Genomic DNA, 65,030 nt, shown 5'->3' with positions numbered 1-65,030 from the left:
ATTACAAATCACTTAACTCTAACTTTGGTCAACTTGGGTAAATGTAGTAATACTTTAAGTTAGATTATTATTCCGTTTTGTATTATATAAATACTAGTTTATAACCCGCGCATTCGCGGGTATTTTTTAATACAAGATTCTCAAAAAAAAAAAAAAAAAAAAATCTTAATAAGTTATTTATGTTAACAAAATAAGTAATAGTATTGAAATATATGTCAAACAATAAATAATGCAACAAATATCAAAAACATTAAATTTATACACACAAATTAAATCAGTGAAAGTTGACAACATATAAACGAAATTTGAATGCAAATCATGATATAACCATGCACTAAGAGTCTAAGATACATGTACATTTCAAAGAATTTATATTTGCTAAATAAATCACCATAGCAAATTACTTGTGACATTTAATGAAACCAAATAATGTTCTTTATAGAACTGAACACATTATGCCAATAGCCACAAAAAAAACTGGAGCATTATAATAATCATTTACTTATTCTAATCGTATTTGAGAACAAATAATTTTGCCGAAACAATCTAATATTCATAAAAAAGTGGTTCGGGTCAAACCCATACGTAGCAGTACAAAACATACCCACTTTGAACCATAAGCAGTGTCAATGCGATTCAATAAGAGTAACGAACCTTTGAAGTTGTAGTTGTAAAACATTATTGTATGCCAAGAGCTCTTAATTTTCCTTTCTAGCAGCAGTCTCTTTATTTGTTGCTTCCTTTATTGCAGCTTCAACCTCTGCATCCGTAACCCTGATCTGTTCCTCTGCCCTGACAACAACTCCTTCCAAAATTACTTTTGAAGTCTCCATGGTTGTAGTAAGACATTTAATTATAAGAACAACTTGATGATCACTGAAGATAAAAATACATCATCGACCATGACTACGAAAACCTAGTATTCAGCATATATCAGTAACACAAACATCAAGTATCAATTTCTTCAATTAAATGTTCAAATTCAAGTTAGAAAGTGTGCGGTCCCATTCCATTTCTTATATAGTGTTCAGTTTCAAGTTATACGTATTTCATACATTGCTACTAATTGAACGCTAGTAACATCTGGTCTATACGTAGGCTACGTCCAGTACATTACATGGATAAAAGCTTGTTACATCTGCACGAATTCAAAACCTAGATGATGATAAAAGGGTCATATATAAAAGATCAAAAACAAAACTATGCAAGAAAACTTATTATAATGAAGTATACATTTAGAGAACTATATGTATATGTTTACTTAATTATGTAACGACCCTGGATTTTTCAAAGTTTATTTATGAATAATTGTTATTATTAATACTTGTGATTTAACGAATGTATGTTATTACATTTACTTGTTACCATGATTGATCATACTTGACTTTAAATACCCGAAACGTCTTTGTGACATACGTACATTACCCGAATAATATTTTTGAATATTATTTACATTCATGATTAAGTTTTATTGATCATTTTAATTAATTAAGGTAACTAGTTAATTACTTGGCCTTTAATTGGATTAATTTGTTAATTAATGGAACTTGGGATTTTATTAGTGTAATTGGACTTAAAAGCCCACCCTACATCTTTTATGGACTCTTTAGCCCAACTCACATGTAAGTAGTCCATTTAAAGTCTAACTAGTTAGTTTATTACATAAGAATCTAGTTACTTGTTCTTTCCCATGCAATCACCCCTAATATCCATCTTTTAAGACTTTGTGAACATTTTTCTTCCCTCTCCCCTTGCAAAAAGCCGTCGGCCTTTATGGCCTTGAAGAGTGTTTTTTTTGTTTCAAATTTTGTTAACATATTCACTTGCATTCTCTCATTCTCACACACACTTCAAACTTGCAACTTACTTTTCTCTCATTTCTCTCTCAAGTTTGTAAGTAGCAAGCTTTATCTTCTCTTCCTTTTCTTCATTAAAACCGAAATACATATACACATAATCATCATCATCACTTATTCTTTGTTCTTGTTTAATTACATTTTGTTGTTTACTTACTTATTGTTGTTACTTACTAGCTACTAAGAATCAAAATCTTTAGTTTGATTCTTCATATCATCTTGTTCTTACAAGACATACAAGAACATAAACTTTCTAGTTTATGTTCTACACTTAAAGTTTTAAAGAAAGTTCATGAGTTAAAGCATACTTGTGTTCATGAAGTAAACTTAAAGTCTACTTCCTTAAAGATCAAGACTTAGGCTTGAATCTTTAAAAGTATGAAACCCATGAACTTATTACTTGCTTACTTAGTTTATTTATTTATATTATGCACTTTAATTTCATGTTTGTTGGTTTAAATGGTCAAGTATTACAAGTTAGTCTTGATCTCATACTTTCTTGAAACTTAAAGTTAACTTGAAAGTTCAAGAACATGGAAGTGTAACTCTTTAGTTATAACTTCAAATACTTATGAAAGATCTAAGTTTATATATCTTATGGTCTTCTAATTTTGTCATAATCAAGAGCTTATGAGCTTACATACACTTTACTAGTTGATAATCTAAGTTTTGTAACTTATGGTTTCACTAAAGTAAAGATTCAAGTATTATTACTTAGGATTTAACTTAATAACTTTAGATCTAGACCTTTGGGTCTTGGATCTTCAAGATCTAACTAAGAACTATGTTCTACATCTTAAGATCTTGATTAGTTAGTTTACTTTCAAGTTTGTAGTTCAATATTACTTTTATATTTCATGTATTTGTTAAATCTAAGACTTTGATGTAACTTTGGTTCATCAAGACACTTGCAACGCTTAATTGAGTTGTGCTACTTGTCTTAGACTTACACTTGTTTTATGATGGTGAAACCTTGGTTAAGATGATGTAAACCCATCAACGATTTGTACACTTGAAGCTATATGCATCAAGGATGAGAACCGTGATAAGCATCGAGTACCAAGAACCACCGGAACCTACTATTATACTGTTTCTGTGTCTGAACCGTACAACCTGGGCTACTGTAAAGATGATTTTCAGATATCTCTGTTCGAGTAGATAACTTTTCATTTAGGACTCGTCTTAATCCGAGTTACGGTTTAGGATTTATGGCCATCCGATCGTCACTATGTCTTTTAACGTTGTGCTGAAAATTCTGACCTACTCGCACTTAGACCGTCGCCACGGTCAAACAAAGACGAGTTTGCTTCTGGGATTTTTACCACAACTAAAGGATTCATATGCGGAGCCATGGCCACTGGTCTCACCTTATTTCAGTAGGCTTAGAGGCCGTGGTGACTGACCGAAGTCAGCCTTTGTTTTAAACTTCTTTCATGAACGAAACTTACTTTACACCTTTTTATTTGATGATGAATGATGATGACCTTTAAGACCTAATTTACATACATTTAAACCTATTGGGATGATTTACTGACTTAGTACTATTTGACTTAGGTTGAGGACTTTCCGGACCTACGTACTTGCTTATTTCCCGACTCGACTTTACCACTACTTTACCACTGTGAGTATAGCATCCCTTTTTACATTAACTATTTTGGGAACTGAGAATACATGCGTGTTTTACGTTTTACATACTAGGCACGAGTACTTAAACTTATATATGTGTGGGTTATACAACGGCATAAACATTCCCTTTAGCTCGGTAACGTTTAGTCATTGGTTTTTGAACCGGTGAACGCGAATCTTAGATATGGATCCATAGGGTTTGACATCCCCACTCGGGCTAGTAGCGCTAGCATTTAACGGGTGTTTAATACTTCGTATACATACGCACTTGCCAAGTGTACTTTCAGGGGGTATAAACGTTAAGTTAGTTACCAAGTGCCTACGGTTAACATATACTTTATCATACTCTTTTGAAACGCTCTTTGTAGCACTGAAATCTCATGGCCTACCTTACATACTATTATACTTAAACTATAGCTCACCAACCTTTGTGTTGACATTTTTAAGCATGTTTTTCTCAGGTGCTTAAGGTTGCTTCCGCTGTGTACTAGTCTTGCCGTAGACACCCGCTGCTATAGAGTTATCACCGCATGAACTGTTTATCTTGCATTCATAACTTTAATACTTTTGAACAATGATTTGTAACGACCTAAGGGTCACACACTATTACATTTGCTTCTGTTCATTGAAGCATACTTTTGATGTAAAACATTTGACGTTAGTTATGACGTCACATTTTATCTTGAATGCAAACTTGTTTTGAAATAGCATATAGTGTTTGACCTTGTAATGATCCTGTTGTTGATGATTCGTACACGATGGTTTTGTACGGGGCATCACATTTGGTATCAGAGCATTGGTTGTAGGGAATTAGGATGCATTAGTGAGTCTGGACCGACCCGAGTAGGATTTACTAATAGGACTAATCTACAACTTGCTAGTTTACTTGTTTCCGCTGAACTTACTGCATGTTGCTGCTTACTTTTACTGCTATATGCCGTATGCTACTACATGATTTCACTACTGCATGATATTACTTGCTTTTGATTGCATGCTACTTCTGTACGATTTACTGTTATTGCCATGCTATTTACCGCTATACATGATTTAGACTGTTGGCCTAATACGTGCTTGCCTTATGACTTACTGACATGAAAAATTTATTTTTCCTTGTTCAGATGTCGGATATTCCACCTGCTATCATTTTGGGCAGTTCAGATACTTCAGCCACTTCACCTGCCACTGTTGCCGATCCCCCGATCCCGTCAGCGACACACTCTAGTGACCCAGGCGCTTCGACTTCCGGAGCTAGTAGCCATACTCCTGCCCCAGTGGCTACTTCTGACGGAACCCAGGACCCCCCGGAGATTCCAGCTCCATCTACCCCAGGACCCTCGGGGTCACAGCCTCGCTCCGGTGATGTTGTGATTCCCGCGGAATTTGGGGAGGGTCCATTCCGTAACCAGTATCGCCATTGGTGCCGACGCGCTCCTGATGGACGTCTCGTGCCTATTCCACCCTTCAAATACCGACAGATAATGGCCGCCCGAGGGGAGCCAGTACAGCCACCCGTGCAGCCACCTCCACACGATTCAGATGATCCTTCATCTGACGACTCATCTACAGACGACTCTAGTGACGATGACTCCGACGAGGAGGATCCCGATGATGCACCTGTTCAGCCACCCTCCACCCCGCCGAAGAAGCGGTACCGTTTCGACGGCACCATTATTCCGGGGATCAACGGAGGTCGAGCATTCACTGACGCATTTGGTCGGCGTCGTAGGGTTACCGCCCGTAAGCGGCTTGTGCCGTATTCTGCTGATCCTTTCATCCGTAAGCCTTACCGCCTCGCAGCCTCTACTTCTGGAGCCGGACCGTCAGCACCACCAGCTCCACCAGCACCAACCGTACTGACAGCACCACCTGCCCCACCCTCCCCCTCAGTCGAGGAACTGATGAGGGAGGTGGAGATCCTCCGTGCTCGGGTAACTGAGCTCGAGGACCAGATGTCTTATGTATTGGACATCCTACACCCACCATCACCGTAGGACCTTTTGTAGTAGATTTCATTATGTAATCTAGTTGTAGTTTTATGTTTCACTTATGTATTGTACGAACTTATACAGATGTATGCAACTTATTATTATTAATGAATGGAACCTTGCGTTATTTAATTCTTGCACGATGTTCTATTTACATTACTATATGATTCTGTGGTATTTGTACCTGGATTGCATTACTTAATAAACATGTGATGTGTTGATTCCATGTTGGTTACCATATACTGTATTACTACTATTTGAATACTGGATTTTGACTTGAGTCAAAATTTTTGTTTAGAACACCATGGCCAACGGATGATCAACATCAACACCTACCGCAGCCCAAATCGAGGAGATGATTGCCGAAAGGGTAGCCGCAGCCATTGCGGAAATGCAACCCCAAGCTCCACCGCCACCGCCACCGGTTATTCAACCCATTCGTAATGGGTGTACGTACAAAGAGTTTCAGAGCTGCAAACCTCATAGCTTTAGCGGAACAGAGGGGCCGGTTGGTCTCACTAGATGGTTCGAGAAGTTAGAATCGGTGTTTCGAGTCAGTAACTTTTCAGAGGAGAATAAAACCAAGTTTGCTTCATGCACACTGTCTGATGGCGCACTAACATGGTGGAACATGTTGGCTCAAGCAAAAGTTATTGATGAGGCATTTGCTACTCCATGGGAGGAATTCAAAGGGGCCCTGATTGAGGAATATTGCCCTAGGACCGAGATCCAGAGGATGGAGATTGAATTCATGCAGTTAAAGGCCGTTGGGAACGACCTTGATAGTTACAACCGGAGGTTTTTAGAACTAGCCCTGATGTGTCCGACAATGGTCACCCCGGAATTCAAGCGTATGGAAAGGTACTTCTGGGGACTTCCTAAGAGCATTAAGGGAAACGTCACCTCGTCCAAGCCACCAAATGTCCCGGAAGCGATGCGCATGGCGCATACTTTAATGAATCAAATTATTATCGATGAACCGGAGAAGGCTAAGTCTGAAGCGGGTAGTAGTGAGAAGCGCAAATGGGATAACAACAGGGGAAGGACCTATGATCAGAACCCGGCGAAACGACATGAGGGTTTCAGAGGAAACAACAATGGTGGAAACCCCAATCCGAACACCAACTCAAACCCGAACTACAAGGGAACCTTACCACAATGCAAGCGGTGCTACAAGCACCATACTGGGTATTGTAATGTTGTTTGCGAAAAGTGCCAACGGACTGGGCATATCGGTAAAGACTGCAAGGTCACCACCCTGAATGTGAAGGCGAACCCTAATGGACCGAAAAAGTGCTACAAATGCGGACAAATGGGCCATTTTAGAAATGCGTGCCCCAACAAAAGAAAAGACGGCGGACCACCCCGTGGTAGAGCTTTCAACGTTAATGCAAGGGATGCCCGAGAAAATCTCGACTTGGTGACAGGTATATTCACTATCAACAATCTATTAGCTTCTGTCTTATTTGATACTGGTGCAGATAGAAGTTATGTATGTAGATATTTTTGCGATAAGAATAATTGGTCATTAGTCCCTTTAAAAGAAAGTATGCTTGTCGAGGTCGCCAATGGAAAACCTGAGAAAGTTGACCATATTAGCCGAGGAGCTATTATCAACATAGCTAGTGTGGATTTCAAGATTGACTTGATACCTATCAAACTGGGAAGTTTTGACGTGATCGTTGGTATGGATTGGCTGACAAAAGTAAGGGCCGATATTATTTGTGGGGATAAAGCTCTTCGTATACCACACGGAGACGGTGAGCCACTGATCATCTACGGAGAGAGATGTACCTCGAAGCTGAACCTCATTAGTTGCGTGAAGGTGCAAAAGATCATGAAGAAGGGACGTCTTGCTGTCCTAGCACATGTGAAAATGGTAGTGATAAGGTTAAAAAGGAACATATATTTCATAGCAAAATCCCCCAAGAAAGACAAGATTTTAGTTGCAATTGTTCCATTTTCAAGTAATATTCGTTTATTTTAAATAAGTGCGAAGACAAAAGGCGAAAACGACGAATTGAAGACACAAAGGTCCAAAAAGCTCAAAAGTACAAGATACAATAAAAAAGGTTCAAATTATTGATGAGGAACGTCTAAAAATGACAAGAGTACAAGTTACAAAACGCAAAGTACAAAATATAAAATTGTACGCAAGGACGTTCGAAAATCCGGAACCGGGACCAGAGTCAACTCTCAACGCTCGACGCAACGGTGTAAAAATTACGAGTCAACTATGCACAAGAATAAAATATAATATTTAAATAATTCATAATAAGAATAATATTAAATAATAAAAAGTTATTAATTGAGCATAGTTCAGGGGTCATAAGTGAAAATTCAATTTCTAAATTCGCCTATAAAAGGCTTTGTAATCGTAATGTAAAAACACACATTTTTCTATCTTTTTCTTATTTATCAATATCAATTATCAATATCTATATTCTATATCTCTATCATTGTTAACTTAATAAGATATAACAATAATCTTAATTTTAATTTTAAATTATGATAATAATAAGATTTATGATAGAGATCGTTTGAGTGTGTAAGTCGAAATTCTGTCCGTGTAACGCTACGCTATTTTTAATCATTGTAAGTTATGTTCAACCTTTTTACATTAATGTATCGTAACTAAGTTATTATTATGCTTATTTGAGCCGAAGTAATCGTGATGTTGGGCTAAAATATTAAGAAGGGGTTATTGAACTTTGGACCATAATTAAGGTTTGGGCAAAAGACCGACACTTGTGGAAATTGAACTATTGACTATTAATAGATGGGGGGTATTGTCTAATTGAGTGACAACTCATTGGAGTCTGTCGAACCTATCTTCAAATTAATTAACCTAATAATTAATAATGATTATGGTTGTCCTATTTAGTGATGTTCATATGGAATCTGTTATAATCATTTAATTAATCAATTGGGTTGGGTAATTGATTATTCATTCTGATCAAGTGGATGAATTAATATTCATAAACTAATTAAAACAGGGGTGGATTACATACAGTGATAACTGGTGTAATTGTTGACAGAAGTGATAACTGCGTCACAGTTTAAATCCTTAATCAGTTGGAATATTTGACTTCGGGTATAAGGGTAATTTGACGAGGATACTCGCACTTTATTTTTATGACCGATGGACTATTATGGACAAAAACCAGATAGACGTATCAAATAAACCAGGACAAAGGACAATTAACCCATGGTAATAAATTAAAATCAACACGTCAAACATCATGATTACGGAAGTTTAAATAAGCATAATTCTTTTATTATATTTCTCATCGTATCTTTATTTACTGTCATTTTATTACTCGCAATTTTATTTACTGTCATTTTATTTATTGTCATTATTTTACGCACTTTAATTATCGTCATTTATCTTTACGCTTAAAATATAGAATCGACAAACCGGTCATTAAACGGTAAAACCCCCCTTTTATAATAATATTACTACTTATATAATTATATATATTTTGTATAAATATAGTTAAAAATATAGTAAGTATCACCAGCTCCCTGTGGAACAAACCGGACTTACTAAAAACTACACTACTCTACGATTAGGTACACTGCCTATAGTGTTGTAGTAAGGTTTAGGTATATCCCATCCGTAAATTAATAAAACTTGTGTCATATTTTGTAGTATTTTGTATTAAAAATAATACTATTTCGTACCCTCACGCTACATCATCAAGTTTTTGGCGCCGCTGCCGGGGAGCGCTAAAACGCTATATTTTTAATTATAATAATATTGAAATAAAATATAATAATATAATAATATTGAAATAGAATATAATAATATAATAATATTGAAATAGAATATAATAATATAATAATATTTTAGAATATATTTTGAATCGTAAAAGTTTTAAAAAGTCGTATTTATTAAATACTTCAGGGGTATATTATGTAAATTATAATTAATAATTTCTATCATGTCGCTTTCATGTGAATAGTAAATTAATTAATTTCTTTTTATTTACTATTCATGAATAGTAAATGAATTAAAAAAAAGTTTTGAAAAAAAAAATAATAATTATAAAAAAAAAGTATTAATTTGTAAAAAAAATCATTTTTAAAAAAAAAAAAAATTGTAAAAAAAAAAAATGTTTTTTTTTTAGAAAAAAAAATTCGTTTTTAAAAAAAAAAAAACGTAAAAAAAAAAATAAAAATAAAACGTAAAAAAAAAAAAAAAATTATTAAAAAAAAATATATATTTTTTAAGATTTTGTCTATAAAAAAAAATTGTTTTTTTTTTTAGTTTTATTACCTTTAGATTTTTAGACTATAGTCGCAACTTTTAGTATTAAGTTTAGTTTTGCCATAGTTATTTTTACTTCTAGAATTTTTAGGCTTTGCCGTAAAATCCCTTAAGTGCTTATTCCTTAGATTAAGTTTTAGGTGCTTTAGAATTTTACGACGCCGTATTTCGCACTACTTTCTTATTTTTATTTTTCGACGCCTATTTTTCGACCTTTTTATTTTTCGACCTTTTTCGACGCGCAATCTTTTTCTTTCTTATTTCTCGCCATTCTAGTTTTTAGGACTTAGATTTTTTTCTACTTCTTCTCTAAATTTCTTAAAATTACGAAAATTTATTTTAAGTGGTTAAATTGATAGACATCAAAATTTTCTGGTTCGTAGTAATAGTTGGATTTGTACGTGGACCGGGTTATTGGAGCCAAACAGTACTCAATTATATTGAGACCAAACGAATCCTGCCCCTCTGCTGCATCTTTTGGCTATTCGAAACGTGGGCAAAATCAGAAAAGTCTATTGATTGGACAACTTATATAAGTTTTTCTTATTTTTATAACTAATAGGATATTCTGTGAATGCACCGAGCAAAACGTTCACCACCTTTCATACATTCACTACCTGTAACTCGATCAAGACATCTAGCCAATATTATCGCCGTTGATTTTTCTTTAGAATCATCATCTAGTCGAACAAGAACTCCAACTCAAATTTCCGATAATCCATCTTTTGAACCCGACTTCACAATTAAGAACCCGGAGCATATTCAAGGACAATTCCAAGATCTTGAACCACTAATTATTCCTCCTGAGCCACAAACCATTAAATCAGAATCCTCTAGTGATTCGTATTCAACAAATTCAATTATGGAAGTAACGGAACCTCTAAGTATGGAAGATCGAATGAGAGCCACACGCACGGGCCAAGGTCACGCCATTATTAAGCCAGAAGTTAATGCGCCAGATTATGAAATCAAAGGACAAATTCTACACATGGTAACTAACCAATGCCAATTCAGTGGTGCACCGAATGAAGATCCTAACGAACACCTTCGTACGTTTAAAAGAATTTGTACACTATTCAAAATCCGAGAAGTGGAAGATGAGCAGATCTATCTCATGTTGTTTCCCTGGACTTTAAAGGGAGAAGCCAAAGATTGGTTAGAATCGTTACCTGAAGGGGCGATTGACACATGAGATGTTTTAGTTGAAAAATTTCTTAAACAATTCTTTCCAGCATCTAAAGCCGTGAGACTTCAAGGAGAAATTGTTACGTTCGCGCAAAAGCCAAATGAAACATTATATGAGGCGTGGACAAGATTCGGAAGGATGTTGAGAGGATGTCCTCAACACGGTTTAGACACTTACCAAATAGTACAAATATTCTACCAAGGTGTCAACGTTGCTACACGAAAAGACATCGACATAACAGCTGGTGGTTCCATTATGAAGAAAACCGCAACTGAAGCTTACAAAATTATTGATAACACAGCCTCCCACTCTCATGAGTGGCACCAAGAGAAAGATATATATCTCTCATCTAAAGCGGCTAGAGCCGATTCTAGCCATGACTTTGATTCCGTTTCAGCAAAAATAGATGCTTTCGAAAGACGAATGGAAAAGATGAATAAAGATATTCACGCAATACGAATCAATTGTGAGCAATGCGGTGGACCACACTTATTGAAAGATTGTCACATTGAACCAACATTGGAACAACGAGAGAATGTTTTCTATATGAACCAAAGGCTGGAAAATAGTTATCAGAATAATTATCAACCGTCAAGGCCAAACTTCAATCGAAATCAAAATATTCTTTACAATCCAAAAGGACCCGACAATAACTCGTATAACCAACAAGGTCCGAATAACCAACCAACTCAAAACAACACTTTCAATCAACAAAGACCTGGCTTGTATGAACCACCACAACAAACCGACGAGAAGAAGTCAAATCTGGAAGAAGTGGTATTTAAGCTAGTTGAATCTCAAACACAATTTATTGAAACTCAAACCCAAACGAATGAGAGGTTTGAGCAGTCATTTAGAACTCAACAAGCTTCCATTTTGAATCTAGAAAAACAAGTAGGTACTCTTGTTAGATTGATGAGTGAAAGGTAACAAGGAAAGCTACCGAGTAATAATGAAGTAAATCCTCGGAATGAGAATGTTAACATGGTGTCAAGAAATTCTGAAAAACCAGCTCCAGAAGTTGGGAAGGTTTTAGATGTGAGTAACAATGAAGAAGTTACACCACCACCACCCGAGTATGTAAAGCCAATGGTGGCACCATACAAACCACCCATCCCGTTTCCAAGAAAAGGAGTTGAGTATGAGCAAGTGATAGGTAATAAAGATTGTGATACCTCTGGAAAGAAGAAGAAGAAGAAGAAAAAGAATAAGAAAGTGCAAGAAACAAAAGCCGTAAATATAAACCCGGTGAAGACAGTTCCACCAAAACCTCCACCTAGGGTAGGTGATCCGGGTGAATTTATTGTTCCTTGTCTACTTAGTAATTGTGTCATGTATGATGCACTAGCAGATTTAGGTGCAAGTGTAAGTGTTATGCCTCTTTCCTTATATAAGAGATTAGGTGTAGGTAAGTTAAGTCCAACGGATATGAGTGTTCGACTCTTTGATCAAACCATTAAGCACCCAGTTGGAATTGCCGACAACCTACCCATTCAAGTAGGTAATTTAACCTTTCTAGTCGAATTCATTGTCATTGACATAGAAGAGGACCCAAACATTCCTCTAATTTTAGGTCGACCATTCTTTGCGTCCACCGGGGCGTTATTTGATGTAGGAAATGGAAGAATGACACTTAAAAGTGGTGACAAATCGATCACCTTTATGATTCGAAAATCTAAACCTCCACCAACCAAAACCGTTGAACCAATAAAAATGATTGGTAATAACCATGTTGTTTTACCAACTCCAACGGCAGTGCTTAGCAATAATGAAACGCCTAAGTGTGGGAAAAATGAAGTAACACCTAATGATAACCCAATAACAAAGGACCCCGTTGTTGATACGAAATTAGATGACCCCGTTATTAACAGTTCAATGAAGAAACTTTTTAAACGGGCTATTGATGCTAGAAGTAAGGGGAACTTTAAGTTATGTAACCGGTTAGTATCCAATCTGTCGCCTAAAGAAAAGGCGAAGCTAGTTGAATTTGTGGATATTACGGAAAAAGCTGGTCACTGGCTTAAAGCAAAAGTCACAGATATGCAAGTTGATTATGGACCAAGAGAAATTAACGATGAAGTTAATCACAATTTTGACACCACGGCTACCTAAGTGTGGGGAGATTCAAATGTTCTAAAAAGAAAATGCTATCTAGAGTTAGTTGTTCTGTTCTCGTGTAGTTCCGAGAATGGAACCCGATTGGTCTTTTCCGCTAGCAGACACTAAAGAACTAGTTTTCTCCCTCCATTCTGAATTTTTGTTTTGTAGGTTTTTTTTATGAAATTAATATGCATTTTAATTTAAGTTTTTAAAAACAAAATTTACTTTAATTCATTAAGTTTAAAAAATGATTTCTAAAATTCGTCGTGAGTTAAAGACTAGGTCGTTGAGCCGAAATTACTTTACCCGAGGGCGGGGCAACAAATTTTGTTATCATTATTTTTAATTTTATTGATTTAAAGTATGCCAAAAATATTATACTTTATAAATTTTTGAAAAGTGGGGTTATAAACCAAACTTCAAAAATATATATATATATATATATATATATATATATATATGTTTGTATTTTATCTTATGTACAAAACAGGGTAAAACAATGCACTTTCAAAGACTGTCATTAAAGTTCAGCAAAAGGTACTAGTTTTGACGACAAGATGCAAAACAACAAATGTGATATAATAAATGAAGGAATGAACGATGAGGCGAGCCATCTATCATTCGACGAGCTTTGTAATTACAAACTGGGTATTTTAATCACTTTCCTACACTAATCACCCTCATGAATTTATAATTATAGTCTGATTTCATGCAAATGAGGGCATTGCATGATCTTAAGTGTGGGGAAGGGTTATAAATTCTCTCAGGTTTATACTTGGTTTATTTGCCAAATTTTGTGAAAATTTGAAAAATTTTCAATTAAATGAAGTCAAAATAATGTTTATACATATTTATGAACGATGAAAACTAGGTGTTAATACCGAAATTATTGTTACCTCGAGGACATAAATTGAGAAACAACCCAAAACGCTTGAATTCATTTAAAATGGAATAAAGGAGAATAAAAAGGCAAAGAAAGAAACTAAGTGTGGGAAGAATTTACCAAGTTCTTTAAAACATTTATCACATATTTTGTACAAGATTATTGCAGGTACTTTTGTTTTGGATGATACTAATCAGTTTTACCCGGTTTACTGTAATATATTTGAAAGAAAGATGGATCTACACGATGAATCAATTCCATTATTTGAAGGAAGTAAAGTCTTCCGAAAAAGACACGCGCTTCTTGATTTAGGTCATGAAGTTGTCGTCCAGACCAGCTGTAGGTTGACGAAAAATCTAGAAAAGTTATCTCTAAAATCAGCAGGAAATCCACGGACCTCAGCATCAAACAGGGTCGCCAAGTGGTCAGATTTATCCTAACCATGAGAAGGATTTATCTCGTACAATGGGGAGGCACCGTGCAAATTAGCTTGATAAGACTAATGAATCAGATCCCCAGAAAAGGATAATCTCCTTAAAGATTAAAAATCAGCTTTTAAGACTGATAATACTCAATCCTAGAGATTGACCTTAAAGATTGAGAATTCAAACTCATGGAATTCGATGATATCTAAACTCGAGCATGAACGAGAAAATATTTTGATCAAAAATACAAACCGATTTGTTTTCTGAAAACCCATTTTCAATGCGTTCATTACCATTGAACGTAAAATCCTAGGAATTCACCTGGAATTCATTAGGTCACCTGAACCAAATTGGGTGTCAACCGTAAGAACGGTGGTTGCATAGCATGGTCGGAGACAGGACCTTGTGCCAGACCGAAAAATCATAGGATGATCTTTACTATCGCTCCTACCAAGGATAGTTCTAGCATCCGACACGTTAAAAGACCATAATCAAATGCATGTCACGGGACATTGCCTTAACAGTTTCTTGTTCATCGCTTTCCTTTACAACCGGACGGTAGTTTACCGAAAGATAATATACGGAACAAGTAAACTGGATGTGTACTTTCCGATACCGGGATAGCAGTGGATTACACGAACCTAAAAGTTTTAGCCAAAATATTGATCCACAAATATATTTTGCAACACCGATGATGGATCAAATCAGAAAACTTGTCTAGGGTAAAATCTAGCTTGAATTTTCAAAAGATCAAATGTTTTCATAAAGATCCAATTTCCTTAAAGGATCTAAATTTTTATAGTCATGTGGGACTGTAAACCGCCTTTCAAATGTGCACTTTGCTTTGGAAACCGAAAGTAAATCGGCTATTTGATTGCAAGTGTCGTTGTCCTAAACCCAAGGCAACTGTGGATGACACACCCACCTTTAACCATATCGTTACTATCATTGTTTATACCGCTCTATCAAAATCACTGATGTACAAAGTGTGAAGAATAAAGAAGTGATTCGTGTGATGTATTATATTATTTCAAGACTGTATTGCTTGAGGACAAGCAACGCTCAAGTGTGGGGATATTGATAAGGTTAAAAAGGAACATATATTTCATAGCAAAATCCCCCAAGAAAGACAAGATTTTAGTTGCAATTGTTCCATTTTCAAGTAATATTCGTTTATTTTAAATAAATGCGAAGACAAAAGGCGAAAACGACGAATTGAAGACACAAAGGTCCAAAAAGCTCAAAAGTACAAGATACAATAAAAAAGGTTCAAATTATTGATGAGGAACGTCTAAAAATGACAAGAGTACAAGTTACAAAACGCAAAGTACAAAATATAAAATTGTACGCAAGGACGTTCGAAAATCCGGAACCGGGACCAGAGTCAACTCTCAACGCTCGACGCAACGGTGTAAAAATTACGAGTCAACTATGCACAAGAATAAAATATAATATTTAAATAATTCATAATAAGAATAATATTAAATAATAAAAAGTTATTAATTGAGCATAGTTCAGGGGTCATAAGTGAAAATTCAATTTCTAAATTCGCCTATAAAAGTCTTTGTAATCGTAATGTAAAAACACACCTTTTTCTATCTTTTTCTTATTTATCAATATCAATTATCAATATCTATATTCTATATCTCTGTCATAATGTTAACTTAATAAGATATAACAATAATCTTAATTTTAATTTTAAATTATGATAATAATAAGATTTATGATAGAGATCGTTTGAGTGTGTAAGTCGAAATTCTGTCCGTGTAACGCTACGCTATTTTTAATCATTGTAAGTTATGTTCAACCTTTTTACATTAATGTATCGTAACTAAGTTATTATTATGCTTATTTGAGCCGAAGTAATCGTGATGTTGGGCTAAAATATTAAGAAGGGGTTATTGAACTTTGGACCATAATTAAGGTTTGGGCAAAAGACCGACACTTGTGGAAATTGAACTATTGACTATTAATAGATGGGGGGTATTGTCTAATTGAGTGACAACTCATTGGAGTCTGTCGAACCTATCTTCAAATTAATTAACCTAATAATTAATAATGATTATGGTTGTCCTATTTAGTGATGTTCATATGGAATCTGTTATAATCATTTAATTAATCAATTGGGTTGGGTAATTGATTATTCATTCTGATCAAGTGGATGAATTAATATTCATAAACTAATTAAAACAGGGGTGGATTACATACAGTGATAACTGGTGTAATTGTTGACAGAAGTGATAACTGCGTCACAGTTTAAATCCTTAATCAGTTGGAATATTTGACTTCGGGTATAAGGGTAATTTGACGAGGATACTCGCACTTTATTTTTATGACCGATGGACTATTATGGACAAAAACCAGATAGACGTATCAAATAAACCAGGACAAAGGACAATTAACCCATGGTAATAAATTAAAATCAACACGTCAAACATCATGATTACGGAAGTTTAAATAAGCATAATTCTTTTATTATATTTCTCATCGTATCTTTATTTACTGTCATTTTATTACTCGCAATTTTATTTACTGTCATTTTATTTATTGTCATTATTTTACGCACTTTAATTATCGTCATTTATCTTTACGCTTAAAATATAGAATCGACAAACCGGTCATTAAACGGTAAAACCCCCCTTTTATAATAATATTACTACTTATATAATTATATATATTTTGTATAAATATAGTTAAAAATATAGTAAGTATCACCAGCTCCCTGTGGAACGAACCGGACTTACTAAAAACTACACTACTCTACGATTAGGTACACTGCCTATAGTGTTGTAGCAAGGTTTAGGTATATCCCATCCGTAAATTAATAAAACTTGTGTCATATTTTGTAGTATTTTGTATTAAAAATAATACTATTTCGTACCCTCACGCTACATCATCAGGTAGAAACCGAGGTGAAGAATGTGAACGACGTTCGAATTGTGAACGAATTCTCCGATGTCTTTCCTGAAGAATTGCCTGGATTATTGCCGCCAAGAGCAGTAGAGTTTCAGATCGACTTAGTGCCAGGAGCTGCACCTGTAGCTCGCGCACCTTATAGACTCGCACCTTCCGAGATGCAAGAATTACAGAGTCAACTACAAGAGCTGTTAGATCGAGGATTTATCCAACCAAGTTTCTCGCCTTGGGGTGCACCTATTTTATTTGTGAAGAAGAAGGATGGATCCTTCCGTATGTGTATTGACTACCGTGAACTCAACAAATTAACAATCAAGAATCGGTATCCTCTTCCCAGAATTGACGACCTTTTTGATCAACTACAAGGATCGAGCGTTTACTCTAAGATCGATTTGTGATCCGGTTATCACCAGTTGAGGGTGAAGGAAAGTGATGTAATGAAGACTGCATTCAGAACTCGTTATGGTCATTATGAATTCCTCGTGATGCCATTCGGTTTAACCAATGCACCTGCCGTGTTCATGGACCTCATGAATCGTGTCTGCAAGCCGTACTTGGATAAGTTCGTTATCGTCTTCATAGATGATATCCTCATCTACTCTAAGAGCAAAGAAGAGCATGAGCAACACCTCCGACTAGTACTTGAACTCTTGAGGCAAGAGCAACTTTACGCCAAATTCCCCAAGTGTGAATTTTGGTTGAAGGAAGTCCACTTTCTGGGTCATGTTGTGAGCGACCAGGGTATCAAAGTTGACCCCGCCAAGATTGAACCTATCAGTAAGTGGGAGACCCCCACTACTCCGACTCATATTCGCCAATTACTAGGTCTCGCCGGTTACTACCGAAGGTTTATTGAAGGTTTCTCTCTGATTGCGCGTCCTTTGACCGCGCTGACTCACAAGGGGAAGAAGTTCATTTGGGAACCCGCACACGAATCAGCATTCCAAACTTTGAAGAAGAAGTTAACCACTGCACCTATCTTATCACTTCCTGAAGGCAGTGACGATTTTGTTGTTTATTGCGATGCATCGAAAAGTGGTTTTGGTTGTGTACGGATGCAACGATCAAAGGTTATTGCCTATGCCTCCCGACAATTGAAAATTCACGAGCGGAACTACACTACTCACGATCTCGAACTTGGAGCCGTTGTCTTTGCGCTCAAATTGTGGAGACACTATTTGTATGGAACTAAGAACAATATTTTCACCGATCACAAGAGTCTCCAGCACATATTCGATCAGAAGCAACTGAATATGAGACAGCATCGATGGATCGAGACGCTAAACGACTATGATTGTGAACTTCGTTATCACCCTGGCAAGGCCAATGTTGTAGCTGACGCCTTAAGCCGAAAGGAGAGGATCGCACCTCTTCGTGTTAGGGCTCTGAACATCACCATCCATTCGAATCTCAACAGTCAGATCAGAGTAGCCCAAGATGAGGCTCTCAAGGAGGAGAATATATCTCATGAATATTTGAACATTCTTGTCTCTCGATTCAAGGTTAGGGAGTCTGGACTCCGATGTTATGCCGGAAGAATTTGGGTACCACGTTATGGAGATCTACGGAACCTTATACTTGATGAAGCACACAAGTCGAGATATTCGATTCATCCCGGAGCGGGCAAAATGTACCACGATCTTTAGGAACAGTACTGGTGGCCGAATCTTAAGAAGGACGTTGCGACTTATGTTGGTAAGTGTTTGACTTGCTCGAAGGTTAAGGCCGAGCATCAGAGGCCCTCTGGATTACTTCAGCAACCGGAAATCCCTCAATGGAAGTGGGAAAGGATAACAATGGATTTCATCACCAAGCTACCAAAGACGGTGGGCGGATACAATACCATCTGGGTTATTGTTGACTGTCTTACCAAATCTGCACACTTCTTGGCTATGAAGGAAACGGATACGATGAAGAGACTTGCTCAATTATACATCAAGGAGGTTGTATATCGGCATGGTGTACCTTTATCGATCATCTCAGATCGCGATCCCCGTTTTGCTTCTAGATTCTGGCATTCTTTACAAGAAGCCATGGGGACCCGTCTCGACATGAGTACTGCTTATCACCCACAGACTGACGGGCAAAGAGAACGAATGATTCAGACCTTGGAAGACATGTTGCGTGCATGTGTCATTGATTTCGGAAAGGCCTGGGAAAGGCATTTGCCACTCGCTGAATTTTCTTACAACAACAGTTATCACTCGAGCATTAATGCCGCACCTTTTGAAGCATTGTATGGCCGCAAGTGCCGATATCCTATTTGTTGGGCCGAAGTAGGCGAAAAGCAAATCACCGGACCCGAGGTAGTCCACGAAACAACGGAGAAGATTGCTCAAATTCAAGCTAGACTTAAGACTGCCCGTGATCGTCAAAAGAGTTATGCTGACCGTAAACGTAAAGACTTTGAATTCAACATTGGTGATCGTGTAATGTTGAAGGTTGCACCTTGGAAAGGTGTGATTCGTTTTAGAAAACGTGGAAAGTTGAACCCACGATACATTGGTCCTTTTGAAATCTTGGAACGTGTTGGACCCGTTGCTTACTGTTTGAATCTACCAGCACAATTGAGCTCAGTTCATCCTACCATCCACGTGTCAAACTTGAAGAAGTGTCTTGCTGCACCTGAACTCATCATACCACTTGAGGAACTTACGATTGATGACAAACTCCACTTTGTGGAAGAGCCTGTTGAAATTATGGATCGTGAGATCAAAATTTTGAAACGCAATAAGATTCCGATCGTCCGAGTACGATGGAATGCCAAACGAGGACCTGAGTTTACCTGGAGTGAGAGGATCAAATGATGCAGAAGTATCCTCACCTTTTCCCGACTCCTCCATCTACCTCAGCTTAAATTTCGGGACGAAATTTTCTTTAACAGGTGGGTAATGTAACGACCCTGGATTTTCCAACGTTTATTTATTAATAATTGTTATTATTAATACTTGTGATTTAACGAATGTATGTTATTACATTTACTTGTTACCATGGTTGATCATACTTGACTTTAAATGCCCGAAACGTCTTTGTGACATACGTACATTACCCGAATAATATTTTTGAATATTATTTACATTCATGATTAAGTTTTATTGATCATTTTAATTAACTAAGGTTACTAGTTAATTACTTGGGCTTTAATTGGATTAATTTGTTGATTAATGGAACTTGGGCTTTTATTAGTGTTATTGGACTTAAAAGCCCACCCTACATCTTTTATGGACTCTTTAGCCCAACTCACAGGTAAGTAGTCCATTTAAAGTCTAACTAGTTAGTTTATTACATAAGAATCTAGTTACTTGTTCTTTCTCATGCAATCACCCCTAATATCCATCTTTTAAGACTTTAACATACAAGAACCTTGTGAACATTTTTCTTCCCTCTCCCCTTGCAAAAAGCTGTCGGCCTTTATGGCCTTGAAGAGTGTTTTTTTTTGTTTCAAATTTTGTTAACATATTCACTTGCATTCTCTCATTCTCGCACACACTTCAAACTTGCAACTTACTTTTCTCTCATTTCTCTCTCAAGTTTGTAAGTAGCAAGCTTTATCTTCTCTTCCTTTTCTTCATTAAAATCGAAATACATATACACATAATCATCATCATCACTTGTTCTTTGTTCTTGTTTAATTACATTTTGTTGTTTACTTACTTATTGTTGTTACTTACTAGCTACTAAGAATCAAACTCTTTAGTTTGATTCTTCATATCATCTTGTTCTTACAAGACATACAAGAACATAAACTTTCTAGTTTATGTTCTACACTTAAAGTTTTAAAGAAAGTTCATGAGTTAAAGCATACTTGTGTGCATGAAGTAAACTTAAAGTCTACTTCCTTAAAGATCAAGACTTAGGCTTGAATCTTTAAAAGTATGAAACCTATGAACTTATTACTTGCTTACTTAGTTTATTTCTTTATATTATGCACTTTAATTTCATATTTGTTGGTTTAAATGGTCAAGTATTACAAGTTAGTCTTGATCTCATACTTTCTTGAAACTTAAAGTTAACGTGAAAGTTCAAGAACATGGAAGTGTAACTCTTTAGTTATAACTTCAAATACTTATGAAAGATCTAAGTTTATATAGCTTATGGTCTTCTAATTTTGTCATAATCAAGAGCTTATGAGCTTACATACACTTTACTAGTTGATAATCTAAGTTTTGTAACTTATGGTTTCACTAAAGTAAAGATTCAAGTATTATTACTTAGGATTTAACTTAATAACTTTAGATCTAGACCTTTGGGTCTTGGATCTTCAAGATCTAACTAAGAACTATGTTCTATATCTTAAGATCTTGATTAGTTAGTTTACTTTCAAGTTTGTAGTTCAATATTACTTTTATATTTCATGTATGTGTTAAATCTAAGACTTTGATGTAACTTTGGTTCATCAAGACACTTGCAACGCTTAATTGAGTTGTGCTACTTATCTTAGACTTACACTTGTGTTATGATGGTGAAACCTTGGTTAAGATGATGTAAACCCATCAACGAGTTGTACACTTGAAGTTATATGCATCAAGGATGAGAACCGTGATAAGCATCGAGTACCAAGAACCACCGCAACCTACTGTTTTACTGTTTCTGTGTCTGACCCGTACAACCTGGGCTACTGTAAAGATGATTTTCAGATAGCTCTATTCGAGTAGATAACTTTTCATTTAGGACTCATCTTAATCCGAGTTACGGTTTAGGATTTATGGCCCTCCGATCGTCACTATGTCTTTTAACGTTGTGCTGAAAATTCTGACCTACTCGCACTTAGACCGTCTCCACGGTCAAACGAAGACGATTTTGCTTCTGGGATTTTTACCACAACTAAAGAACTCGTATGCGGAGCCATGGCCACTGGTCTCACCTTATTTCAGTAGGTTTAGAGGCCGTGGTGACTGACCGAAGTCAGCCTTTGTTTTAATCTTCTTTCATGAACGAAACTTACTTTACACCTTTTTGTTTGATGATGAATGATGATGACCTTTAAGACCTAATTTACATACATTTAAACCTATTGGGACGATTTACTGACTTAGTACTATTTGGCTTAGGTTGAGGACTTTCCGGACCTACGTACTTGCTTATTTCCCGACTCGACTTTACCACTACTTTACCACTACTTTACCACTGTGAGTTATAGCATCCCTTTTTACATTAACTATTTTGGGAACTGAGAATACATGCACGTTTTACATTTTACATACTAGGCACGAGTACTTAAACTTATATATGTGTGGGTTATACAACGGCATAAACATTCCCTTTAGCTCGGTAACGTTTAGTCATTGGTTTTTGAACCGGTGAACGCGAATCTTAGATATGGATCCATAGGGTTTGACATCCCCACTCGGGCTAGTAGCGCTAGCATTTAACGGGTGTTTAATACTTCGTATACATACGCACTTGCCAAGTGTACTTTCAGGGGGTATAAACGTTAAGTTAGTTACCAAGTGCCCACGGTTAACATATACTTTATCATACTGTTTTGAAACGCTCTTTGTAGCACTGAAATCTCGTGGCCTACCTTACATACTGTTATACTTAAACTATAGCTCACCAACCTTTGTGTTGACGTTTTTAAACATGTTTTTCTCAGGTGCTTAAGGTTGCTTCCGCTGTGTACTAGTCTTGCCGTAGACACCCGCTGCTCTAGAGTTATCACCGCATGAACTGTTTATCTTGCATTCATAACTTTAATACTTTTGAACAATGATTTGTAACGACCTAAGGGTCACACACTATTACATTTGCTTCTGTTCATTGAAGCATACTTTTGATGTAAAACATTTGACATTAGTTATGACGTCACCTTTTATCTTGAATGCAAACTTGTTTTGAAATAGCATATAGTGTTTGACCTTGTAATGATCATGTTATTGATGATTCGTACACGATGGTTTTGTACGGGGCATCACAAATTACATGATACACAATTAACTTTAGACCCACTAGAAAGGAAAAACACAATCTCAAGACGTATTTTATAGCGTTGCGATTTGTATTTCGTTTCTGGCTATATAAATCAGATTGCAAGAAAATGCACTACCAAACTTGGTTTTAGATATTGGTTGAACTAATAGGAAACTAATGTCGAGTCTTTTCTATGACTTGTTTCATAAGACATGTGATAAACATCAAACCGCATACCCTATGATTATGTTATAACTCTATCCATAATTACCCAAAATCAAGCATTTCTACTCCCTCCATATGTAAGGCCTGTTTATGTAAATCATCTGCATTATACACTCATATGTTACTGAGACTATGCATTTAATTGACACCTATAAAAGATACTATTGCTATTAATATTATACTGCATAAAGAACACAAAAATGGGTCAGTGTAAATTTTAAAAAATGTTATCGGCTTGATGACTTCGTACTTGGTTGGTACCTCTGGTTCTTAATATAAGCTTTTTCTGAAGAAGGAAGTCTTGAACCACCGATAATGAAAGTTTGAAAACATTTAGTCTAAAGCTTCCTCAAAAGGTACTGAATCACCCATTTTACTGCAGAAAGAAGATTAAATTGACATAAGCATTAACTAAAAGCAAAACCATTTTTTAACTAACCACGATAATTGGATGTCGAACATAAAAGTTAACTGAAAGTGTAAGTCATACATAAAAGCTCATAAATCATCATTTTATTTAAGATAACTACATCATTATTGAAATAATATTATCTTTTTGACACTTATTATTCGCACAATAACTGTTTCGGTTCAACACGGTCCTGTTTACAGGATACCAAACCTAAGCTTACCAACCAACACATATTTGAACTTTATAAACTTTGTTAAACAATTTAAGTAAAAAAAAATGTAAGCAGTTGATGAAACTAACCTGCTCAGGAGGTAAACCTTCCCATGGACCATTCAACGTGCACAATTCCCACATGATAACTCCAAGACTGAAAATATCACATTTCTCGGTAAAAGGTTCATTTTGGATAAGTTCTGGAGCCATCCTTTCAGGGGTACCAGCTGATGATGTATCTTTCATGGGCGATTCTGTCATCATTCTTAACGGCCTAAAATCGCATATCTTAACAGTCCAATGCTTATTCACATGGCAATTTGCACTTTTTATATCACGGTGTGCTATCTTCATTCGGTGAATGCACATCAACCCTCTTTTAATTTATAAAATGCAAAAGGGAAAAGGATAAGATTAAGTCAAGTCATAAGTTGGCATTTATATGAAACTAAAATTCCTTGCATACCCCGCAAACAAAAAGTGTGTACGAGAGAAAATACAACAGAAAGCTGAAAGCTTTTGATTCATCAACTTATATTACTATAAATTACATAGACTGCAATTCGACCCATTTACTTATGCATGGGAAGGATTCGTGTTATGTTTATCTCTAACGTATCAAAAGGGTGTAATAAAATAAAATAGCTTAAAAAAATTGGATGGGTCAAACAGGATATTGATTTACCAAAAATATACTTTGATGCATATAAAATCTTAAATAATTATATCAAAATTCTAGACTATGATGGATATGAAAATTTTTGAAATAATATTTGAAGGACTAAATTTTTACATAAAAAGTAAGAATGTTATAGTCTGCTACTCTTGCAAGTCTATCGAAATGTAAAAGTTTCATATCCATTGAAAAAGCATTCTACTTACATACTACTGTATAAGTTCAAAATCTTGACTACCTGCATATATCGCGAAGCATTTTCAGCCTTCTTCGCCAGATGGGCTTCTTTTTCTGACCACTTAAATGGGTCAGGTAATATAACGATCCCATCTCCATATACTCGGTAACCATCGATAAGCGTGGCGGCCCAAGAAACAATATCACTGAAAGAAAATCATGAATGTTATCAGCAAATTGCAGTTGCAAAACAGTATGCGCTTAATAATTTAACCAGTTTATTGCAAGTATTATACATTTCATTATCCTGAATTCCCGGTGCCTCTGAGGGCGTCATTTATCATAGGAATCCTTGCGATTACAACCAAAAACAGCGGTGCCTCTGAGGTTGTACTCTCCAAACCCTGACGATATAGTTTGTCAACCATAATCGGTACATCTGAAGTTGTATTCATCATGAAATTCTTACGATTGTAACCAAAATTGATTTTGAAATTGTAGAGGAGAAGAAAACCTCCCTGATTTCTAATCGATTGTGGCCAAAAACCCTATGTTGATTTTGAAACGTGAAGGAGAGAGCAGAGAGCAGTTTTGGAGACGAGGGAGTTTTAGGGCAGTTTATAATGTAAAAAGGATTATGGGCAACTTGATTATTTAAGCATCTTAACTTCCGTTGCTTTTTATATTAAACTTGCCTTTAAAAAAAAAAAAAAAAAAAAAAACTTCCGTTGATTTTTTTTAAATGACGCTATCAATACAGATTATTGTATGCGTCGGGTTAAAATGTATATCACGTTTATCTAGTGTATCGTGGTATGTCTCGTTGATTTAATTTTATTTTATGGGCATAAGGGTAATTAAGGATCATAACTGCTGCGTTAAAACCTAAATGATGTCATATGCATTTTGAATGGTTGTGATTGGATATATAGAAATTCATCTAAAGGTCCAATCTTTGACAAGTGTCCCTTTAGAAAAAAAAATGTCATCATAAAAATTTTATAATTAAGGATAAAAGAGATAAAGATATAAAGAAACATATCAATCACATTTATCTAGGTTGATTAGAAGATTCCTCAATAACTTATTCAAAAATAATGTTGTCAAAATTAAAAGTGATGTTTATAGACATTTTATGAATGTTCTAAAGTGTCAAAGGCTAACTGTAAAAATTAAACACTTAAACGATTGTGTCAAACATCTAATTCATCATCCACACATCAAACACCGTTATTAATTAATGGTAACAAGTATGAGAAGTTCAAATGCAATCTTAATATTTGAAGTAACAAAAAAAAGAAATGATATTAGTTATGTTTCAAAAACAAGGAGTTCTTATTCTTCTACCCTCTTTCCTTCCGTTAGATTCCGAATCGATGGGATTTGAATGGGTGGGCGGAGCAATTTGTCCATCAACAAACAACGAATTAGATAACGGTTGAGCAAGAGCGAGGTCATCAGGTCCATAAATCATGGGTCCATGCTGACCTCGCCTCACGTGCTCATGAACGGCTCTTCTTTCCACTTCAAGAAAACGTCCAAGGGGAACAATATTGTTTCTAGCTATGTCGATCTCAACATTATCTCTCGGGCACAAACAAAATTTGAAACACCAAGTTTTCGATCTAGAGTTTGATCTATTATTGATGTCTCCCAAAGTTATTGTTTCTGAGATGACTCTTCTTCTACCTACTAAAGATCTTCTTGAAATGCTTGTAACACCCAAAAGGTTCCCTAGTGTGATGCTCTTGTCATGAAAGAAAGACCCTGTGGACTTCATAATCATGCATCATCAAACAGTATTGTAAGTACATATATATTGATAGTATACTATCACTGTGTAAGGTAATTAAGTTTGCAATTGACAACACACGATTTAAAGTGCTTACCTAGCCTTTATTTTTCAAGGTGACCTACACTACTAATTTTCATCCATACACACTGCTAAATACGAGTATTATTTAAAATGTTTCATCTTACAAAGCAAGTTTGATAATATAGAGATAAATATTCATGACATGAGATCAATTTAAAGGGTGAGGGTGAATATGTCATTTAAAAGTCGAAAATACATTCACTTGTTTCAAGGTAAAAAGGTGTTTGATCATCTGCTCCCAATGGCATAAATTTGGTGTCATCTTTTTTGTGTCTTTATTTATGTCTCATACCAAAAGAAGCTTGGGAGAATATAATAAGACACAACTAGAAACTCCAAATAAAATGGTCATCTCTAGATACTGTATTCAAAGCATTGATTAATAGTACCTTATGCAATGCAAGTTGTTAACCAACATACAGTACTAAAGGCTAAAAGAGCTATTGTGACTAACAAGATTGTCAAATACTTTCTTTTAATTCTTGTAATTCTAATTGGTTTATACTAGTTATCGAACGCTCGCTTCGCGCCGGAGGTTCGATTTTCAATGTATTTTATTGTGTTTATTTTGTAAAATTATTTCGTGGCTAACGATCATGTCGTTGAAGCGCAACTCGAGTCGAACTAAAAGGTATAACCCGTCAAAGATTTAAATGTTATTTTACATCTCCGCGTTTCGCTATGGAATTGTCGACTTTTAAAAATTTAACGCAAAATCAACGTGTATGAAAAGTAACTCAAATATATCATTTTTTAAAAAGCGTCCGTTTTGCCTATAATTAGTGACATTGTGTTCCTAAAATTATTTCGAGTTTAACGATGTTGTCGGAAAAATTTAACTCATTGCGAGCGAAAGATTTGACCCGTTGAATATTTGGGTGAAGTTTAGTTAAGATTTTTTATGAAAATAGTTATTTGACATTTTACCCTCTGTTTGAGGGTCGTTTTTATTTTTTGAACAAAGTTGGGGGCTTTGTTTGAGAAAAGGAAGGAAAAAGTTAAAAAAAAAACCCCTGAAAGGATGAAAATGCCCTAGTTGCTGTTCACTATTTTTTGGTTTAATAGTTAATATAGTAAATTAGTTTCAGAGTTAGAAATATGAAAAATTGAGGTTATGAGTTGTCTTTCTAAAAATGTGTACGTATGTGTGGTTTGCACATCACATATATGTGAAAAAATAGTGTTCCGTGTATTTATAATAATTGATTAAAGAATAATTCGCTTTATAATTAATTGTTCCATTTTATAAGATATTAATGAAAACCTAACAATGATATGCAAAAATGATGGCCATAAAGCTCGCTATGGTGTGGCTAATTAAGCGGAAAAACTTGTTAATTATAAGCATGTTCTATATGGTCGAAACTATATAAACATATAAGAGCATACACTAGCTAAATCTACGTCCAAAAATATTTTATTTTATACATTTGCTTTCTAGTTGGGCCAACCAAGAAAAATGTGTGGTAGTGCGCCATGATTTCATACAAGTAAATGAAAGAAATTAACAAACCTGTGTATCTAAATCTGAAGAAGAATCTGAGGTTAAAGAAGGAGATCCAGTGAGCAAAGTGTTGCATGAGATTGATCCGGAGAAGTTATGGTTTCTTGCTCTTTCATTCAATGGTTGCAGTCCTAAAGGCCATCCACCTTCTTCCTGCATACACAAATATTCAACTGATCTATTTTAAAGAACATAAACACAAACAAAAAAACCTTAATTAAAATGCACCAGTATGGGATTCATATATACCTGTTGTGCCATGTGGAAACTACAAATAGTATAGGTTATTTGATTTTTAATGAATATGGGCTATGAATAAGGTTACTTCAATCAAAGAGAAAAGTGTCATATGATATCAGTTAGAGGTGTTCTTTTTATTAAAGAACTAAGAGATGATAATGTACTATGTATAATCAAAGAACAAATGGGTATTAGAAGTTCAAAGAGTAAAGAGAAAGAAGCATGATGGGGTCAAAAAGAAGTGGAGTGGAGTGGAGATGTGAGAAGTTTTAATTATTTATCATTGCACATAACACCCTTTTTTGTCATTTGTTGTCTTGCTTTATTCTTTTAGGTTTTATAATGTTAAGGAGGAAAATTGAATAAAACGAATATATCATCTTAGGATAGTGATTATTACACAATTAATTATATTAACATGGAATCAAATATATGTTTTATGATGTTATAATGTCCAACAATGTAAAATATGTTTCATAGTATACGAATGAAAATTAGTTACCTACCAATGATTTCACATTTTTTACCTTCTCTCTGAACTCTTTTGTATGCTTCTTCATTAGACAGAAAAATACATCTCAAGTATATAAGGTTAACTCCGGTTGAGGACAAAATCGAGAGTCGAAAGAAAAAAGAAATTGACTCATGTTGAGGAGTTGGAGGTGAACGGTGACTTTATTAAAGACACTTAGGTGTTGTGTTTAGCTTTAGTGTATAGGATGTCGGGGGCTTCTTTTTTGTTGTTTGGCAAATATGAATCTTAATCTACCGGTTTCCAGTTAGATTGTTACTCATATTCTTCGTTTTAGTGGTATGTCGTAGGCCTTTAGATTTCTTTGTTAGTTTAACGAGCTTTGTATAGGTTTGTTTAATTTATGCTCATGTTATAAAAGTTCTTCCGTTTATATCGCCAAATACAAAATAAATATATAAGGTTAACTTCAAAAACTTAAAAATTGCCTCAAAATGCTTTTGGCCATTTGGTTCATTGTCACATAATGTTGCTATAATTCTTAACATAATACCATAACTTTATACTTTCAATTAAATTAACTAAAGACTTTTGTTCCAAATTTTCTAACAAATTTATTGTTGATCATGATTTGTTGATATTTTCCCAACTATGAACCTTTTCTAGTCAATGCATATGATTATAACTGATAGATGTGAACTGGCAAAGATTATATACTGAGTTATTAAATGACGAAATTAGTAGGTTTAGGTAAGTTGTGGTACATCAAGTTAGGTTTGAAATAATGGTTAATTATTGTCTTAGTGGTTGATTAGGTGTTTCTCATGAGTTTTGTTCAAGTTAATGTACAGTTTTAATTGCTTAAAACGTGGGGTTACTAAAATACAATTATTATTTATTATATTCACAATGTATAACTATATATCTACATGCACACTCGAAAAGGGATTATACTTAAGTAACCTTAATGATGATATATGGAAGGACACATGAAGGATCCAATAAAGGAAGAAAAAGAAAGGACACTTTCGCTTAGGTGTATCCAATTCATACTTGCGCATATATCACTAGTGTTTAGATGATTAAATGAATAAAGCGAGTGATAAACCCGGCGCGCTTTGTCGTGGACTTTTAAAATATTGATTATTTGGTGTGTGTTTATAACGAGGAAAATGAACTCGCGCTTTGCTGCAGGTTAGTTTCGATCGGTTATGGTCATCTCTTCGATGCGAGGCGATGTTGGTCGGTTAACTATATGTTATAAATAAGCGTTTAAACAAAACAGTTAGCAGTTGGTTAATTGAATGTTCAAGAAATAAAGGAGTGAAAAAAGGAAGGTGAAAAAAGGAAGTGTAAAATTAACTTTTAAAAAATAGGGTTAAAGGTTGGGTCATTTAAAGTTTGGAAAATAATGAATGAAAAAGATGTAAAAAATATTGAGAAAAAAAGTTAAAATAAAGGATTACCAAATTATTCTCAAAGTTAAAGTTGGAGGTAATTACGGAGTACTAAAGAACCATTGTGAAGAGTAATGTGGTGTTTGTTTTTTACATTAAAGACCTTATTATGTATTATGTCTGCGAACGAACAGACATTTTAATTTCAGACCGTTTGTTTTTTCGAAGATATAAGTTAAAATAAGGTCTCCCAACAACACCATCACCTCCGTTAACTCTGTCACTTCCGACCACACTTCCGCCTCCACTTGAGAGGTGGACTACACAAGTGATACTAATGGCACACCAATTGCTCAATAATTAAATTGAAACAAACAATTCTCATGTTAGTTTCCATTTATTTAAATAGTTTCCTTAATTTTTTGTATCTGTTATCACATGATTGTGATTGTGATTGTGAGTAAGAACAATTTGTTTGATTTATGGTTTAATTTTGTGAATTGATTCCAAGTGACTCTTTGATAATGAAATATATTTGCCGTAGATTTTTTTATTAAAGCCAAAAATGATACTGCCTAACAAATTTGTAATCTGAGTTATCGGGAACAATTGAGATACAGTAGATTCATGGTTAATTATTTTATTTGATGTATTGGTTAGTATGTAGTAATTATTTTATTTGATGTATTGATTAGTATGTAGTATGTATTTGTGTTGTTATTATATTATTAGTACTTGTTAATTGTTAATGTAACAGATGGATAAATGTATCGTAATCGTAATACTTATTATCTTCATTTTCTTCAATACGGATATTGGGCTTGAGTGGATCGGGCCTCCGGAAGGGAAGTAACTCTTATTCTCATTCTCATTCGTTTTCTTTTTAAAAAATTGTTTAAAATGAAGATAATTTCGTTAAATGTACGTGGGCTCGGGAAATTAGAAAAAGAAAAATTTAATTGGGTTAAAAGTTTAATTCGTTTTCATAATCCGGACATTTTTGCTATTCAAGAATCCAAAAGGAAACGTGTCACCGATTTTATGATTGAGTTGCTATGGGGTAATAAAGATTTTGAATACATCTTTAAACCTTCGGTGGGACAATCGGGTGGGTTAATTTTAATTTGGGATCCTTCTAGATTTTGTGTCTCTGGGGCAGTTGAAAAAGACTTCTTTTTGGGTATACGTGGGCGTTGGGTGGGCAAAACGGGAGTTTCTGTTATTCTAAACGTATATGGACCGCATAATGACCATTTGAAACATAATTTTTGGGAAAGTCTTGAAAATATTATGCAGGTGGATATTGATGATTGGGTTATTTGTGGTGATTTTAACGAAGTAAGGCGTAGATCAGAACGGCAAAATTGTGAATTCATTGAAAGTAGAGCTAAGATGTTCAACGATTTCATTAATAAGGCAAACCTCATTGAAATTCCATTAGGCGGGAGAAAGTTTACTAGAATCAGCGATGACGGTTTGAAATACAGTAAACTTGATAGGTTCTTGGTCTCAGAAACATGTTATGCATCTTGGGAAGGTATATCCGCTTGTACTCTAGATAGAGACTGCTCAGACCATTGCCCTATTGTTTTGAAAGATTCGGATAATGATTTTGGGCCGAAACCGACTAGAGTATTTAATAATTGGTTTGAGGACGGAAAAAGTATTGATTTGATAAAAGATGCGTGGAATGTCACCATTCGTACTCCTAGGGTTGATTGTATATTTCGTGACAAGCTAAAGAATGTCAAAACAGTGCTGAAAGAAAAGTGTAATCCCAAATACAACGCTCTAAATGCCGAAATTGACTTACTCCACAAAGAAATCTCCGATTGGGAAAATATCATTGGTACTCGTGATCTTACGGACGCTGAAATCACCTCTTGGCTAGACTCGAAAAAAAAGTGGTTCCAAAAAGATAAGGAGAAAGCCGATATTTTGAAACAAAAAGCTAGGATCAAATGAGTAACGGATGGGGATGAAAATAGTAAGTTCTTTCATTTGTGCATTAAAAGAAGACAAAACAAAAACAACATAAGGGGTGTTAATTTGAATGGTTTATGGATCGAGAACCCGGATGAGATTAAATTGGCAGCCTTTACTTACTTCAAAAATCGTTTTATCGAAACCAACTCTCGTACCTTCAAAATTCGTGGCCCCTTAGATAACCGGCTTGGTGAGAACGAGGCGTCTGGCATTGAGACCCCGTTCACACTTTTCGAAATTCATGATGATATACTAGATTGTGGGGGCGAAAAGGCCCCGGGTCCGGACGGGTTTAACATGAAATTTTTCTCAAAACATTGGGACGTTGTCAAAGATGACCTTCTCGTGGTTTTTACTCGTTTTTGGGAGGTTGGCGAGATCTCTAAAGGATGCAACTCTTCTTTTGTCGCTCTAATTCCAAAAAACAATGATCCTCAAGGTTTTGGTGATTATCGCCCAATTAGTTTAATCGGGAGCCTTTATAAAATTATCTCTAACGTTTTGACAAAAAGGTTACAAAAAGTTATTTCATCGGTCATTGGGTTTGAACTGTAGTGACCCGAACTTTTCCATGTTTATTTATATTTATATATATATTAAATGAAATTGTTATTTACATGATTAATTGTTTCCAACATGTTAAGCAATCAAACTTGTTAAGACTTGATTAATTGAAATAGGTTTCATATAGACAATTGACCACCCAAGTTGACCGGTGATTCACGAACGTTAAAACTTGTAAAAACTATATGATGACATATATATGGATATATATATAGTTAACATGATATTATGATAAGTAAACATATCATTAAGTATATTAACAATGAACTACATATGTAAAAACAAGACTACTAACTTAATGATTTTGAAACGAGACATATATGTAACGATTATCATTGTAACGACATTTAATGTATATATATCATATTAAGAGATATTTATACATCATAATATCATGATAATATAATAATTTAAAATCTCATTTGATATTATAAACATTGGGTTAACAACACTTAACAAGATCGTTAACCTAAAGGTTTCAAAACAACGCTTACATGTAACGACTAACGATGACTTAACGATTCAGTTAAAATGTATATACATGTAGTGTTTTAATATGTATTCATACACTTTTGAAAGACTTCAAGACACTTATCAAAATACTTCTACTTAACAAAAATTCTTACAATTACATCCTCGTTCAGTTTCATCAACAATTCTACTCGTATGCACCCGTATTCGTACTCGTACAATACACAGCTTTTAGATGTATGTACTATTGGTATATACACTCCAATGATCAGCTCTTAGCAGCCCATGTGAGTCACCTAACACATGTGGGAACCATCATTTGGCAACTAGCATGAAATATCTCATAAAATTACAAAAATATGAGTAATCATTCATGACTTATTTACATGAAAACAAAATTACATATCCTTTATATCTAATCCATACACCAACGACCAAAAATACCTACAAACACTTTCATTCTTCAATTTTCTTCATCTAATTGATCTCTCTCAAGTTCTATCTTCAAGTTCTAAGTGTTCTTCATAAATTCCAAAAGTTCTAGTTTCATAAAATCAAGAATACTTCCAAGATTGCAAGTTTACTTCCAAGTTTTTTAAATCCATTCCAAGTAATCATCCAAGATCAAGAAACCTTTGTTACTTACAGTAGGTTATCTTTCTAATACAAGATAATAATCATATTCAAACTTTAATTCAATTTCTATAACTATAACAATCTTATTTCGAGTGGAAATCTTACTTGAAATTGTTTTCGTGTCATGATTCTGCTTCAAGAACTTTCAAGCCATCCAAGGATCCTTTGAAGCTAGATCCATTTTTCTCATTTCCAGTAGGTTTATCCAAGGAACTTGAGGTAGTAATGATGTGAAATTTCCCGTTCTTATTGATTAAAAACGTTCCATATTAATTGATTTCGTTGCGAGGTTTTGACCTCTATATGAGATGTTTTTTCAAAGACTGCATTCATTTTAAAACAAACCATAACCTTTATTTCATCAATAAAGGTTTAAAAAGCTTTACGTAGATTATCAAATAATGATAATCTAAAATATCCTGTTTACACACGACCATTACATAATGGTTTACAATACAAATATGTTACAACAAAATAAGTTTCTTGAATGCAGTTTTTACACAATATCATACAAGCATGGACTCCAAATCTCGTCCTTATTTAAGTATGCGACAGCGGAAGCTCTTAATAATCACCTGAGAATAAACATGCTTAAAACGTCAACAAAAATGTTGGTGAGTTATAGGTTTAACCTATATATATCAAATCATAATAATAGACCACAAGATTTCATATTTCAATACACATCCCATACATAGAGATAAAAATCATTCATATGGTGAACACCTGGTAACCGACATTAACAAGATGCATATATATAAGAATATCCCCATCATTCCGGGACACCCTTCGGATATGATATAAATTTCGAAGTACTAAAGCATCCGGTACTTTGGATGGGGTTTGTTAGGCCCAATAGATCTATCTTTAGGATTCGCGTCAATTAGGGTGTCTGTTCCCTAATTCTTAGATTACCAGACTTAATAAAAAGGGGCATATTCGATTTCGATAATTCAACCATAGAATGTAGTTTCACGTACTTGTGTCTATTTTGTAAATCATTTATAAAACCTGCATGTATTCTCATCCCAAAAATATTAGATTTTAAAAGTGGGACTATAACTCACTTTCACAGATTTTTACTTCGTCGGGAAGTAAGACTTGGCCACTGGTTGATTCACGAACCTATAACAATATATACATATATATCAAAGTATGTTTAAAGTATATTTACAACACTTTTAATATATTTTGATGTTTTAAGTTTATTAAGTCAGCTGTCCTCGTTAGTAACCTACAACTAGTTGTCCACAGTTAGATGTACAGAAATAAATCGATAAATATTTTCTTGAATCAATCCACGACCCAGTGTATACGTATCTCAGTATTGATCACAACTCAAACTATATATATTTTGGAATCAACCTCAACCCTGTATAGCTAACTCCAACATTCACATATAGAGTGTCTATGGTTGTTCCGAAATATATATAGATGTGTCGACATGATAGGTCGAAACATTGTATACGTGTCTATGGTATCTCAAGATTACATAATATACAATACAAGTTGATTAAGTTATGGTTGGAATAGATTTGTTACCAATTTTCACGTAGTTAAAATGAGAAAAATTATCCAATCTTGTTTTACCCATAACTTCTTCATTTTAAATCCGTTTTGAGTGAATCAAATTGCTATGGTTTCATATTGAACTCTATTTTATGAATCTAAACATAAAAGTATAGGTTTATAGTGGGAAAAATAAGTTACAAGTCGTTTTTGTAAAGGTAGTCATTTCAGTCGAAAGAACGACGTCTAGATGACCATTTTAGAAAATATACTTCCACTTTGAGTTTAACCATAATTTTTGGATATAGTTTCATGTTCATAATAAAAATCATTTTCTCAGAATAACAACTTTTAAATCAAAGTTTATCATAGTTTTTAATTAACTAACCCAAAACAGCCCGCGGTGTTACTACGACGGCGTAAATCCGGTTTTACGGTGTTTTTCGTGTTTCCAGGTTTTAAATCATTAAGTTAGCATATCATACAGATATAGAAAATGTGTGTAGTAAAGTCAAGTTAGAAGGATTAACTTTTGTTTGCGAACAAGTTTAGAATTAACTAAACTATGTTCTAGTGATTACGAGTTTAAACCTTCGAATAAGATAGTTTTATATATATGAATCGAATGATGTTATGAACATCATTACTACCTCAAGTTTAGTAGGTAAACCTACTGTAAGTGACAAGAAATGATCTAGCTTCAAAGGATCTTGGATGGCTTGAAAGTTCTTGAAGTAGGATCATGACGCAAAACAAGTTCAAGTAAGATTTTTACTCGAATTAAGATAGTTTATAGTTATAGAAATTGAACTAAAGTTTGAATATGAATATTACCTTGAATAAGAAAGATAACCTACTGTATATAACAAAGGTTTCTTGATCTTAGATGATTACTTGGAATGGATTAGAAAGCTTGGAAGTAAATTAGTAAACTTGAAGGGATTTTTGAAGTGTTCTTGAAGTGTTCTTCCTATGATGATTATAGCTTGATTCTTGAAGTGATTTTTGATGAAGATGATGATTAACTACTGGAAAAATACGTTCATAATAGTATGTGTGTGTGTTGAGAGAGAATTAGAAAGAGAATTGGAAGTGAAATGGAGTGAATGATGAGTGGTAATTGGTGAGTGGTGAGTGGGGTTAAAAGGAGTTCTAGTTAGTTGACTAGCTCATGGTAGAAGTTAAAATTGATTAGTCATACATGACATAATCAAGAGTGGAATCCCATGCTAGTTCCTATTGGTATATACCCATAGTAAGTACGTTTTGAAGCTGTGTATAATACGGGTAAGAATACGACTAGAATTCTTGATGAAAGAAAAGAATGGGAAAGTAACTGTAACCATTTTCGTTAAGTATGAGTGTTTTGATATATGTCTTGAAGTCTTCCAAAAGTATTTTAATACATCTAAATACGCTACATGTATATACATTTTAACTGAGTCGTTAAGTCATCGTTAGTCGTTACATATAAGTGTTGTTTTGAAACCTTTAAGTTAACGATCTCAATTAATGTTGTTAACCCATTGTTTATTATATCTAATGAGATGTTAAATTATTATATTATCATGATATTATGATATATTAATATATATTAATATGATATATATACATTTAAATGTCGTTACAACGATAATCGTTACATATATGTCTCGTTTCGAAATCCTTAAGTTAGTAGTCTTGTTTATATGTATATAACTCATTGTTAATATACTTATGGAGATACTTACTTATCATAATCTCATGTTAACCATATGTATATCCATATATATATCGTCATGTCATTTTTAAAAGTTTTAACGTTCGTGAATCGCCGGTCAACTTGGGTGGTCAATTGTCTATATGAAACATATTTCAATTAATCAAGTCTTAACAAGTTTGATTGCTTAACATGTTGGAAACATTTAATCATGTAAATATCAATCTCAATTAATATATATAAACATGGAAAAGTTCGGGTCACTACAGTACCTACCCGTTAAATAAATTTCGTCCCGAAATTTTAAGCTGTTGAAGGTGTTGACGAATCTTCTAGAAATAGATGCGGGTATTTCTTCTTCATCTGATCTTCACGCTCCCAGGTGAACTCGGGTCCTCTACGAGCATTCCATCGAACCTTAACAATTGGTATCTTGTTTTACTTAAGTCTTTTAACCTCACGATCCATTATTTCAACGGGTTCTTCGATGAATTGAAGTTTTTCGTTGATTTGGATTTCATCTAACGGAATAGTGAGATCTTCTTTAGCAAAATATTTCTTCAAATTCGAGACGTGGAAAGTGTTATGTACAGCCGCGAGTTGTTGAGGTAACTCAAGTCGGTAAGCTACTGGTCCGACACGATCAATAATCTTGAATGGTCCAATATACCTTGGATTTAATTTCCCTCGTTTACCAAATCGAACAACGCCTTTCCAAGGTGCAACTTTAAGCATGACCATCTCTCCAATTTCAAATTCTATATCTTTTCTTTTAATGTCAGCGTAGCTCTTTTGTCGACTTTGGGCGGTTTTCAACCGTTGTTGAATTTGGATGATCTTCTCGGTAGTTTCTTGTATAATCTCCGGACCCGTAATCTGTCTATCCCCCACTTCACTCCAACAAATCGGAGACCTGCACTTTCTACCATAAAGTGCTTCAAACGGCGCCATCTCAATGCTTGAATGGTAGCTGTTGTTGTAGGAAAATTCTGCTAACGGTAGATGACGATCCCAACTGTTTCCGAAATCAATAACACATGCTCGTAGCATGTCTTCAAGCGTTTGTATCGTCCTTTCGCTCTGCCCATCAGTTTGTGGATGATAGGCAGTACTCATGTCTAGACGAGTTCCTAATGCTTGCTGTAATGTCTGCCAGAATCTTAAAATAAATCTGCCATCCCTATCAGAGATAATAGATATTGGTATTCCATGTCTGGAGACGACTTCCTTCAAATACAGTCGTGCTAACTTCTCCATCTTGTCATCTTCTCTTATTGGCAGGAAGTGTGCTGATTTGGTGAGACGATCAACTATTACCCAAATAGTATCAAAACTACTTGTAGTCCTTGGCAATTTAGTGATGAAATCCATGGTAATGTTTTCCCATTTCCATTCTGGGATTTTGGGTTGTTGAAGTAGACCTGATGGTTTCTGATGCTCAGCTTTGACCTTAGAACACGTCAAACATTCTCCTACGTATTTAGCAACATCGGCTTTCATACCCGGCCACCAAAAATGTTTCTTGAGATCCTTGTACATCTTCCCCGTTCCAGGATGTATTGAGTATCTGGTTTTATGAGCTTCTCTAAGTACCATTTCTCTCATATCTCCAAATTTTGGTACCCAAATCCTTTCAGCCCTATACCGGGTTCCGTCTTCCCGAATATTAAGATGCTTCTCTGATCCTTTGGGTATTTCATCCTTTAAATTTCCCTCTTTTAAAACTCCTTGTTGCGCCTCCTTTATTTGAGTAGTAAGGTTATTATGAATCATTATATTCATAGATTTTACTCGAATGGGTTCTCTGTCCTTCCTGCTCAAGGCATCGGCTACCACATTTTCCTTCCCCGGGTGGTAACGAATCTCAAAGTTGTAATCATTCAACAATTCAATCCACCTACGCTGCCTCATATTCAGTTGTTTCTGATTAAATATGTGTTGAAGACTTTTGTGGTCGTTATATATAATACTTTTGATCCCATATAAGTAGTGGCTCCAAGTCTTTAATGCAAAAACAACCGCGCCTAATTCCAAATCATGCGTCGTATAATTTTGTTCGTGAATCTTCAATTGTCTAGATGCATAAGCAATCACCTTCGTTCGTTGCATTAATACACAACCGAGACCTTGCTTTGATGCGTCACAATAAATCACAAAATCATCATTCCCTTCAGGCAATGACACTATAGGTGCCGTAGTTAGCTTTTTCTTCAATAACTGACACGCTTTCTCTTGTTCATCATTCCATTCAAATTTCTTCCCTTTATGCGTTAATGCAGTCAAGGGTTTTGCTATTCTGGAAAAGTCTTGGATGAACCTTCTGTAGTAACCAGCTAGTCCTAAAAACTGGCGTATGTGTTTTGGAGTTTTCGGGGTTTCCCACTTTTCAACAGTTTCTATCTTTGCTGGATCCACCTTAATACCTTCTTTGTTCACTATGTGACCGAGGAATTGAACTTCTTCCAACCAAAATGCACACTTTGAAAACTTAGCATACAATTCTTCCTTCCTCAATACTTCTAACACCTTTCTCAAATGTTCACCGTGTTCTTGGTCATTCTTTGAGTAAATAAGTATGTCATCAATGAAAACAATGACAAACTTTTCAAGGTATGGTCCACACACTCGGTTCATAAGGTCCATGAACACAGCTGGTGCATTAGTTAAACCAAACGGCATGACCATAAACTCGTAATGACCGTAACGTGTTCTGAAAGCAGTCTTTGGAATATCATCTTCTTTCACCCGCATTTGATGATACCCGGAACGTAAGTCAATCTTTGAATAAACAGACGAGCCTTGTAGTTGATCAAATAAGTCATCGATTCTCGGTAGTGGGTAGCAGTTCTTGATGGTAAGTTTGTTCAACTCTCGGTAGTCGATACACAACCTGAATGTACCATCTTTCTTCTTGACAAAAAAAACAGGAGCTCCCCACGGTGATGTGCTTGGTCGAATGAAACCACGCTCTAAAAGTTCTTGTAATTGGCTTTGCAGTTCTTTCATCTCGCTGGGTGCGAGTCTGTAAGGAGCACGAGCTATTGGTGCAGCTCCTGGTACAAGATCTATTTGAAATTCAACGGATCGATGTGGGGGTAATCCCGGTAATTCGTTCGGAAATACATCGGGAAATTCTTTTGCAATGGGAACATCATTGATGCTCTTTTCTGCAGTTTGTACTTTCTTAACGTGTGCTAGAACATCATAGCAACCTTTTCTTATTAGTTTTTGTGCCTTCAAATTACTAATAAGATGTAGCTTCGTGTTGCCCTTTTCTCCGTACACCATTAAGGGTTTTCCTTTTTCTCGTATAATGTGAATTGCATTTTTGTAACAAACGATCTCTACTTTCACTTCTTTCAACCAGTACATACCGATTATCACATCAAAACTCCCTAACTCTACTGGTATCAAATCAATCTTAAATGTTTCGCTAACCAGTTTAATTTCTCGATTTCGACATATATTATCTGCTGAAATTAATTTACCATTTGCTAATTCGAGTAAAAATTTACTATCCAAAGGCGTCAATGGACAACTTAATTTAGCACAAAAATCTCTACTCATATAGCTTCTATCCGCACCCGAATCAAATAAAACGTAAGCAGATTTATTGTCAATAAGAAACGTACCCGTAACAAGCTCCGGGTCTTCCTGTGCCTCTGCCGCATTAATATTGAAAACTCTTCCGCGGCCTTGTCCATTCGTGTTCTCCTGGTTCGGGCAATTTCTAATAATGTGGCCCGGTTTTCCACATTTATAACAAACTACATTGGCATAACTTGCTCCGACACTACTTGCTCCGCCATTACTCGTTCTGACACCATTTGTTCCTTTCGTTCTATTAACCCCTGGTCCATAGACCTCACACTTCGCCGCGCTATGACCATTTCTTTTACACTTGTTGCAAAATTTAGTGCAGAACCCCGAGTGATACTTTTCACACCTTTGGCATAGCTGCTTCTGATTGTTGTTGTTGTTGCGGTTATTATTGTTGTTGGGATGATTGTTGTAGTTGCTGTTGTTGTTGTTGTTGTTGGGCCGTTTGTTGTAGTTGCGATTGATGTTGCGATTGTTGGGATAATTGTTGCGATTATTTTTGTAATTGTTGTTGTTGTTGTATTGGTGATTCTTATCACCGTTTTCCTCCCACTTTCTTTTGACTTGCTTCACATTGGCCTCTTCAGCAGTCTGTTCTTTAATTCTTTCTTCAATCTGGTTCACTAGTTTGTGAGCCATTCTACATGCCTGTTGTATGGAGGCGGGCTCATGTGAACTTATATCTTCTTGGATTCTTTCCGGTAATCCTTTCACAAACGCGTCGATCTTCTCTTCCTCGTCTTCGAATGCTCCCGGACACAATAGGCACAATTCTGTGAATCGTCTTTCGTACGTGGTAATATCAAATCCTTGGGTTCGTAACCCTCTAAGTTCTGTCTTGAGCTTATTGACCTCAGTTCTGGGACGGTACTTCTCGTTCATCAAGTGCTTGAATGCTGACCACGGTAGTGCGTACGCATCGTCTTGTCCCACTTGCTCTAGATAGATATTCCACCATGTTAACGCAGAACCTGTGAAGGTATGCGTAGCGTACTTCACTTTGTCCTCTTCAGTACACTTACTTATGGCAAACACCGATTCGACCTTCTCGGTCCACCGTTTCAATCCGATCGGTCCTTCGGTTCCATCAAATTCCAAAGGTTTGCAGACAGTGAATTCTTTGTAGGTGCATCCTACACGATTTCCTGTACTGCTAGATCCAAGGTTATTGTTGGTATGTAGCGCAGCCTGTACTGCGGCTATGTTTGAAGCTAGAAAAGTACGGAATTCCTCTTCATTCATATTCACGGTGTGTCGAGTAGTCGGTGCCATTTCCTTCAAAATAGTCAAATGGAACAAGTTAATCATACAGAATATTAAGAGTAGTTAATAGTATTTTGTAGCATAATATGAACTCATTTATAAAAGCTTTTTCTTCATATTAGCGTTTTATAAGTTTAAATTCGGGTAGTACCTACCCGTTAAGTTCATACTTAGTAGCTAATATACAATTCAACTACTACAATTCTATATGAAAAACTGATTATAATAATATTTCGTGTTCAAACTTTTACACAATATTTTACAAACTTACAATACCGCTTATTTTACATATAGCATGAAATATAGCACACAATAAATTTGATACAAGATGGTTGTGAAGATAATTCTAGCTAGTACACAAGTCGTTCAGCAAAGGCAATAAAGACACGTAATTCATACGTCCAGAAACAAGTCATGCATTCTGGTTTTACTAGGATTACTTCCCATCCTTGGTCTTGTGGAACATAACCGTTATGGCCGTTAATAAGACAGCGTGTTGTAACGTCGTCAAAGGGACGAGGGTTACGTAATGTCCAACAGTCCCGTAATAATCTAAAAACCTCATTTCTTACCCCAATTACCGACTCTGTCACTTGTGAGAACATTTTGTTTAATAGTTGTAGCCCGATGTTCTTGTTCTCACTTTGGTGAGAAGCGAACATTACTAATCCGTAAGCATAACATGCTTCTTTATGTTGCATGTTAGCCACTTTTTCTAAATCACGAAGTCCTATATTCGGATATACTGAGTCAAAATAATTTCTTAACCCGTTGCGTAAAATAGCATTTGGGTTCCCCGCAATATATGCGTCAAAGTAAACACATCGTAACTTATGGATTTCCTAATGTGATATCCCCCATCTTTCGAACGAAAGCCTTTTATAAACCAAGGCATTCTTGGAACGTTCTTCGAATGTCTTACAAACTGATCTCGCCTTAAATAGTTGTGCCGAAGAATTCTGACCGACTCTAGACAAGATTTCATCAATCATGTCTCCGGGTAGGTCTCTTAAAATATTGGGTTGTCTATCCATTTTGTGTTTTTATACTGTAAAATAGACAAGAGTTAGATTCATAAAAAAAATACTTATTAATACAAGCAATTTTTACATATATCATAAAGCATAAGCACACTATATTACATATATTACACCACACGAATACAACTATCTTATTCCGACTCGCTTGTTTCTTCTTCTTCGGTTTTGGTTCGTTTTGCCAAGTTTCTAGGGATATATGGTGTTCCCCTAATACGAGCCGTCGTTTTCCACATTGGTTTAGAAAAACCTGGTGGTTTAGAGGTTCCCGGGTCATTGTTACAACTTAAGGACTTCGGGGGTTGACGATACATATAAAATTCATCGGGGTTGGAATTAGATTTCTCTATTTTTATGCCCTTTCCCTTATTATTTTCTTTTGCCTTTTTAAATTCAGTTGGGTTAATTTCTATAACATCATCGGAATTCTCGTCGGAATCCGATTCATTGGAGAATTGGTAATCCTCCCAATATTTTGCTTCCTTGGCGGAAACACCATTGACCATAATTAACCTTGGTCGGTTGGTTGAGGATTCTCTTTTACTTAACCATTTTATTATTTCCCCCACCGGTTCTATTTCTTCTTCCGGTTCCGATTCTTCTTCCGGTTCCGATTCTTCTTCCGGTTCCGATTCTTCTTCCGGTTCCTCTTCGGGAACTTGTGAATCAGTCCACGAATCATTCCAATTTACATTTGACTCTTCATTATTATTAGGTGAGTCAATGGGACTTGTTCTAGAGGTAGACATCTATCATATAATATCAAACATGTTAAGAGATTAATATATCACATAATATTCATATGTTAAAAATATATAGTTTCCAACAAAATTTGTTAAGCAATCATTTTTCAAGTAAACACGGTCGAAGTCCAGACTCACTAATGCATCCTAACAAACTCGATAAGACACACTAATGCAAAATTCTGGTTCTCTAAGACCAACGCTCGGATACCAACTGAAATGTCCCGTTCTTATTGATTAAAAACGTTCCATATTAATTGATTTCGTTGCGAGGTTTTGACCTCTATATGAGACGTTTTTTCAAAGACTGCATTCATTTTAAAACAAACCATAGCCTTTATTTCATCAATAAAGGTTTAAAAAGCTTTACGTAGATTATCAAATAATGATAATCTAAAATATCCTGTTTACACACGACCATTACATAATGGTTTACAATACAAATATGTTACAACAAAATAAGTTTCTTGAATGCAGTTTTTACACAATATCATACAAGCATGGACTCCAAATCTCGTCCTTATTTAAGTATGCGACAGCGGAAGCTCTTAATAATCACCTGAGAATAAACATGCTTAAAACGTCAACAAAAATGTTGGTGAGTTATAGGTTTAACCTATATATATCAAATCATAATAATAGACCACAAGATTTCATATTTCAATACACATCCCATACATAGAGATAAAAATCATTCATATGGTGAACACCTGGTAACCGACATTAACAAGATGCATATATATAAGAATATCCCCATCATTCCGGGACACCCTTGAAGTACTAAAGCATCCGGTACTTTGGATGGGGTTTGTTAGGCCCAATAGATCTACCTTTAGGATTCGCGTCAATTAGGGTGTCTGTTCCGTAATTCTTAGATTACCAGACTTAATAAAAAGGGGCATATTCGATTTCGATAATTCAACCATAGAATGTAGTTTCACGTACTTGTGTCTATTTTGTAAATCATTTATAAAACCTGCATGTATTCTCATCCCAAAAATATTAGATTTTAAAAGTGGGACTATAACTCACTTTCACAGATTTTTACTTCGTCGGGAAGTAAGACTTGGCCACTGGTTGATTCACGAACCTATAACAATATATACATATATATCAAAGTATGTTTAAAGTATATTTACAACACTTTTAATATATTTTGATGTTTTAAGTTTATTAAGTCAGCTGTCCTCGTTAGTAACCTACAACTAGTTGTCCACAGTTAGATGTACAGAAATAAATCGATAAATATTATATTGAATCAATCCACGACCCAGTGTATACGTATCTCAGTATTGATCACAACTCAAACTATATATATTTTGGAATCAACCTCAACCCTGTATAGCTAACTCCAACATTCACATATAGAGTGTCTATGGTTGTTCCGAAATATATATAGATGTGTTGACATGATAGGTCGAAACATTGTATACGTGTCTATGGTATCTCAAGATTACATAATATACAATACAAGTTGATTAAGTTATGGTTGGAATAGATTTGTTACCAATTTTCACGTAGTTAAAATGAGAAAAATTATCCAATCTTGTTTTACCCATAACTTCTTCATTTTAAATCCGTTTTGAGTGAATAAAATTGCTATGGTTTCATATTGAGCTCTATTTTATGAATCTAAACAGAAAAGTATAGTTTTATAGTCGGAAAAATAAGTTACAAGTCGTTTTTGTAAAGGTAGTCATTTCAGTCGAAAGAACGACGTCTAGATGACCATTTTAGAAAACATACTTCCACTTTGAGTTTAACCATAATTTTTGGATATAGTTTCATGTTCATAATAAAAATCATTTTCTCAGAATAACAACTTTAAAATCAAAGTTTATCATAGTTTTTAATTAACTAACCCAAAACAGCCCGCGGTGTTACTACGACGGCGTAAATCCGGTTTTACGGTTTTTTTCGTGTTTCTAGGTTTTAAATCATTAAGTTAGCATATCATATAGATATAGAACATGTGTGTAGTTAATTTTAAAAGTCAAGTTAGAAGGATTAACTTTTGTTTGCGAACAAGTTTAGAATTAACTAAACTATGTTCTAGTGATTACGAGTTTAAACCTTCGAATAAGATAGTTTTATATATATGAATAGAATGATGTTATGAACATCATTAGTACTTCAAGTTTAGTAGGTAAACCTACTGGAAGTGAAAAGAAATGATCTAGCTTCAAAGGATCTTGGATGGCTTGAAAGTTCTTGAAGTAGGATCATGACACAAAACAAGTTCAAGTAAGATTTTTACTCGAATTAAGATAGTTTATAGTTATAGAAATTGAATCAAAGTTTGAATATGAATATTACCTTGAATAAGAAAGATAACCTACTGTATATAACAAAGGTTTCTTGATCTTAGATGATTACTTGGAATGGATTAGAAAGCTTGGAAGTAAATTAGTAAACTTGAAGGGATTTTTGAAGTGTTCTTGAAGTGTTCTTCCTATGATGATTATAGCTTGATTCTTGAAGTGATTTTTGATGAAGATGATGATTAACTACTGGAAAAATACGTTCATAATAGTGTGTGTGTGTTGCGAGAGAATTAGAAAGAGAATTGGAAGTGAAATGGAGTGAATGATGAGTGGTAATTGGTGAGTGGTGAGTGGGGTTAAAAGGAGTTCTAGTTAGTTGACTAGCTCATGGTAGAAGTTAAAATTGATTAGTCATACATGACATAATCAAGAGTGGAATCCCATGCTAGTTCCTATTGGTATAAACCTATAGTAAGTACGTTTTGAAGCTGTGTATAATACGGGTAAGAATACGACTAGAATTCTTGATGAAAGAAAAGAATGGGAAAGTAACTGTAACCATTTTCGTTAAGTATGAGTGTTTTAATATATGTCTTAAAGTCTTCCAAAAGTATTTTAATACATCTAAATACACTACATGTATATACATTTTAACTGAGTCGTTAAGTCATCGTTAGTCGTTACATATAAGTGTTGTTTTGAAACCTTTAAGTTAACGATCTCAATTAATGTTGTTAACCCATTGTTTATTATATCTAATGAGATGTTAAATTATTATATTATCATGATATCATGATATATTAATATATATTAATATGATATATATACATTTAAATGTCGTTACAACGATAATCGTTACATATATGTCTCGTTTCGAAATCCTTAAGTTAGTAGTCTTGTTTATATGTATATAACTCATTGTTAATATACTTATGGAGATACTTACTTATCATAATCTCATGTTAACCATATGTATATCCATATATATATCGTCATGTCATTTTTACAAGTTTTAACGTTCGTGAATCGCCGGTCAAATTGGGTGGTCAATTGTCTATATGAAACATATTTCAATTAATCAAGTCTTAACAAGTTTGATTGCTTAATATGTTGGAAACATTTAATCATGTAAATATCAATCTCAATTAATATATATAAACATGGAAAAGTTCGGGTTACTACATGATGTTCATAACATCATTCGATTCATACATAAAAAGCTGTCTTATTCAACGTTATAAACTTGTAATCACTAGAACATAGTTTAGTTAATTCTAAACTTGTTCGCAAATAAAGTTAATCCTTCTAACTAGACTTTTAAAATCAACTAAACACATGTTCTATATCTATATGATATGCTAACTTAATGATTTAAAACCCGGAAACACGATAAACACCATAAAACTGGATATATGCCGTCGTAGTAAAACCGGGGGCTGTTTTGGTTGGGATAATTAAAAGCTAAGAAGAACTTTGATTTAAAAATCTATACTTCTGGAAAAATGATTTTTCTTATGAACATGAAACTATATCCAAAAATCATGGTTAAACTCAAAGTGAAAGTATGTTTTTCAAAATGGTCATCAAGATGTCGTTCTTTCGACGGAAATGACTACCTCTTTCAAAAACGACTTGTAACTTGTATTTCCGACTATAAACTTATAATTTTTCTATTTATATTCATAAAGTTAAGTTCAATACAAAACCGTGGCCACTGGAATCACTCAAAACGGATTAGAAACGAAGAAATGGCGAGTAAAACAAGATTGATAAAAACTACTCATTTTACCTACGTGAAAGTTAGTAATAAATCTATTCCAACCATAACCTAATCAACTTATATTGTATATTATATAATCTTGAGATACCATAGACACGTATACAATGTTTTTACCTATCATGTCGACCCATCTATATATATATATATATATATATATTGCGGAACAACCATAGACACTCTATATGTGAATATTGGAGTTAGCTATACAGGGTTGAGGTTGATTCCAAAATATATATATATAGTTTGAGTTGTGATCAATACTGAGATACGTATACACTGGGTCGTGGATTGATTCAAGATAATATTTATCGATTTATTTCTGTACATCTAACTGTGGACAACTAGTTGTAGGTTACTAACGAGGACAGCTGACTTAATAAACTTAAAACATCAAAATGTATTAAAAGTATTGTAAATATATTTTGAACATACTTTGATATATATGTATATATTGTTATAGGTTCGTGAATCAACCAGTGGCCAAGTCTTACTTCCCGACGAAGTAAAAATCTGTGAAAGTGAGTTATAGTCCCACTTTTAAAATCTAATATTTTTAGGATGAGAATACATACAGGTTTTATAAATGATTTACAAAATAGACACAAGTACGTGAAACTACATTCTATGGTTGAATTATCGAAATCGAATATGCTCCTTTTTATTAAGTCTGGTAATCTAAGAATTAGGGAACAGACACCCTAATTGACGCGAATCCTAAAGATAGATCTATTGGGCCTAACAAACCCCATCCAAAGTACCGGATGCTTTAGTACTTCAAAATTTATATCATATCCGAAGGGTGTCCCGGAATGATGGGGATATTCTTATATATGCATCTTGTTAATGTCGGTTACCAGGTGTTCATCATATGAATGATTTTTATCTCTATGTATGGGATGTATATTGAAATATGAAATCTTGTGGTCTATTGTTACGATTTGATATATATAGGTTAAACCTATAACTCACCAACATTTTTTGTTGACGTTTTAAGCATGTTTATTCTCAGGTGATTATTAAGAGCTTCCGGTGTCGCATACTTAAATAAGGACAAGATTTGGAGTCCATGTTTGTATGATATTGTGTAAAAACTGCATTCAAGAAACTGATTTCGATGTAACATATTTGTATTGTAAACCATTATGTAATGGTCGTGTGTAAACAGGATATTTTAGATTATCATTATTTGATAATCTACGTAAAGCTTTTTAAACCTTTATTTATGAAATAAAGGTTATGGTTTGTTTTAAAATGAATGCAGTCTTTGAAAAACGTCTCATATAGAGGTCAAAACCTCGCAACGAAATCAATTAATATGGAACGCTTTTAATCAATAAGAACGAGACATTTCAGTTGGTATCTGAGCGTTGGTCTTAGAGAACCAGAAAATTTGCATTAGTGTGTCTTATCGAGTTTGTTAGGATGCATTAGTGAGTCTGGACTTCGACCGTGTTTTCTTTAAAAATGATTGCTTAACATTTTTGTTGGAAACTATATATTATAAACATGTATATATTATGTGATATATTAATCTCTTAACATGTTTGATATTGTGTGATAGATGTCTACCTCTAGCACAAATCCCATTGACTCACCTAATAATAACGAAGAGTCGAATATATATTGGACTGATTCACAAGTTCTCGAAGAGGGACCGGAAGAAGAATCAGAACCGGAAGAAGAATCAGAACCGGAAGAGGAGGAACCGGAGGAGGAAATAGAACCGGTGGGGGAAATAATAAAACGGTTAAGTAAAAGAAAATCCTCAACCAACCGATCAAGGTTAATTATGGTCAATGGTGTTTCCACCAAGGAAGCAAAATATTGGGAGGATTACGAATTCTTCGATGAATCGGATTCCGACGAGAATTCCGATGATGTTATAGAAATTACCCCAACTGAATTTAAAAAGGCAAAAGAAAATAATAAGGGAAAGGGCATAAAAATAGAGAAATCTAATTCCAACCCCGATGAACTTTATATGTATCGTCAACCCCCGAAGTCCTTAAGTTGTAACAATGACCCGGGAACCTCTAAACCACCAGGTTTTTCTAAACCGTTGTGGAAAACGACAGCTAGTATTAGGGGAACATCATATATCCCTAGAAACTTGGCAAAACGAACCAAAACTGAAGAAGAAGAAACGAGCGAGTCGGAATAAGATAGTTGTATTCGTGTGGTGTAATATATGTAATATAGTGTGCTTATGCTTTATGATATATGTAAAAATTGCTTGTATTAATAAGTATTTTTTTTATGAATCTAACTCTTGTCTATTTTACAGTATAAAAACACAAAATGGATAGACAACCCAATATTTTAAGAGACCTACCCGGAGACATGATTGATGAAATCTTGTCTAGAGTCGGTCAGAATTTTTCGGCACAACTATTTACGGTGAAATCAGCTTGTAAGACATTCGAAGAAAGTTCCAAGAATGCCTTGGTTTATAAGAGACTTTCGTTTGAAAGATGGGGGATATCACATTGGGAAACCCATAAGTTACGATGTTTTTACTTTGACACATATATTGCGGTGAACCCAAGTGCTATTTTACGCAACGGGTTAAGAAATTATTTTGACTCAATGTATCCGAACATAGGACTTCATGATTTAGAAAAAGCGGCTAACATGCAACATAAAGAAGCATGTTATGCTTACGGGTTAGTAATGTTCACTTCTCACCAAAGTGAGAACAAGAACATCGGGCTACAACTATTAAACAAAACATTTTCACAAGTAACGGACTCAGTAGTTGGGGTGAGAAACAAGGTTTTTAGATTGTTACGGGACTGTTGGACATTACGTAACCCTCGTCCCTTTGACGACGTTACAACACGCTGTCTTATCAACGGCCATAACGGTTATGTTCCACAAGACCAAGGATGGGAAGTAGTCCTAGTAAAACCAGAATGCATGACTTGTTTCTGGACGTATGAATTACGTGTCTTTATTGCCTTTGCTGAACGACTTGTGTACTAGCTAGAATTATCTTCACAACTATCTTGTATCAAAGTTATTGTGTGCTATATTTCATGCTTTATGTAAAATAAGCGGTATTGTAAGTTTGTAAAATATTGTATAAAAGTTTGAACGCGAAATATTATTATAATCAGTTTTTCATATAGAATTGTATTAGTTGAATTGTATATTAGCTACAAAGTATGAACTTAACGGGTAGGTACTACCCGAATTTAAACTTATAAAGCGCTAATATGAAGAAAAAGCTTTTATAAATGAGTTCATATTATGCTACGAAATACTATTAACTACTCTTAATATTCTGTATGATTAACTTGTTCCATTTGACTATTTTGAAGGAAATGGCACCGACTACTCGACACACCGTGAATATGAATGAAGAGGAATTTCGTACTTTTCTAGCTTCAAACATAGCCGCAGTACAGGCTGCGCTACATACCAACAATAACCTTGGATCTAGCAGTACAGGAAATCGTGTAGGATGCACCTACAAAGAATTCACTGCCTGCAAACCTTTGGAATTTGATGGAACCGAAGGACCGATCGGATTGAAACGGTGGACCGAGAAGGTCGAATCGGTGTTTGCCATAAGTAAGTGTACTGAAGAGGACAAAGTGAAGTACGCTACGCATACCTTCACAGGTTCTGCGTTAACATGGTGGAATACTTATCTAGAGCAAGTGGGACAAGATGATGCTTACGCACTACCGTGGTCAGCATTCAAGCACTTGATGAACGAGAAGTTCCGTCCCAGAACCGAGGTCAATAAGCTCAAGACAGAACTTAGAGGGTTACGAACCCAAGGATTTTATATTACCACGTACGAAAGACGATTCACAGAATTATGCCTATTGTGTCCGGGAGCGTTCGAAGATGAGGAAGAGAAGATCGATGCGTTTGTGAAAGGATTACCGGATAAAATCCAAGAAGATATAAGTTCACACGAGCCCGCCTCCATACAACAGGCATGTAGAATGGCTCACAAACTAGTGAACTAGATTGAAGAAAGAATTAAAGAACAGACTGCTGAAGAGGCCAATGTGAAGCAAGTCAAAAGAAAGTGGGAGGAAAACGGTGATAAGAATCACCAATACAACAACAACAATTACAACAATAATCACAACAAATATCCCAACAATCGCAACATCAATCACAACTACAACAAACGGCCCAACAACAACGACAACAACAACAACAACAACAACTACAACAATAATCCCAACAACAATAACAACCGCAACAACAACAACAACAACAACAATCAGAAGCAGCTATGCCAAAGGTGTGAAAAGTATCACTCGGGGTTCTGCACCAAATTTTGCAACAAGTGTAAAAGAAATGGTCATAGCGCGGTGAAGTGTGAGGTCTACGGACCAGGGGTTAACAGAACGAAAGGAACAAATGGTGTCGGAATGAGTAATGGCAGAGCAAGTAGTGTCAGAGCAAGTTATGCCAATGTAGTTTGTTATAAATGTGGAAAACTGGGCCACATTATTAGAAATAGCCCGAACCAGGAGAACACGAATGGACAAGGCCGTGGAAGAGTTTTCAATATTAATGCGGCAGAGGCACAGGAAGACCCGGAGCTTGTTACGGGTACGTTTCTTATTGACAATAAATCTGCTTACGTTTTATTTGATTCGGGTGAGGATATAAGCTATATGAGTAGAGATTTTTGTGCTAAATTAAGTTGTCCATTGACGCCGTTGGATAGTAAATTTTTACTCGAATTAGCAAATGGTAAATTAATTTTAGCAGATAATATATGTCGGAATCGAGAAATTAAACTGGTTAGCGAAACATTTAAGATTGACTTGATACCAGTAGAGTTAGGGAGTTTTGATGTGATAATCGGTATGGACTGGTTGAAAGAAGTGAAAGCAGAGATCGTTTGTTACAAAAATGCAATTCGCATTATACGAGAAAAAGGAACAACCAACAAGGTCCTAGCAATCAACAAGTATCTAACAATACTTACAACCAGCAAAGACCTAATTTTCAAAACAAACCACCACAAACCGATGATAAAAAGCCGAATTTAGAAGATATGATGACGAAGCTAGTTGAAACTCAAACCCAGTTTTTCACATCTCAAAAACAAACTAATGAACAAAATGCTCAAGCATTTAGAAATCAACAAGCTTCTATTCAAAACTTGGAACAAGAAGTAAGTAACCTAGCAAGGTTAATAGGTGAAAGAAAATCGGGAAGTTTACCTAGTGATACAAATGCAAACCCCCGGAATGAAACGGCTAAAGCCATTACCACAAGAAGTGGTACAACACTTAAACCACCTGAAATACCTGTAACTTTTGATGAAGCTATTCCTACTCCACAAGAACCACAACCTGATCAAGATAAGGAAAAAGAACCGGTAGTTGAAAAGGTTAATGAAGATAACACAGTTAAGGCTAAACCTTATGTTAAACCATACCAACCACCACTTCCTTACCCGAGTAATATGAAGAAAGAGAAACTTGAAGCCGAGCAATCCAAATTCTTGGATATGTTTAAACAGATAAATGTAAATCTTCCTTTCATTGATGTGATTTCAAGAATGCCTAGATATGCTAAATTCTTGAAAGATCTGATCACGAATAGAAAGAAAATAGAAGAACTCTCGGCTGTTACTATGAACGCTAATTGTTCAGCAGTGTTGTTGAATAAGATACCAGAAAAATTATCTGATCCAGGAAGTTTCACAATTCCATGTTTTCTGGGTAGTCTTAGTTCAATAGAAGCATTGGCAGACTTAGGTGCTAGTATAAATTTAATGTCGTATTCACTATACGCTAAACTAGACCTTGGAGAATTGAAACCAACAAGAATAAGCATACAACTAGCCGATCGATCAATAAAATATCCTAGAGGGATAATGGAGAACATGCTAGTTAAAGTTGGTACTTTAGTATTTTCAGTAGATTTTGTTGTTCTGGACATGGAAGAAGATTCTCAAGTTCCTCTCATATTAGGAAGACCATTCTTAAACACGGCTAAATCAATGATAGACGTGTTTGGTAAGAAATTAACCCTAAGTATAGAGGACGAGAGTGTTACCTTTTCAGTTGATAGAGCAATGCAACAACCGCAATCTGCAGATGATACATGTTATTATATTTAAACTATAGATTCACATGCAGAATTGTTAGAAGAATTTCCAGAATTACAAGGAACATGAGAATGTTCTTTAGGAGAAGGAACTGAACCAATTGATGAAGTTGAAATGTTAGCTACACTTATAGCTAATGGATATGAACCAACAACAGAAGAAATTCAAATGCTAAAATAAGAAGACAAATATCGATATAAATCATCGATAGAAGAACCACCGAAATTAGAGTTAAAGCCACTTCCAAACCATTTGGAATACGCTTATTTACATGGTGAATCTGAATTACCTGTAATAATATCATCTTCTCTTACTGAAAATGAGAAATCACAACTCATTTCTGTGTTGAAAGCTCATAAACCAGCCATTGCATGGAAGATTCATGATATTAAAGGAATAAGTCCTTCTTATTGCACACATAAAATCCTTATGGAAGAAGGTCATAAAACGTATGTGCAACGCCAATGAAGACTAAATCCGAATATGCAAGATGTTGTTAAAAAAGAAATAATTAAACTGCTATATGCAGGTTTAATTTATCCAATTTCTGATAGCCCATGGGTAAGCCCAGTTCAATGCGTGCCTAAGAAGGGTGGCATGACTGTCATTACAAATGAAAAAAATGAGCTTATTCCTACTAGGACTGTAACAGGATGGCGTGTATGTATTGATTATAGAAAATTAAATGACGCCACCAGAAAAGATCACTTTCCCTTACCTTTCATTGATCAAATGTTGGAAAGGCTAGCCGGAAATAGTTACTATTGTTTTCTTGATGGATTTTTCGGATATTTTCAAATTCCAATTGCACCCGAAGATCAAGAGAAAATCACGTTCACTTGCCCTTATGGTACTTTTGCTTACAAACGCATGCCATTTGGACTTTGTAACGCCCCTGCAACCTTTCAAAGGTGCATGATGGCGATTTTTCACGACATGATAGAAGAATGCATGGAAGTTTTCATGGATGACTTTTCAGTCTTCGGTGATACTTTTGAATCATGTCTAGTTAATCTGGAACGGATGGTTATTAGATGCGAACAATCAAATCTAGTACTTAATTGGGAGAAATGCCATTTCATGGTTAAAGAAGGAATTGAAGTGGATAGAGCTAAAGTAGATGTAATTGCTAAACTTCCACATCCCACCAATGTTAGAGGAGTGAGGAGTTTTCTAGGGCATGCCGGTTTTTACCGACGTTTCATAAAAGATTTTTCTAAAATTGCCACTCCTATGAATATTTTCAGATAAATGCATCAAATCTTTTAATATTCTAAAAGAGAAATTCACTAATGCGCCGATCATGATAACACCAAATTGGAATCTACCGTTTGAACTTATGTGCGATGCAAGTGATTTTGTAATGGGAGCCGTTTTAGGACAAAGGATTGAAAAACGATTTCAACCTATATATTATGCTAGTAAGACGTTACAAGGAGCACAAACGAATTACACAACTACTAAAAAAGAACTCCTTGCTATTGTCTTTGCTTTTGACAAATTTCGATCATATCTCGTTCTAGCTAAAACGGTGGTCTATAACGACCATTCTGCTCTTGGATACCTATTTTCGAAACAAGATGCTAAACCAAGATTAATCCGTTGGATCTTACTCTTACAAGAGTTTGATATTGAAATCCGAGATAAAAGAGGAGCAGAAAATCTCGTCGCTGATCATCTTTCTCGTCTTGAAAATCCCGAATTAGAAGTTCTAAATGAATCGGCCATACAAGACAACTTTCCTGATGAATATCTATTGAAGATAGATTATAATGAAATTCCATGGTTTGCAGACTATGCAAACTATTTAGTATGTGGATTCCTTGAAAAAGGATTATCGTACCAAAAATGAAAGAAATTCTTCAGTGATATAAAACACTATTTCTGGGAAGATCCACATCTATTTAAAAGTTGTCCAGATGGAATAATACTCCGATGTGTATTCGGAGATGAAGCTAGTAAAATTTTAAACCATTGTCACACAGGACCAACAGGAGGGCATTATGGGCCTCAACTAACAGCAAGAAAATTTTATGATACTGGATTCTATTGGCCTACAATTTACAAAGACGCACACCTTCTTTGCAAATCCTGCGATGCTTGTCAAAGGGCCGGAAAAATAAGTCAACGTGATGAAATGCCACAAAATGTCATTCAAGTATGCGAAGTATTTGACATTTCGGGTATTGACTTTATGGGTCCATTTCCAAAATCTCATAATAATCTCTATATTCTCGTAGCCATTGATTATGTATCTAAATGGGCGGAAGCACAAGCTCTCCCAACTAACGATACACGAGTTGTAGTCAACTTTTTAAAACGTCTTTTTGCAAGGTTTGGAACACCGAAAGCTTTAATAAGTGATCGGGGAACTCATTTTTGTAATAATCAACTTGAGAAAGTTCTCAAAGGATATGGAGTAACTCATAAAATCTCCACCGCATATCATCCACAAACAAGTGGACAAGTTGAAAATACCAACCGAGCTTTAAAACGTATTCTAGAAAAAACCGTAGGATCAAATCCGAAGGAATGGTCCATTAAATTGGAGGATGCACTCTGGGCTTTTAGAACAGCCTGCAAAACTTCAATTGGAACCACACCTTTTAAACTCGTCTACGGAAAAGCATGTCATCTTCCAGTAGAAATTGAACACAAAGCATTTTGGGCTTTGAAGACATGTAATCTTGATTTACATGAAGCCGGACGTCTACGATTAAGTCAACTAAACGAATTAGAAGAATTAAGACATGAAGCATACGAAAATTCGTTAATCTATAAGGAAAGAACGAAGAAATGGCATGATAAAAGAATCAAAAGTTTAAAAGAATTTAAAGAAGGAGACAGGGTTCTTCTTTTCAATTCACGATTCAAGCTATTTCTTGGAAAATTGAAATCAAGATGGTCTGGACCATTCATAGTCAAAAGAGTTTTCCCATACGAAACGATAGAATTAATAAATTCAAATGGGATTGAATTTAAGGTTAATGGTCACAGAGTTAAACAGTACATAGATAGTCCAATGGAAGTTGACAATGAAGTTAATCACAATTTCGATACCACAGCTAACTAAGTGTGGGGAGAATCAAGTCTTTAAAGGATAATATGTATTTTTGTTAGAGTTAGATTGTCTGTTTTCATGTAGTTCTCGAAAATAGAACCCGAATGGTCTTTCCCTAGCAGACCCTAAAGAACTAGTCTTCTCCCCCCATTCTGAATTTTTATTTTTTTTAGAAAATAAAGACTGCCTGTGAACTAAACCATGGTCTAATGCTACACGCTTTGATCACTAAACGTAATAATGACACACTTCCGAGTGAAATAGTATCAGTAATCAGAGAAAGATTGGACGGAGTAAGAAAAGAATCCAGATGCGAAGATAATAAGTTACAATTTGGTAAATGAAAATCAAAATTCGCAGCGAAAAGAAGAGCACGACACCTTGAAAGATGTCACAAATGCGGAAAATGGTCACATGGAGGTAAATGTTCAAATAATCAAACCTATTCAAATACCGAATTTGTTACTTTATGCAGAGGCGGACCGTTCATATGTTTAGAAGAAAAAACACTGAATGCTCAAGGTTACGCCTATGTAGCTATGGAAAACCAATTAAACCGACTATCTTATGAATGGGATAGATCATATAACTAAGAATACTATCTCACAGGTAAGTCTGTACAGTTTTTATTTTTTTATTTTTATTTTTAACCTTTTGATAATAAACGCTAATTTGTTCGCTATAAAGTATTAAATTGGTATTGAATAAAATTAGGTTTGGCGACCGAAATTATTGATATCATACAAAAATTTATTACATCACTGCGAAATTTAACGTTTATTCTTAAGGTATAAATATCTTTAATCAATCAACCCAAAATATTTCAAAAATTCGTCATGAGTTAAATTAGGTCATGGAACCGAAATTACTTTACCGAAAAGAGGGGCGCATATTTTTGATAATATTTGATTGATTAAAGTGGGATAAAGGCCAAAAAGATTTTTAATTTTATTTTTCTACCATGTTTTTAAAATTAATATATAAATATTAAATTAATATTTTGAACTTTGTAAAATCAATATATTTAAAATTGTAAATATTTGAAAAATTAATCTTTTTAATATAATTTTGTATGTATAAAAACAAAAATATAATATAAGTTTGGTGTGAATTTTTAATTTTTATTATATGAATTCTTAATTTTATGCATTTTAAATTTAAGTTTGGTGTGAATTTAAAAACAAAAATTTACTTTATTTCTCTAAGTTAAAAATATGATTTCTAAAATTCGTCGTGAGTTGAAGACTAGGTCTTTGAACCGAAATTGCTTTACCCGAGGGAGGGACGAGAACTTTTATTATCATTATTTTTAAACTTATTGAATTAAAGTATGCCAAAAACATAAAAAAAAAAAAAAACCCAAAAATCTTAGCTTTTAAAACAATCGCTACAAAAAGACAAATTTTAAAATTTTGTCGAAGGACGGACTAGGACATCGATCCGAAACGACCTCGTCCTAAAACAAAGGAAAACAAAATTTTAAATTTATTTTATATTTGTTTTATAAGTTAAGATTTAAAAAAAAAAAAAAAAGCACCGCGACTCGCGGAGTTTGATGGGCAAAATCACTGCGACTCGCGGAGTTCAGAAATTACAGAAAAAAAATAAAAACGCTGGAATCAGCTCAGTCCACACACAACACCCACATAAACTGCGAAAAATACCGAAAAATTACTCCCAAAATCGAATTTTTTTCACCGAAAATCATCAAATCTTTTACTAAAATCATATTGAGAAGGATGCTATCAAGGAATTACTCAAGAAAAACGGTAAATTTCTACACCTAAACACCATTTAATCCGAAAATTGGTGTTTTTGAGCAATTTTTTCCCCAATTTGATTTTGATACCTTTTAGTGTAATTATGCTTAAATTGCTTATGTATTATGCTTGTATAACCTAGATTGATGCTATTTAACATGATTAGATGCCTTAAACTTCAAATTTTGAGTAATCTAAGGTTTGTGTTCTTGAGCAAATTTGGGGCTTTTTGATATAAACATGTTATGGCCGATTTTTGTCATGAATTGTTGCTAAATTAAGAAGTGTAACATGTTTAGGTAGTTAAATGATCCAAACTTTGAGCCTAAGCATGATTTTGAGAATTAAAGTGGACTTTTTCAAGTCTAAAATTCATGAACTTGATTTTTGAGAGATGATGCCATTTAAACTTGTTTAATTGCTAGTAATGATTATTTTGACATGTTATTTGAGTTGAATGCTTATGAACTTGGTGAACATTTTCGTATATGCTTATTTGAAAAAGTGTAGATTTGATAAAAATATGAAAATGAGCTTATGTTTGATATAAATTGAACATGTCATTGTAATTATTTTGATTGATGATTTTGCTGACACTAATGCATATTTGGATGCACAAAAATTGTGTTTGATGTGTTTTGCAGACTGAAAGGGGTGAATCTTCATCCCAAGCTCGCAATGCTCCTGCTGAGAATACGAAACAACAGGAGGTGGATAACTACTACAAACAAGATATACCTCATCCAGTCATGACATTTTCAGATATGCATTTGGAAGATTTGCACCCGAACTTGAGATTTGACAGACGTTGGATAGATTATCCAAAATACCAAAGGGGTTTGCATACTCTTCATTCTAAAGCTGTTAAAGTACCTAGGGTAATAGAATGGGCACCGTTAGAAGCTGTAGAATTAGCCGGGCCAATTAGGGAATTACTTGTACAGAGGTATGGTAATTCTACTTTTAACGATTGGGTACGTTTATTCAACATGCGTAGACCTGTATATAAAGTATGGTGTGAAGAATTATTGTGTAGTATAGAAATAAATGATCGGGTAGTTAGTTTAACCGATCGATCTTTTATTAGATTTTTGTTAGGAGGTTCGATGCGCCACATGTCTTTACTAGACATGGCTCAGGCTTTACGTATATATACGCCTGAGGAGTTAGCATCTGCCGATTGTAGAGGGTTGATACTAAATGGTAGAAAGATAGACGAAAATTTTGATACGCATGGTGTATGGAGTCAAATGACTAGCCATCACCGATTTAAAGGGGGAAATTACTCTTATTTGGATATAGATAGAGCAGAGTTAAGAGTAATTCATAGGTTTTTAGCCAATTCGATTACACAACGAGGTAAGAATAAGGAAAAGGTAAATGAACAGGATTTGTTTTACCACATGTGTATTCGAGACCCACAAAGCGCTGTAAGTATACCTTATTATGTGGGTTATTATTTATCAGCTATGGTTAGGGGGATGAGACCGCATAGCATAATAGGAGGTGGTATATTTATTACTTTGATTGCTGAATATCTCGGTGTGGATATAAGTCGGGGGGATTATTAGTCGAAGAACCAGAACCCCGCGATACAATAGGTTTAAATGTATACCATGGTGCGAAGGTTTTGAAGAGGCGAAATAACGCCGCAGTACAATACCATGGTAGACATCCACAGGTTGAGAGAAACCAACAGCCAGGTAACGTGGGAGGAGGAAATGAAATGACAGAAATGCAAAGGTTTATAGCTTCACAAGAGTATGAAAATGCTAAACATCGAGCATTTGAAGATTGGCAAGTTCATCAAAACCAAATCATAGCTCATTGCCAACATGTAGGTAGAAACTATATTCCTACTCCATCGCCCGTATTTCCTCCCTGGTCTATAGAGATCCAACCACCGTATCCTACGTATAACCCAGCCGAAGCATTTTATAACACATATGGTTATGCATGGAACCCCTACTGGTATCAGTATCATCCCTAGTCTACTTAGTTTTATTTATTTTATAATTTATAATGTTGATACATTTAATACTTATGTTGGAATTGTATTAGTTTTTTTAATTTACAAATTTTTATTTTTAGATTTTAATAATGTTTGAATGTGGGGTAATATACCAAACTTTAAAAATATGTATATATGTTTGCAGTTTATCTTATGTACACAACAGGGTAAAACAACGCATTTTCAAAGACTGGCATTAAGTTCAGCAAAAGCAACTAATTTTGACGACAAGATGCAAAATAAATGTGATATAACAACAAGATGGAATGAACAAATGATATGCACCATTTATCATTCAGCAAACAAACGCCAATATGTTTGGAAACTTTGGTAAAATTTAATCATTTTCACACAAATCACCCTCAATAATTTAAATTGTTACTGATTTCTTGCAAATGAGGGCATTGCAAGATCTTAAGTGTAGGAAGGGGTTAAATTCTTTCGGATTTTAAAATTTTTACTTTATACACTTGGTTACCATTAGAAATACTAGTAAAGTAGTAGTTGTATTAGAATCTAGTGCTCTCTGATAATAAAGAACAGCCCTATTCTTATATACTGACTACCCAATTCTAGTAAAATTTTTCAAAATTTTCAATTAAATGAACTCAAAATCATGTTTATACATATTTATGAACGATAAAACTAGGTTTTAACACTGAAATTATTGTTACCTCGGAAAGGACATAAATTGAGAAACAAACCAAAATGTTAAAATTCATTTAAAATGGAATAGAGGACAATAAAAAGAAAAATAAAAGCCAAGTGTGGGAAAATTTACCAAGATATTTTAAACATATGTCACATATTTCTGTAACAAATAACTGAAAATACTTTTGCTTTGGACTAAACTAAACTGTTTTACCCGATGAAAGAAAAGAAGAGATGGATCTACACGATGAATCAATTCCATCATTAAAAGGAAGTAAAGTCTTCTGAAAAAGACACGCGCTTCTTGATTTAGGTCATGAAGTTGTCGTCCAGACCAGCTGTAGGTTGATGAAAAATCTAGAAAAGTCATCTCTAAAATCAGCAGGAAATCCACGGACCTCAGCATAAAACAGGGTCGCCAAGTGGTCAGATTTATCCTAACCATGAGAAGGATTTATCTCGTACACTGGGGGGCACCGTGCAAATTAGCTGGATAAGACTAATGAATCAGATCCCCAGAAAGGATAATCTCCTTAAAGATCAAAAATCAGCTTTTAAGACTGATATTACTCAATCCTTGAGATTGACCTTAAAGATTGAGAATTCAAACTCATGGAATTCAATGATATCTAAACTCGAGCTTGAACGAGAAAATATTTTGATCAAATTATAAACCGATTTGTTTTCTGAAAACCCATTTTCAATGCGTTCATTACCTTTGAACGTAAAATCCTAGGAATTCACCTGGAATTCATTAGGTCACCTGAACCAAATCGGGTGTCAACCGTAAGAACGGTGGTTGCATAGCATGGTCAAAGACAGGACCTTGTGCCAGACCGAAAAATTATAAGGGTGAGCTTTACTATTGCTCCTACCAAGGATAGTAATTGCGTCTGACACGTTATAGACCATAATTAAAAGCATGTCAGGGGACATTGCCTTAACAGTTGCTTGTTCAACGCTTTCCTTTACAACCGGACGGTAGTTTACCAAAAGGTAATATACGGAGCAAGTATACTGGACGTGTTTGATAATGCTAAAAACGAACATATATTTCATAGCATTATTCCTCAAGAAAGACAAGTTTTTAGTTGCAATTGTTCTATTTACAAGTGATATTCGTTTAAATAATAAAAGGTGAAGACAAAAGACAGACTCGACGAATTGAAGACGCAAACGACCAAAAAGCTCAAAAGTACAAAAGACAATCAAAGAGGTTTCAATTATTGATAAGAAACGTCTCGAAATTACAAGAGTACAAGATTCAAAACGCAAAGTACAAGATATTAAATTGTACGCAAGGACATTCGAAAATCCAGAACCGGGACCAGAGTCAACTCTCAACGCTCGACGCAACGGACTAAAAATTACAAGTCAACTATGCACATAAATATAATATAATATTTAAATAATTCTTATAATTATTTATATATTATATAAATAAATAAAAACCGTCGGCAAGAAAGACTCCAAATTGTGTGAGCTGTATTTACAAACTCCGCGACTCGCGGAGTTTGAAGGCAAAAAATGCCGCGAGTCGCGGAGCCCCAAATTCTGCAATTCCCTATAAAGCCAGCCGAATTCTGATCATTTTTCATCATCTAATATCTATCTCTCTCTCAATATATACGTAATTATATATATTTAATTTATATTTTTATTTTAATTTTAATTTTAAATCCTAATAATAAGGGTATGTTAGCAAATGTTGTAAGGGTGTAAGTCGAAATTCTGTCCGTGTAACGCTACGCTATTTTTAATCATTGTAAGTTATGTTCAACCTTTTTAATTTAATGCCTCGTAGCTAAGTTATTATTATGCTTATTTAATCCGAAGTAATCATGATGTTAGGCTAATTACTAAAATTGGGTAATTGGGCTTTGTACCATAATTGGGGTTTGGACAAAAGAACGACACTTGTGGAAATTAGACTATGGGCTATTAATGGGCTTTATATTTGTTTAACTAAATGATAGTTTGTTAATGTTAATATAAAGATTTACAATTGGGCGTCCCTATAAATTACCATATACACACGATCGGACACGATGGGCGGGGTATTTATATGTACGAATAATCGTTCATTTAACCGGACACGGGAATGGATTAATAGCCACTAGAATAATTAAAACAGGGGTGAAATTATGTACAAGGACACTTGTTATAATTGATAACAAAATATTAAAACCTTGGGTTACACTCAGTCGACATCCTGGTGTAATTATTAAACAAAGTATTAAAATCTTGTTACAGTTTAAGTCCCCAATTAGTTGGAATATTTAACTTCGGGTATAAGAATAATTTGACGAGGATACTCGCACTTTATATTTATGACTGATGGACTGTTATGGACAAAAACCAGACGGACATATTAAATAATCCAGGACAAAGGACAATTAACCCATGGGCATAAAACTAAAATCAACACGTCAACCATCATGATTACGGAAGTTTAAATAAGCATAATTCTTTTATTTCATATTTAATTTTCTTTATTTTATATTTAATTTCACTTCTAATTATCGCATTTTTATTGTTATTGTATTTAATTGCACTTTTAATTATCATACTTTTTAACTATCGCAAGTTTATTTTATCGCACTTTTATTATTCGCAATTTCATTATCGTTATTTACTTTACGCTTTAATTTAAATCTTGTATTTATTTTTAATATTTTACATTTGGTTTTAACTGCGACTAAAGTTTTAAAATCGACAAACCGGTCATTAAACGGTAAAAACCCCCCTTTATAATAATAATATTACTTATATATATATATTTGTATTTTTATAAAAGTAAACTAATATAGCGTTAAGCTTTGTTTAAAGATTTTCCCTGTGGAACGAACCGGACTTACTAAAAACTACACTACTGTACGATTAGGTACACTGCCTATAAGTGTTGTAGCAAGGTTTAAGTATATCCATTCTCTAAATAAATAAATATCTTGTGTAAAATTGAATCGTATTTAATAGTATTTCCTGCTAAAATTAATAGCTATTTTATATACACCTCGCACGACATCAAGTTATTTTTGGCGCCGCTGCCGGGGAACTTCTTAAACGCCGGAAGCGCAACGCTAATATATAAAAAAAAAAAAGATTTTTAGTTTACTTTTATTAAAATTCGTTTTTATAAAAATACGTTTTTAATTATTCAAAAATATAAAAAGAAAAAAAATATATAAATATTTTTAGGAGTTTGATAAATATTTTAGTTTTATAAAGTTTCTTTAGTTTGTAAAAATATAAGTTTTATTTAATTTATTTTATAAATATATTTTATAAATATAAAACCGAAAAAAAAAATATATATATAAATCTAGCTTTAAGATTTTTATTTATAAAATTATAAAGTAGTTCTATTTTTATTTAAGTTTTTAAATATAAGTTTTTATTATACAAATATTTAGATTTTATAAACAGAAAATATTAAACAGAAAATAAAAAAATAAAAAAAAAACGTCAAATTTAAAACTGTTCCAGAGTTGAATTTTGGAACCCCGCGACTCGCGGGGTTTGTTGCTTCGAATACCGCGACTCGCGGAGTTTCTC

The 65,030-nt window shown here is 34.5% G+C and overlaps 2 protein-coding genes across 2 annotated transcripts; one reads left to right on the top strand and one right to left on the bottom strand.

Annotated features, from left to right (window-relative positions):
* Nucleotides 1-26,091: 26,091 nt before the first annotated feature.
* LOC139876325 (uncharacterized protein At3g17950-like) lies at nt 26,092-28,609 on the bottom strand. Its single transcript, XM_071863635.1, has 3 exons — nt 28,490-28,609; nt 28,250-28,393; nt 26,092-26,634 (listed from the first exon to the last, which is right to left on the bottom strand). The coding sequence occupies exons 1-3, from the start codon at nt 28,499-28,501 to the stop codon at nt 26,179-26,181; spliced, it is 612 nt and encodes a 203-aa protein (XP_071719736.1). The 5' UTR covers nt 28,502-28,609; the 3' UTR covers nt 26,092-26,178.
* A 2,640-nt stretch (nt 28,610-31,249) lies between these two features.
* On the top strand, nt 31,250-32,314 carry LOC139841492 (uncharacterized). The gene has a single exon (XM_071831711.1). It carries the CDS (start codon nt 31,250-31,252, stop codon nt 32,312-32,314), a length of 1,065 nt encoding a protein of 354 aa, XP_071687812.1.
* Nucleotides 32,315-65,030: the final 32,716 nt, after the last annotated feature.

Source organism: Rutidosis leptorrhynchoides, chromosome 1 (assembly GCF_046630445.1).
Source record: "Rutidosis leptorrhynchoides isolate AG116_Rl617_1_P2 chromosome 1, CSIRO_AGI_Rlap_v1, whole genome shotgun sequence".
Lineage (NCBI taxonomy): Eukaryota > Viridiplantae > Streptophyta > Magnoliopsida > Asterales > Asteraceae > Rutidosis > Rutidosis leptorrhynchoides.
Note: the sequence above shows the minus strand (reverse complement) of the source record. Positions and strands in the feature narration are given on the sequence as shown.

Bases quoted from the DNA above. Each gene is read 5' to 3' on its own strand.
- LOC139876325 (XM_071863635.1), bottom strand. The intron at 26,635-28,249 runs GTTTGTTAATTT...ATGATTATGAAG, and splicing joins CTTCAGATTTAGATACACAG to TCCACAGGGTCTTTCTTTCA.
- LOC139841492 (XM_071831711.1), top strand. From the start codon at position 31,250: ATGAAGATAATTTCGTTAAATGTACGTGGGCTCGGGAAATTAGAAAAA.